At 32.0% G+C, this 72,089-nt stretch overlaps 2 pseudogenes; both read right to left on the bottom strand.

Moving 5' to 3' along the window:
- Positions 1-46,811: 46,811 nt before the first annotated feature.
- Positions 46,812-47,126, bottom strand: LOC141511910 (large ribosomal subunit protein eL36-like; annotated as a pseudogene).
- Positions 47,127-64,844: 17,718 nt separating this feature from the next.
- The window catches only part of LOC141511909 (U3 small nucleolar RNA-associated protein 6 homolog pseudogene), a 22,886-nt pseudogene continuing 15,641 nt past the window's right edge, over positions 64,845-72,089 (bottom strand).

Genomic DNA, 72,089 nt, shown 5'->3' with positions numbered 1-72,089 from the left:
GAAATTACGTGAATGTCCTTCAACTGGGAAATGGCTTAACAAATTGTATTATTTGAATGTCAAGGAACATTATTGTTCTTTTAGAAACCAGAAGGGATGGGAACACTGGTTTCTTTCTCTGGAGTGCTGGGGCCCTCAGCAATGGGGTCTGAGTTGACTTGAATAATGTGCTGAGCCCTGGGAAAGGGAGTTAATCTCTTTCAGTTGAGGGAACTCTGTTACCCACCCTTAGCCTGAGGGGGTGGAAGGTTGTTTATTGTTTGTTTTGGGCAAAGGGCTCAGTTGAAAGTATGGAGCTCAGGTCCCAGGCCCACCTGATTGTTCTTCAGGTGTGCTCCTGAAACTTTGTGCTAGAACTCACCTTCCTGTAGCTTATCACCCCCTGGCCAAAGATTTTGCAGCTAAAGTTAGATCTCCCACTGGCCACTCTAGGGCTGATGCTGGCCCTCTGGCTTCCCCCAGCTGTTGTTCCCACACTGATCCTCTCCTCTTGTCTCCTGGTTCACTCAGGGTCCCTTGACACAGACCTTCTTGGTAGGCACTCTTCTCCTAGCTTCTCTTTCTGGATTTTGTCAATTGAATTTATGTTATGCAGCTTCTTTCATTTTGTTTTTGAGGGGAAAGAAAAGCACTTAACACAGTGCCTGTCTTCTCTTGGCCAGAAGTCTTGTTCTTTATTCTTTTTTTTTTTTAGATTTTTTTTCAAGGCAATGGGTTAAGTAGCTTGCCCAAGGCCACAAGGCTAGATAATTATTAAGTGTTTGAGATCAGATTTGAACCCAGGTACTCCTGACTCCAAGGCAGGTGCTCTATCCACTGCCCCACCTAGCTTCCCTTTGTTCTTTATTCTTAAAGAAACTCATGGCATTTGGGAGGTGATGACTTGACATGCAAGTGTTTGAATTTAAATGATAGTGAGGTACTGTTCAGTCATCAGTCTCATTTTCTCCTCCAGACCTATTAGGGTCCAGTGGCCTGATATGAATCAGGATGATTGGAGAACTGGATGCAGAGGATGACCTTGGCCTTTTAAACCAAGGTTTTTTCCCAATGTTAGTTTGACTGAGGCAACCCTCATTTAGTGATTAAGGATAGGAAAGAGAGATGAAGCAAAAAAAAATCAAACTGGAAGGACAAGAACTTCAAGATTAAGGCATGTTCATATGTTGGGTGTGGTGTTAGTGAGTGCCACATCTACCAAGCATACTTACACCTGTTCACATGTAGAAAGTCCTTATTGATCTTAATAGAAAGTTGCTCATTACACTCCCCCTTCCCATCCCGCCCTGCCAACATAGACATATTGCAATGCTATCTTCAAAAGGAATCTATTGTGAAAGAAAGTATATTTTGTTATGCTAAGGGACTACAAATCTGTCAGTTTTTGGTTGTGTTTTCACAAGTGAAGGCTGATACAGTCAGTTTATTTTCATAACATATTCAATCTTCCCTCCATTAACAAGAAGTTAATGGCTTATGAAAATTAGAGGAAGCTGATAATGAAGCATTCCTGCTCCATCCAACTACTTAGAACAGCACTTAAAAGACAATTTCCAAATCTTAGCAGTCTTTCAAATAATCTTATAAGACAGTTACATTGTCTACTTGTACTGAATATACGATCTAATATTAAAGATGAATGAGAAGTCGTGGAAGTGGTTTTTGATTCTTGGATCTGACAGCATTTCTAAGATGAAGATGGTGTACATATGATACAGAATGCTTGGATAAGGTGTGAAACAAACTATTCTTCTATAATCTATATAAATCTTTAAATAAATTATCCTTATTAAATATATATATATATATATTTTAATAATATACACAGAAAAAGCTTGTTCTTGTATCTCAGTTCAGAAGATTGTTTGCTGTACTATATCCATACTCAAAAGATACTTATTCTAACAAGACTGGGACAGATTCCTTTGATTTCTCCTGCCATTCATGAAAGAGTCATCACTTCTTTCCCACATTTTGATTCAATAATAGTTTCCTTCTCAGTTACTAAAGGATCAACTAGCTTCTGAATAATCTGTTTTCCTTTTGAAATCTAAGAAGAGTTTGTAAATATTTTTTTCCTCTCATATTAGGAAAGTCTGTATAATGTAGAGTTAAACCCAATCGTTTAACTCCAATATAGTTTGCCAGATATAATTCTCAGGATGAATATGTAAAGTTAAGAATGACCTTTTAAACTGCTTATCAAATTATAAGTGCTCAAAAAACTATAAGTACTGAAAAAATTCTATTGTTTACTTTACTTTAATTGACTACTTATCCCAGGCTTAAATCATTTTCCTTGTTCTTCACATCATTGGCATATAGAAAATAGTAACTGGATTTTGTTATTTGCTATACTAGGATTTGGAATGATGCTGTATAGAGAATACTTTTTGTATATGTTAAATCTCTAAAAAGATGAAAAGAGTAGTCAAATCAAGTTGATGAATACAGGCTGGAACTGACATTGATTGGGTCAGATTTTTATTTTTTTTACTTTGAGATCTGAACAACTTCCTTTCTGCTATTTCTCCACTGGTTTATTTTTTCTGCTTTTTTCTCAATGACTAAGGCCCATAGAGGCAATCTGAGGTGATGTTGTGAATATGCCATGGCAATGGATTTGTTAAGAACATTGAAAGAATTTTGTGTCTGTAAAATGAGAAAAGAGCTAATTAATTTCAGTTCTGTTATCTGTTGTCACTCATCCAACCTTGGAGAGCTGTCCTCAAATACTTTAAATACTTGTTTCAATGTTGTTTATAATTGAAGAACTGAGCACATTATCTACACTTCAGCCTGTGAAGCAGGGATTTGAGGGCACATTTTTAAGGGATTCAAAAATGACGAAAACTAAAACAGCCCAAAGGCATGACTGTTGAATTAATATGAATTCATCAGAAAATGTGTTCCTCAGCCTGTGTGCATCAATTTCACTGAAAGCTGCTATCTGCTTCCCTGGGAGATTTTGAAGAAAACATTTAAACTCTCAGTTGTATATTAGAAGTGCAGTTCATGCAAAGGCTTTTATTATTTGTTGTGTCTCTTTGTCTCTAATTCTATATGCTACTGTGTATCCCCATCTCTTTATCCAGCTATGTCTTCCAGCTGTCTGTCTCTGTGTGTCTGTCTCCATCTCCTCTCTGTCTCTCTCTCTGTCTCTCTGTCTCTCTCTCTCTCTCTCTCTCTCACTCTCTCTCTCTCTCTCTCTCTCTCGCTTTCTCTCTCATATAGATATGAATTCAAAGCATTGACCAAAAATGATAATTCCCAAAACCATCTTTTAAAAAAAACTTCGTTTAAGATTATAATAATGGGATTCCAAATATCTGGCCATTTTAATTCAAATGAATAATCATTTATTATGTCTTTATTGGTATAATTACTCTGCTGTTTACTAATAAAACTGTATACCATGTGTCCATAAATGCAATCAAAGTTGTGACAACATAATCAGATATCTGAGTATTTTTACTGTGTCCCATATGTCATCACAATTTATTTAATGGAAATATCATTGTTTCCTCCATCTAGTCTCAAAATCAACCGATTTTTGATAATGTATTCTTTTTTTCACATCAAACTAATCTGTCCTTAAATAAAAACCAAAAAGTCATTCCCATTGTTTATTTAATACAGTCTATATTTTATTTTCTAGGATTCAGAGACCATCCCACTCTAGCTCCAAGTGATGTTAAGCTTCATCTTCTCTCCTCTTTATATATTCTGTGATCCAACCAAACTAAACTATTCTTCTTGATTCTCATTCTATTATTTCTAATCAACATGTCTTTGTTTCAGCTTTCTCCCACACTTGGTAGGGACTTGATATTTATTCCAACTTATATTATGTCTCTATTATTTTTAGAATGTATAATAGCTATTTCTTGTTTTCGAGGCATGAAGATCACATCTTCTTCTCTATGAAGCTACTCTACCCCATAAGAAGATTTGAGGGAAAATATACTAAGTTGTGAGAGATTATTTATTTATGTAGCTTAATGTTTCAAAACACATTAATTTGTAATGAGTCAGCTCATGAAATTTGTCTTCAAAGATCTGCTGGCTTTGGGGAACCGAAATTAAACAGTACCCATTAAGGAGTCATGTTCTAGTAGGTGATAGTATTTGCACATATAAAAAATATATGAGGGTTGTGATCCTATGGTCAGGAAGATCATCCTCCTGAATTTATATCTGCCCTCAGACACTTACTAAAAGCATGACCCTTGGCAAGTGAATTAATTCTGCTTTTTTCTTAATTTCCTTATCTGTAAAATGAGCTAGAGAAGAAAATGTCATCTTTTCTAGTATCTTTGCCAAGAATGAAGTCAAGAAGAATTGGATATAGTTGAATTTATAAATATATGCAAAAGTAAATCAATTGGGGAGGAAACCATTAATAGTTGGACAAATCTAAAAAATTCTTTACCTAAAAACTAGTATGGCTTGCTTTTTAAAGGAAATTAGGGATTCAAAAACAGAGAGTTAAACAAGGAGATTTTAGGAACCAGAGAAGACAGGACAGAGGTACAATCAGGAGAAAGGGTATCTTGTGAAAATTTTCAAAAAGTTTAGTATAACTGGACTACAGGGAGTGGGTAAAATAATAATGTTTAACAAAATGAGAACAGAGACTTTGTGTGATATGGTTATGGATAAAGACAGTCAAAAGAGCTTAAATCTGATCCTAAAAGCAAGAGGAAGTCATTACTTCTTTCAGGGATTGACATGTTGATTTAGAGCTTAGATGATACTTTGTTCCAAGTTCATCAGACTAGATAATTTCTAAAACTCTGACCCTAAACAGATAAACCCAAAAGAAAGAAGCACTAATTCACTCTTACCTATATGACAGCGAGAAACTTTATAATGTCTCTGATATAATGTATATAAATATACAATAAAAATCTTATACAATATTGTGATAATGTACTTTGCTTTTCAACTGTTTCAATATAGTCCAATACTGTTTCAGTATTGTCTAATACTGTCCAGACAGTAGTTTGTAACCCTAATTTGATAATGTATACTACAGTGTAATTCCCCAAACCAATCAGCTGTTACTTTTTAAAGTATCTTTAGATAAAGTATAAAGTTCCTGATTTTACTTTTAATTGACTTCACAGTTTAAACACCTGCACTATCTTCCTGGCTTTTAACACATAAAGCATAATAAATATGTTACACTGAATAATTCATATGACCTCTTAGTGCTAAGCAATACTTTAAGGGTATAAATGCAAAGGTGCTGATCTGCATCAGTAGAAAAGTAGTTTTCTTGTTTGGGAGTTCTCTAGACCACTGAACTTATAGGTCCAGTTCTAAATATTATTCCCATTCATTCTTCTATCGTTACAGTCTCCTTTACTAATCTTCTATATGACATGGTGTACTTGGTCAAATGGAACTGCTAACTTAAATCCAACTACTGTCTTTTGCTTTTGTAAATTCATAGAATTGGTCTCTCTGCCCTGGAATGCTGTGCTTCCTAATATCTCCTTTTCAAGTTGTCAATTTTTTTGCTGCATCAACTTTTGCTACCCCATAACCAAAATGAAGACTGTCAGAATCTTGTTTCTAATGCTAGTTCCTTGTCCTGGTGATTCCTTTCTCCTCAGATTAAAATTGTGTGTGTGTGTCTGTGTGTCTGTGTGTCTGTGTGTGTCTCTGTGTGTGTGTGTGTGTGTGTGTGTAAATATTGTTTCCCTTTCAACCACCATCTCAAGAAGGTCAGATAATTAAGAATTATTTTTATCTGATCCAGTTTCCTTGTACATAATAACCCCTTTAAATAGTTTAATAATCAACATTATTGACTGATCAATCATAGGATTGATTTTTGAGATTTCCCTCATCTAACCCCTTCATTCAAGATTAAGGAAAGTGAGGGCTAGAAAGATTAATAATACAATAAAGCTTGCTTAGTGTTTTAAACTTTATTTTGAGGAGTCTTCACAATAATTCTGAGAGAGAGGTATTGTTGTTATTAAAAACATTTTAATAATGAGGAAACAGAAACTGAGAAGTCAAGTGATTTGTTCAGGTTCATACAGCTTGTATCTGAGGAAGAGTTTGAATTCTGGTCTTAACTGGAAGTTCAGTAATCTCTTCTTATGCTACATAAATATTCATTCTATCATCATAAAATGAAAAAAAATGTGTTCCCTTTGACTCAGAGATTCCACTGAAAAATATATACTAAGCACATCATCATAGGCCACAAAATAGTTTTATCAACTCTTTGATAGTTCCAAAGATTGGAAACAAAATTGACCACAAATAATAAGAAAATGGTTAATTATATGTGAATATAATGAAATATGACTGTACTTTAAAATGAAGAATATGATTAATAAAAAGAATCATGGAAAGAATTTCATGAATTCATGAAGAGTAGAGTATTTTGAGCTAAAAAATTATACACAGCAAAAGCAACAATGTAAATGAAAAGAACAACTACAAAGCAAAAAACAGTAAATGTTCCAAACTTAAAAGACCAAGTAAGGTCTCTAAGAAGGTACATCAAAAAATAATACCAATTTGGTTGCATATGTAGAAGATTAATTGACTTAGATCTTGTGTAGAAATATATAATCAAGATTTTAGAATGTATTGATCAATTTTCTTCAGATATTTTTCTCTCCACTTTCATTTCTATTTTTTCCCTTATGGAGGGAACAACTTGGAACTCATTTTTAAATGAATGTTAAATAAAATAAAAAATTAAAATTAAAAACTCAAAACATTATTCTTTGAAGCATTCTTTATTATATGAAATAGTGTATTGGTAAAGGAAAGAAGAAGGACATCAAGGAAGACTTTTGATCATGTAATATTAAAGATGTGAAGAAAATTTTATTTAAAATTTTTTTAAATCCTTTTGTCTATGCTTCAAAGTTGTGGTGCCAAACTCAGATAGAAGCAGGGTCTATTAAGTCATAAAAAAGATCCCTTTAGACACATATTGACTTACTTTTAAAATGTAATTTTATATATGTTTTATTGTATTTTTATTGATTTTGTTAAATACTTTTTAATTTCATTTTGAATGTCATTCCTGTGGCCCTAAGGATAGTTTTATAGGATATGTGTTTGATACCTCTTATCTACATAAACTTCAATGTTATATGATATAACTTCCCTCCTGAAAGTTTCCTTCAGAGGGTTCAGGGATCTATGCTCAGTTTATAATGACTCAGATCATGTTTCTGTGTGATGATTAACACATAAGAAGGCTCACATCATTTCAAACCTTACGGAAAATAGAAAAAAAAAAACATGGCCTGAGAAAAGTTTTGATCAGAAATAATACAAGGCTGTAATAAATAAATTTTCTTTAACAGGAAAATTTTTATGTGTTTTTTAAATAGTTTATTATTTTTTATAATAGTTTTAAATAGTTACTGTTTAAATAACAGTAACAATTATACAGGCATCATGTATTCTATTCTATTTTGTTTGTATTGTTGTATTTTCTTTTGCATGGAAAAATTCTGGATCTGTAAACTCCCAGAACAGTAACTCCATTCTAGGAGACAGATCAGCTAGTCTTGGGCAACTTAAGAAGTAGATGATAGATAGATAGACAAATAGATAGATAGATAGACAGATGATAGATAGATAAATATATAAATGAACAAATATATAAATAAAGGAAATACCAAAGACATTGAAAAATTAAGTGACATGGTTTCATAGCTAGCATCTATAAAAGGGAGAATTTGAATCCAAGCCTTCTTGATTCTGACTTTCCATCTATGTCATACTGCCTTCAGCTAAAAAAGACCCTTTCAATTAAGTTTCTGTATTTATAAATGCTTAAGTTCAAATATTATTTTTGCACTTATTTTAATAAAACTTTCCCACTTATGAATGACTGTTTCACTGTGAATTCCTTTCTATGACCTAAGCATCTAAATTAGCTCTGCCTTGAATACTGAAAAGATTTCAAGCAGAATACTCATGAAGGCAAAGATTGATGAAAAGTGACTGATTAGCCATTAAAAACCTAAACACTCTCTAAACCAGACATGGGCACTAAAAGTATGGTATTTAGTGAAGGAACATGAGTATAGTATTACAGGGTAGAAAAACTAAATTCAAATGGGATTCTTTTCCTTCTAAAATGACTATATGATATAGATTTAAATCATAAAGTTGGAACAAAATGATTGATAACATAAAATGTGTGTTATCTCAGGTGTAGACTCATAAGTCTATAATAATCCTGAGGTTCAGTCTATCCCAAATCATATTCCGGCATAAGAGTTGAGAGATCAGGCAAAGAGGACAGAATTAGGCCAATTGGACCAGTCTCTAGACCATATCATGAAATAACAAGCAAACCTGAAGACAGTTACATATAATATGTGGATAATAATACTAGAGATTATCCATGCAAAACTGTTTTGCACCTAATTGCATATTTTTGTGATTAAGTATGTAGATTATACATGTTTGTATTTGTTTTTATTTGTTATTGTATTCATTTGACTGTGATTCATGTTACCGTTTATGCTAAAATATGTCAGTGGTTAATTATTTTATTTATGCTATTGATTGCTTTATCTAGCTGTGTTTTTTACTTAAGCATGCTTACTGCTTTTGATTGATTTTTGTGTACTTTGGATATGCTTGTACTTTCAAAGTGAGCATGTTTTCTATATTTTGTATATAGTTAGAAATGTTGTCACTATATCCTCCCTGGTGATCCTCTATATAGTGCTGTGTCCACTGCATGTGGTGATAACGTACATTTGCTTTATTGAAGGTCCATTATCTAGGGTGATAGGAAATTCATCTTTGTTACTTTAAAGCACTGAGACTTCTATTTACGCTTTCTATTTACACATTCTTACAAGTCTTGGATTTGCCCTAGTTGATTTTAACAAGTTATAGAGATTTGACCCAGAGGAGGAATACTACCAGAGTCCCAAAGTTGAAATTGTTATGGAATTTCTTCCACATTTATACAGATGGAGATGAAGGCCCTATTCTATAGGAAGGGAGGGTGAAGATGGTCACCCCAGTCTACTCAGAAAATTTCTGGTTTCTAACTTTAAGAATGAAGATAGATGAGTTCAATCTCAATTCAAGTTGCTGAAGAAAAATACTGTGAAAATATTAAAGGAGTTCAAATTCTGTGTTTTGTCCCTATTCTCACTTTGTTATATCAGAAACTTGGGGACCTGGTTAATAGGTCAATTTTCCCAGGTAGTCTGAGTTTGTTCCCAATGGGTGAGATACATCACTCTGTAATTGTATAGGGCATATTCTGTGATGCATGCCTTCACTCATTTCTGTTTTGTTACCAATTTGGATAAATGCCTTTTCTTCACTGCACACCATTTTTGGTCGTTATTGAACTGGTATTTATTGAGAAAGGAATCAAGCTTGGGATTTAGAATTTGGAATTCCCCTTACCCTTTGCAATCCATGGACCTTGCTACATGTGAGCCTCCCTACAATTGGCTTAGTTCATTTAAAGTAAACTATCAAAGATCAAGTAAAGAAGTTTTTGGACTTTATCTTTTCCTTTGAATCTTAATGACTGAGAACATATTGGCATTAATTGCTTTATTTTGAAACTATGAGTCCAATGGCATATCTTTTCTTTATATAAGCTGCCTCTACTCAGTATCAAAAGAAATAAATGAAAAGTGAAAATTAAGTCATTAAATCATTTCTGAAATGAGACCTAGAAAGTAATTGAGAAATCATCTTTATCTGTCAAATATTTAGTAGACAAGGAAACACAGATCCAGAGAGATTTTCTAACTCACATGTTTAGTAGAATGAGAAGAGATAGGTCTGGAACATGGATCTTCTTTATGTTCAGTACTTTTTTTCCAATGAAGTATGTTTCATCTGATTATCAAATAATTAATTAAAATATAGGTATCTGAGTGGCTGAAAATTTTCAGATTTATCAAGAAGTTCATGTTCTTATATTTAATTTTGTGAAAGATAGGTTCAAAGTCCATACCCAAAGCATCCTTTTTTAAGATACTATTTTTTTTATTCCTTTATTAAATTTTTATTCTTATCAATATTCTCAAGTCATCCTAATTAATTCTCTGTGATGTCAGAAGCACAATAGTACCTGAATTGAAGATCTAAAAAGTGGATGTTAAAAATGTCTATAAGTATTATATTATTGCTAATAATTATAATTATATACAAGTGATATGAACAATATATTACATAATTACTATACAATATTATAATCATAATTATGTAAGATATTTATATAAAATTATATTTAATATATATAAGGAACTATGTATAGCATATAGTTAATATTTAATGACATTATTATATATAATTATACCAATAGCTAAAACATAATAATAACAATAATAACAATAATAATAATGATGATGATGATATTGTCTTTCCTTTGTTCTTGAAGAGGACCATGACATCAGGGAGGAGATGCCATAATGTGCTAGTGAATTGAATTTAAATGAGAGAGGGCTGTGCAAATTCACAGCCTTACTTTCTGCTCCAGAATGATCAGTGTCCATTGACTAGATATAGATCAGGATGACTAGACATGAGCCTGGATGCAGTGGGAGACTAGCCTTTTGAAGCTAGGTCTTTTACAGGTTTCAGTTTAACGGAGGCAATGCCCATTCAGTGAATAAAGAATGTAAGAAAGAATAGTTGGAGCAGCCGCACTGCTAGGGATTTGAACCGCATAGCTGTCTCTCTCTCTCTCTCTCTCTCTCTCTCTCTCTCTCTCTCTCTCTCTCATTCTGTCTCTCTCTCTTTCTTACAAAATGTAAATGGCATCAAAAACTTTCAAGATATAGAGATTAATCAAAGAATGAAAACTTCATGCAAACAAAATAAGACTCATCAGTCTCATCATTCTGTCTTTTATTGGAATGGAAATTGTCCCAAATGTGCCTCTGTTTCCAAAATTCAATTACACCATTGGACTTATTCAAATGCAAATGTTATAATCTTACATATCTGTTCTATAGAATATTTAGTGCAAAATAACTTTTTTTCCTCTCTAAAAATGACTACTTGTTATATAAGGATGGCTCTCTGGTGGGGCAGGGTGAGGGATACTTGAAAAAAATGATGATGTAAGAAACCAAAAATATCAATAAAAGTTTATTTTGTAAAATAAAACAATAGTAGGATAGTGACTTGTCTACAACTATTTTTGTATGAATTGCACAAGAAATGAGGAAAAGGATTAGATGATGCACATAGAACATTAAATGGAAAAATAGGTTTTCATGGTTATCTCCTTTGTAACTCAGCAATATTTTTGAGATTAAAAAAAAGGAAAAGCATGGACTTCTGGGACATAGCTAAGATGGCAGTGTAAAAGTAGTATGCTCCCGGAAATTTTCCCTACAGAATATTAAATAAAGCTTCTACTCAGACATTGAAGCCACAAAGACCATTGCAAAAAAAAAAAAAAAAGTAACACCTCTAGACAACATAGAGGATCTTCAGTGAAGATTTGTATCTTTGAGGAAAAGAGGAAAATAGAACCCAGTTAGACAGGTGAGTGGGAAAGCCAAAGAGAGGTTTCAAGTCACAGGGCAACCCAGGTCCCAGCTGTTATACAACAGCCCAAGATCTGGAAGCTAGATAGCATCCCAGGTCATGGCTCTTATACATAGCAGGTCAGCAGGGAGCATCCTGAACCCAGACAAAGTCTGAGCTCTGTGAAACACTGGAGCAACAAACCGGACAGGATTGGGAATAAAAATAATTGCATATACAGAGCCTGGACATAAAGGAGGAAACAAATCTCTGCATAAACAACTCTTGGGCTGCTAAGGCAATCCTAAGGCAAATGATAAGTAAGGGATCAAACCCCAGTCCTAGGACAAAAAGCTTGGATCTAAAGGTTTATTTTATAGGAGCAGAGTTCAAATAATCAAAATGAGCAACTAAACTAAAAGAGTGCTAACCATAGAAAGATACTATTCAGGTTAGACATGATAAAAATGTCATCTCAAAAGAAGAAAGCAGTGACAAATTACATATATGGGAAATGTCAAAAGAATTTATGAATTGAACTGAGAAACAAAACTTCAAGGAAGAACTTAAAAAAGGATTGTAAAAATCAAAGTGGAGAGAAAAATGAAATATGGAAAAAGGAAATGAGAGTCATTAAGAAACATTATGAAAAATTGAACTAATGAATCATGTCCTTTAAAAGAAAAATAAACTGGGAATAAATGTAATTCATCAAAAAATAAAATCAACCAACTGGAAAGGGAATACATGTCATCAGAATGTAAAATGAACCTACTGAAAAAGGAAAACAATTCCTTTAAAAGTAAGATTAACCAACTAGAAAAGAAATCACAAAAGAAACCTCCACCTGAAGTAAATAGAACCCTAAAAATCACAATCTGGGAAATACAAACTATTGACTTATGACACATCAAGATTCCATCAAACAAAATCAAAGGTTGAAAAAATTGATGAAAATGTAAATTATCTTTTAGGAAAACCAAACAATTTGGAAAATAGATTCATGAAAGATAATTCATGAATTCTTGATCTACCAGAAAGCCTAGATCAATATGAAAGTCTTGAAAATATCTTTCAGGAAATTATCATGGAAAATTATCCAAATATAATAGATCAAGAATTCATAAAATGAAGGATTTTACTGGGAAAAGGATAGGCATTAGAAGATAAAAATCAGAATGTTTGGAGATGGCTAGGGGCATGAGGCAATAAGGGTTAAGTGACTTGCCCAAGGTCACACAGCTAGTAAGTAGCAAGTGTCTGAAGCCAAATGATAACTCCTGTCCTCCTGAATCCAAGGCCAGTGTTCTATCAATTTAACTACCTACCCAGAGAAGGAATAACATGCATTCCCAATCAGGTTTAAAAATCTATCCTACCTTAAAAAGAAGAAGGGGGGATAAAGGAAAAGAAAGGAAAGAAGGGCATTATACAAGGGAAGGTAAAGGCAAAAGCAAAAGTAAAGTTAAAGTAAAAATTTAAAAGAAAAGTTAGAGGAGAAAGGGAGCAAAAATTGGTGAAGAATAACAGGGAAGGAAAGAGGAAATTATAAATGGGAAAATACAGCATGGAAAGAAGTACAGAATTAGTTTTCCTAACAGGAAATATAAATGGAATGGACTTTTGCATGAAATGGAAGCACATAGCTGAATGGATCAAAAACTAGAATCCTATAATATGTTTCTCACAAGAAATGCATTTGAAGCAGAGAGATACACAAAGGGTAAAGGTAAAAGACTGGAGGAAATAATATATTAAGCTTCAATGTAAGTAAAAAAAATTGGGGGTAATTATCCTCATGTCACACATTGTAAAAGTAAAAAATAGATTGTTTTAAAAGGGAAAAAGAAGAAAACTATATTTTATTTAAAAAATCACAGTAGGCAGAAGCCATAGAGAGCATAAGTATAATACTAGGGAGACATTAACCTCCCTCTCTCAGAATAAATGAATATAATGTCAAAATAAAGTAGAAGGATGTTAAGAAGATGAATAAAATGTTATAAAACTTAAATATGATAGACCTCTGGAGAAAATCGAATGGAGACAGAAAAAATACAGTTTTTCTTCCTGGTACATGGCTCCTGTACCAAAATTGATCATGTACTAGGGCATAAAATCCTTATAATAAAATGTCAAAAGGCAGAAATAATAAAGTCATGCCTTTCAGATGATGATGCAAAAAATCTATATTTGAGAAAGGGTCATGGAAAAAATTAAAGGGAATCTAAATAACTTAATTTTTTAAATGACTGAATCCAGCATAAAATCATTGAAATAATCTCCTATTTCTTCCAAGAAAATGAAAGCAATGAGACACTATACAACAATTTGTAGGATTCAGGTGAAGCAAATTATATGTCTCTAAATGTTTATATGAATAAAAAAGAGAAATAGGAGATCAATGAACTGGTCATGCAGCTAATAAGGCTAGAAAAATAGCAAAGATTCGCTTAAATCCAAATTAGAAATTCTGAAAATCAAAGGAGAGATTGGTAAACTTGAAAGCAGGAAAACAGTGATCAAATAAATAAAAATAATATAAAAATAATATAAAATATATATAAATATATGAATATATATGAATATATAAACATATAAAAATATATAATGTATATAAAATATAAATATTTAAAATATATAAAATATATAAAAATAATATAAAATATATAAAATATATAAAAATAACATAAAATTTATAAATCTATAAATCTATAAAATAGATAAAAAATTTTCTTAACCCGATTAAAAAAGAAAGAAGAATATCAAATTACCAGTATCAAAAATGAAAACAGTGAACTCATCTCTAAAGAGGAAGAAATTAAAGAGATAATTCAGAGCTATTTCCCCAAATGTTGCCAATAATTTTGATAAACTGAGTTAAATGGATGAATATTTACAAAAATATAACTGAATAACTAAAGAGAAAATAAAATATTTAATCCCATTTCAGAAAACAAAAATGAAGCATCAATAAATTCCCTAAGAAAAAGTCTCCATGTCCAGATGGATTCACAAGTGATTTCTACCAAAATTTAAAGAAAAATTAATTCCAATTCTACATAAACTATTTTTAAAAAATAAAAGAACGAGTTCTGTCAAATTCCTTTTTTGACAACATCATGGCGCTGATAACCTAAATCCAGAAGAGCCAAAGAAAAGAAAATCTAGACTAATCTACCTAATGAACTTGGATGCAAAAATCATAAATAAAGTTTTAAGAAACAGATTAAAAGTTATTAATAGGATAATACTCCATGATAAGTTAGGATTTATATGAGGTAGGCAGGGAAAATTCAATATTAGGAAAATATTCAACATTATTAACATATAAATAACAATACCAAGAGAAATTTTGTGATAATTGAAATAAATGTTGGAAAAGCCTTTGACAAAAGACAACTTGTATTCCTATTAAAAAGACTGGAGAGTATAGACATAAATGCAGTTTTTCTTAAAATAATAAGCAATATCTAATATCATGAAGAAACACTATATGTAATAGAACTAAAGTTGTAGTACTAGTATTTGCAATAAAAACAGGGGTGAAATAAGGATGCCCATTATTCAATATCATATTAGAAATGTTAGCCTCAGTAATAAGAGAAGAAAAACAAATTGAAGGAATTCAGATTGGCAATGAAAACAAAATTTTCAATCTTTGCAGATGATATAATGGTTTACTTAGAGGATCCTAGAAAATCAACTAAAATAACTTGAAACAAAAACTTCAGCAGAGTAACAGGATTTAAAATAAACCCACAGAAATCATCAGTATTTCTATAAATGAATAACAAGCACAAGAGTAAGAGATAAAAAAAGAAATTCCATTTAAAGTAACTTCAGACAACATAAAATACTTGGGACTTTACCTCCCAAGAGGAACTCAGAAACTGTATGAACACAATTACAAAATACTTTTAACACAGAATAATCAGATCTAAACAATTGGAAAACTTTTAACTGCTCATATTTAGGTTGAGCTAACATAATACAAATGACAATTCTACAAAAACTAAATTACTTATTCAGTGTTATACCAATCAAAGCAACAAAAACCTATTTCACAGAGTTATAAAAAATAATTATAAAATTCCTCTGGAGTAAGAAGATTTCTAGAATATTAAGTGGATTGATGAAATAAATTAAAAGGATGGTGGCCTAGCTGTGCCATAACAAACTTCTGTAAAATCACCATCATCAAAACTGCCTGGTACTGGTTAGCCAATAGAATAATGGACCAGTGGATTACAATAGGTACAAAAAAATTGAAAAAAAATATTAGTTCCTTGGATAAGGATCACTATCTGACAAAACCTTCTGAGAAAACTGGAAAACAGTTTGGCAAAAACTAGGCATAGTTTTAGTTCTCACACCCTATACCAAAATAAGGTCAAAATGGGTAAAGGATTTAGATATAAATGTCTAAACCATAGTCAATTAACAGAACAAGAAATACTCTGTCTCATCTTTGGAAAAAGAAGAAATTTATAACCAAACAAGACTTAAAATATATTATAAAGTGCAAAATGAAAGATTTGGATTTCATTAAATTAAAAAGGGTTTGGCCTAATGTAACTAACAAAGCCAAGATTGGAAGGAAAAGAGAAACCTGGGAAACAGTTTTCACAACTATGGGTTCTAAAATATATTGATATATTGAGAATTGCATCAAATTTAATAAGCTACAAGTCATTCCTCAACTGAAAAATTGTGAAAGGATATGAACAGGTAATTTTCCAATGAAGAAATTAAATATCTATTTAGTCATATAAAAAAAATGCTCCAAATAATTTCTGATTAGAGAAAGGCAAATTGAAACAATTATGATGTACCATGTCACACTCATCAGATTGGCTAAGATGGAAAAAAAAGGGAAAATGATCAGTGTTGGAGAGATTGTGGAATGATTGGGACATTAATGCATTGTTAGTGGAGTTATGAAATGATCTAACTGTTCTGAAGAACAATATGGAACTAGACCCAAAAAGCCATAAAACTGATAATACCCTTTGACCCAGCAATACCAATACTATGCCTATATTCAGAAGAAATCATAAAAAATAGGTAAAGTTCCACACATTCAAAAATATTTGTAGCAGCTCTTTTCATTGTGGCAAAGAATTGGAAATTAAGAGAATGCCTATAAATTGGGGAATGACTGGATACATTGGGGTATATGAGAGTTATACCATACTTTTGCTCTTGTTTGTTCAGACTTTAGAGTAGCATGGAAAGAATTGCACAAACTGATACTGAGTGAAGGGAGCAGAACCAAGAGAACATTTTATACATTAATGGCAATATTGTGAGCTAAGCAACTTAGATGGATTCAGCTCCTTTCAGCAATTCAGAGATTTAGGACAAGATTGGAAGACCTATTATGAACAACAACATCATCATCTAGAGGAAAGCAGCAAAGAAACAAACAAATGAATAAAAAACAAGTCACAGAATCTGAATTGATACTATTTTCACTTAAAAAAACTTTTCTTATTTTATTCCTTAGTATTCAGTGGTTTTCTTTTTTTACACTTGGTCCTAATTCCTCCTACAGAAAAAGACTAATCTGTAAACATGTTAAACAAAAATGTACATGTACAACTTTTACTGGAGTTTTTGCCATTGCAGGGAAGGGAATGGGAAGGGAGGGTGGTAGAAAATGGTGCAATATGAATATGTAAATGTATGAATGTTGAAAAATTTTTCTAATGTAATTGGAGAAATAAAATTTTAATAATGGAAAAAATGTTATAACTATTTTATATATGAAGAAACTGTTCCCCTGAATGTTAAAAAGCTTTCCCAAGAACAAATAACTGGTAAATTTGGTTACCAGGAGAAACAAAATAGTGGAGAAGGAGGAAGCATCTGAAACTATATGACAAAAACCTAGAATATGCAGTAGGCTAAAGTGAAAATAGATGGAATATGCTGGTCATTTTAAGAAACACGGAAGGGAAATCTCCCAAATTCAGAGATTTCAAGTTAAAGGCAAAAACTGTCAGAAGAAAGCAGAAAAGCAGAATGAAAATTCTGAGGAAACACACTCAGGTCAAGATCAGGTGAAATTAATACAGATTTGTTATCAACCATGTTCCAATAATTTTACTAGACACTAAGAATACAGAGAAAGATTTTAAAAATCCATTATTATCATCATCACTATATGACCAGACCCTCACAGTATATTGGGGTAGAGAAAATGCAAGCAACTTCCAAGAAGATATAGACTGGATACATGAGTGGTAATCTCAGAGGAAAGGAACTAATATTAAAATAAATTGGCAAAGGCTTCTTGAAGTAGCAGGGCTTCTTGCTGAAGACTTGAAAAGAGACAAGTGAAGAGAAAGAGATGAAAACAGAGGCCATTCTAGATCTGAAGTGCCCCTATAATTGCTTGAATAGGGGAGTGACATGGTGAGACCTTCACTTCAGGTCACTTTTCCAACTGACTAGGCAAAGGGACTGGAGTGGAAGAATACATGAGACAAGGAAATCAGCCACAAGGCTATGGTAGCCCGGAAAAGATACATCTATACCAGGGTTGTAGAAACCACCACTGTAGTAAACAGTTAAGAGATTATGGAAAACCTTGGTGAGACCAATTTCAATTGAATGATGAAGTTAGCAAACAGATCAATTTTAAGAATCAAGTGAAAGGATAGAAAATGTCCTTTCTGACTATAGACAATTTTTTTAAAGGATTTTAGACTCTGTCACTTACTTGCTATGTAGCTTTAGGGTAATCACTAATTCTATCAGTACTTATGTACTGTTGAATGAATGATTACTTTAATGTCTTACAGCTATAAAGTTTATGATAATTTTACAACTGAATCTCTAAAATTGAGCACATCAAATGAATATTTTGCATATAGAGAAAAATTATAACTTGAATCTACTGAGAAGTCTTATTGGAAGGCAATCAACATAGAGACGGAGCAGAATCCACACTTTTCAATACCTGAAAAATCTAACTTTCTGAGATCTTCACTCAACTAATATTACCCTTTTCAAATTTATTGGTGATTTTATAACTGCTGAATTCAAGGTCTTTTAATCCTTCAGTTATCATCTTTCTTTATATCTCCACAATATTTGAAAATGTGAAATCATTCTTCCTACATATTCTCTCACTTTTACTTTCGGTTTTTGTGTGTCACCTCTTTACGTTTCCCCTGTCATATCAAATTCAGCATGCTAAAATTCAAGTTTGTTCATTATCTCTCTCCCCAACCCCAACCCCAATCCTTTCTTGAATTTCTCTTTTTGTCTAGGAACATCATACTTCTGATCATTCATTCACCTTTAGATCTTTAAACTCCTCTATGGCTCTTTTTTCAATCCAACCAAATACTTTGCCAACTTTTGTTGATTTTGTTTTACCTCCACAACTTTCCTATCTATTTACTTCTCTCTACACAGTGGGCTAAGTTTAAAGATTACTTTAAAGATTAAACTTAGGATTTTTAACTTAGCTTGTTGAAATAGCCTCCTAAATGGTCTCCTTGCTACAAACCTCTTTTTTTCCAGTCCATCCTCTATACAATAGGAAAATATATCAGGTGTAACCACGCCAATTCATTACTCAATAAACTCTAATAGCTATCACTTGCCTGTACAATCAAATACAAACTCTATTTTATAGTTTTAAAGCTTTCACATTTACCTCAATTCAACTTTCCCATCATTATTATATAATATTGCATATTTATTCATTAATTCTATACCTTTTTTATTACTGTCCATCTTGCTGGTTCTCACATAAAACAAATCATCTCCTATTTCTTTGTTTTTCAAAGAATTTATTTTTCCTCTTATAAGCACATCTTAGTATAGAGTCCCTATTATCCTCAGTTTAGCTTAAATACCATTTTGTCCATCAGAACTTTTGTAAATCTTGTAATTTCTGGTATCTTCCTTCAAAAGAATTATTTTGTATATCTTTATACTTATCTGATTTATATAAGCATATTTTTGTCTCCTCCCACAGAATGCCACCTCCTTGAGAGCAGAGTTGAATAATCTTTAGTCTCTTTATAATCAGTAGCTGACAAAGAGCATAGCTTGTAATAGCCCTTAATGATTTCTCTGTTAATGATCAGTTAGTACTTGGACATGAGGTAGAAAAAAGAATGAAAGGAAGGGAATAGAGGCATAAATAAAGGGAGCAATAGAACATGCTGTCTGATTTTTGAAATAGAACTAAGTATAAGGGGCTTTTAAGTTTTTGACTTTTATGCTAGCCAAGCTTGTACGTAACCACAAACATGCATGCATATATGTATAAATCCCTAATATTATCTTATACTGAAGTAAAATATATTTCTCTATATATAATTGATGATACAATTATTTATAATACATTGCAGAATTTATAATATCTGTAGGAACATTATGCAAAGTATTATGACTTTTTTTAGGTACACTTTTACTCATTTGACAAGGCTTATAGTTTAATTTGTGGTACCTAAAGGAGATAGGCAAGGAAGTTGGGGGAATGATATTTCTAGATATCAGTTATGAACAAGATAAGAATAAAGCTACCATCTTTAGGGATCACTTGTCAAGGGTGTTGGTGCAATTATTGTGATACAAAATGAATTCATTTTAAAAATGGAGAAGTCAAGACTCAACAAGATAAAATGACTTATCCTTGGACACAAAGTTATGCGACCTCAATTCCAGGATTTCTGACTTGAAGTTCTTTGTTCTTTCATTGTTGTTTCCCTGTTTGTCCTTTTTCCTCATTCCACTGAGAAAATATCATATGTGCACTTTGAGACCTGGGACCAATTAGTTATGGTGACTGTCCTTTCCTTCTTGAGGCTGTAATAGCAAATAATACTGGGGGAGGGGGAATCTAGCAGATTTTGGGATTTTTGTAGTGATCTAGTCTAATTCATTAAGAACCAAATAAATACAATGAAATATGTTTTAAATAGACAAACAAAAATTATGAGTAAGTCTTTTGACTACCATGCCAGCATTCTTTGTCATACATGTACTATTTCATAAAAATTCTATTATATACAAACACATACACACACATAGATATGTGTATATATACATATATATGTATATATACACATAAATTTTTGGAATTTCTGTTGTTTTCCATTCACTTTCATTTACTGCTGTAATGAAAAATTTGAAAACAGAATGTGCTCTCCACAGAAGATACTGCCATCATAGTGAGATTGTCAGTCAAATTAGACAGATTCCTGAAATAGATTCATGCTGTAGTATATATTTATTCTTATACAAAAATAATTTCATTTTCATTGTTTTCAAATTAAATAAAGGTTCGAAGGGGATTTTTCTGTTTTTTAAAATAAATTTCTAGTTTGAGGCTTTTAAAGAGTTAAATAAAGAATTTTTCAATGTTAACAGTGAATAAGAAACATTCTTAAACAATGATAGGCAATTTTAATTTGAAGTTTGTTGCTGCCATTGCCAGTATGAAACATATCATATGAAGAAGCAGGAAAAAAAGGCAAGATATCTCTTTCAAAAAAGTCATATTTTTAAAGGTCAACATTTAATGTGATTAATAATTTCTTCCTTACATAAGGTAAAATCTGAACATGATGTAGTTTCATTTTTGTGAAATCCTTCTAATCAACATTATTTTAATCAGAACATTTGTTGGCAAAGCTCTGAGTGGGAGTAGGAAAAGAAACAAGTACCAAAAACTGTGTGATAGCTGAGTATAGTTTAAACCAAATTATAATCTAATTTTCCAGCTTTATTTTTTCAATATTTATTTAATTTATAAATAATTATAAGCATTATATTCTGATGTTCTAATTGAACTTGATAAGAACAAATATGATAGTCAATCTTATACAAAAGCTTGTTCTAATGTAAAAAGAATAATGGTCTGGGGTTGATTTATTCTAACTTCTTGCATTTATCTAGTGCTTTAAAGTTTGCAGTGTATCTCCCTTGCATTAAACTTGGGAGAGAATTAGTAGTAGTAGCAACAGCAACAGTAGCAGCAGCTAGCATTTCTTTAATATTTTAAAGTTTAAAAATCATTTTATTTGCATTAACTTATTTGATCCTCACAAGACCAAAGAAACAAAGATACTAATATGATCACTATTTTTAAAATAAAGAAAGCTGAGGTAATCACAGAGAACTTAAACATCCCAACTATAAGTGACTAAGGAAGGATTTGAATTCTAACTTTTTTGACTACATTAGTCCACACTTACTGGCACGGACAATTATTTTCCCCATTTTTCTGAATATGAAACTGAGGCTCAAAGAAGTTAAGATTCCAGTTGTCAGTCTATATTAAAAACTTATCTCTTAATTCCAGGGTCAGTTGCCTTGCCTCCCTTTAATTATGCTATAACCATATGAAAGCTAATATCATATGCCCCCCAAAAAGGCAAGATTTTTTTTCAAAAAAGTCATACTTTTAAAGGTTAGCATTTCATGTGATTAATAATTTCTTCTTTGCAGAAGTTAAAATATGAACATGGTATGGTTTCCCTTTTTGAATTATAGATATATTGAATCTAAGCTATTGACTATATATATTACATTATATATGTTTTATAGATAGATATACATGTTTATATACAATCAATCATTCCTTTTGAATTCAATGGATAAACATCCATCTTTTGGAATTTCAATTCAGAGTTAAGTGCTAAAGTATGACTTAAACAATTAAACTTGATTGAATCCATAGAATGATAATGTCAAGCAGTAGTGTACAGGGCAAAGATGGTCATGTCAGGACCAAACAAAGTAACAGATAACCACACATTAATCCAAGCATTCTAAAATTTTAATGTCATCTCTAGTAACACAAAGAATCCCAACACTGAGAAATTTTATTTGAATTCCCAAATGACATAACAAGAACAGCATGATATCTCATCTGATTAGGTTTTCCTTTTTAGCCTAATGGTTAAATCTTAATTTTAAAAAGTCATACCTCTTGATAGTAAGGAGTGAAAAGTTCAGCCATGACAGTTGTCCCATTTCTGAGGAACTAATGACGCCTTTGGTAGATCACAAAAGCAAGAAATTCCAAAGAAGGATTAAAAAAAAAAACAAAGGTCTGGGTGATCTATAATTGTTGATTTATTAAGTCCCTGGGGGAAAAAAGAAAAAAATAAAATTCAAAAAGGAACTCAACTCCTGATGAAATGTGCAAAAAATAAAGGGACTGGAAAAAAAAAAAAGAAGTTGGGAAAAGCCATATTGTACTTCAAGAGAAAGACAAAAGAAGTACCAAGGAGAACATCAGAATTCTGTAATTAAAGTTTTGTGAGTGAATCAGGCATCAAGAGTACTAGGACAGATGCCAGTTTTCTCTAACTTCTAAAGACTCCATGACAGTAACCTTTTTTCCCTTTTCTGTTTCTTAGAAGACTAATTTTTTTTCCCTTACTGGGGAAGCATGTTTGTCTTTTGCTTTCCTTTCTGTTTTTAGGTAGAGAACTTTGAACAAGGCTAGGACCTTGTGAGGTGTCAAAGGTTAGAAGTTCCAGTTTACAGAAGTATAACTTAATTAAGATCTCTTTTTGTTTAAGACTATCAATTAGAGTAGAAATTCTGTCTTTTATTCAGCAACCCACATTCATAGATATTGTTTACCTATTTCAACTACAAGAATAACTTATTTCATTATTTCATTCTTTTTGCTTGAGAGTTTCATGGAACATCAAAACAGGATAGACCTCCTCAAAGAATCTATGAAAAGCAAAATCTCAGAGTATCAATAAAGGGTATTTTGTAGTACTTTAGAAAAATATTTATTCTGATTTTTACCCAGTGTAAATGCTTCTAAATTTTCTTGCACAATTCACCTCTTTCTCATAATTATCTTTTTTAAAAAAATGATATTCAAGCAAAGTGAATGGTTCACATACAGGTAAATATTATTTACAAGGGATCTTAGCATTTCAGAGAATGTTCAAGCCATAAAGTAGAGCAAGAAGAAATTTTAATATAGCTTATTATCTTATTTCCTATCTTCCTCCAAACCTCCTTCAATATAATGTAAGTTATTTGAGAGACAAAATGTTGATATCATATTGTTGTTGTTTTATTCCCATAATGTATTGGAAATTTTCAGTCAATCCAGCTGATCTAGCCTTGAGAAAAATCACAATATTTTGTTACTCTTCTCAGGGACGGCTTATCTCTTAGGTCAGATGACATGGAAAGAGCTTGCACTATAACTACAGAAAAATACTGACCTTTCATGAGTTTGAATTAAGGTCTAAATTCAGACCTAAAAGAAAAATTTATACATTCCATAAAAGTAATAAATGGCCATTTTCTTAAATTTAATTGTGCTGAATTGAATTTAATTCACCTGAATTGATTATGAAACTCATATAATGCCTACTGAAATGCAATGAGAAAGAATTTTGCACATGCTGAAATTTCTTTGTGAATGCAGCATCTCATATTTATATAACTAATTCTCCTTTTCTCCTACTCACATAACACATAACAGGCATACTCCACTTACATTTCCTAAAGTGCATATCAACTGATAATTCTTGTTATCCTTCTTCTCTTTTATGTCTCCTTTCATTATACTGTCAATACAAAGCTCTTGTGCAACCCATATGTCTTCTTAATGTGAATGATGGTGTTTTTTCATTGTTCTGTTAATAAACTCATTACTCTTGCTTATGGTTGCCTTAGGTCATCCTGTTACTATCTTGATATGATCTCAGTAAATTCTCCATTCCTTTCATCTTCTTGTGGCTTTCTACTTCATGTAAATGTCCCCAAGAAAAACAACTTAATTCTATTCTAAGCCCTATATTCTCATGAATACCTGAGATAAGGAATTTATAATAATACATCCTTAAAATGAAGTCTTTCTAGTTCTCACCAAGCCATTTAGAGTAGGGTCCAGTTCTCTTACTCCATTCTTTGCATGGGTACTAGAGTGGTTTGCCATTTCCTTTTCCAGTTCATTTTACAGTTAAGGTAACTGAGGCCAACATTGTTAAATGACCACAGATAGTAAATATATGAGACCAGATTTTAATTCAAGAAGATGAGTTATTTTGACTCTAGGCCTGACACTCTATCTGCTGTGCCAGCTAGCTACCCATGAAAATGTTATAAAAATGTTGTTAGCAAGATTATAAATGCCATTGAGGGGACCTTTCTTTTATATTCTGGGAACCCAAACTAGCCTCTGTTAAAGCTTTTTGACTCTTTGTCTAACTTAACCTTTTAATAACTGTAACTGTGGAAACATTCTAGAAATCTCTGTGAATAGATAAGTGTCATAATAATATAATAATAAATAGTAAAATAATTTAATTGAAAATAAAGAGAAATTATGTATACTTTTCCTTGGACATGCTACCCTCTGGAGGCAGGGAATATTCAATTATTTTTCTCTTTTCTCCTTCCTTTTTCTCTTCTTCTTGCTTTCTCCCAGAGGGAGAACCTGGGAAAGATATTAGGTTGAACTGGAAAGATTCAATAAAGTTAGAGGAGACTGAAATTTATAAATTTGGATGACTGACTCATTTGAAGTTTTCTAAGTTAGTTTTCACAAAGTATAGCATGTTCATCTAATACACTAGTCAACCCCAGTCTTTTTATGGAAATTTCAAAGTAGGCCAAGTTTTCTCTCTACCCCTCTTATTTCTCTTTTCCTCACTTCTATTTTCTAATTACTTAGAATCCTCCTGCTGTCCACTATTATTGAGTCATTCCATGTGGTTTGGGTTCACTCTTCTAAGGCACAGTTCACTGACCACTGCTATTTAGGGAATAGTTAAATCTGGTTTAAGTACAGATTGATCATTGATCTAAAGACTTAACTTTCATGAACAAGTCTTCAGAAATAGGACCAGTCCAAATAAATTCCATCAAAATTTATCCAGAGACAGTATTGTCTAATGGATAAAATACTCAATTATTTTAAGAAGTTCTAATTCTGCCACTTGATAATTATTGCTTATGTAACTTTCAGAAATGTCTTTAAATTTTCTGTTATAGTTTTCTTTTTTATCAAATGGGAATTATATATCAACACACACACCTTTGAAAATAAAAGTACTATATAAATGTCAATTATTATTATTATTATTGAATGTATATTGGTGATATTTCTTCAGATGTTCTTTACATAATCTTGGTGTCTGCAAATTGCTAGCCTACCCTAGTCTCTTGATGAAGAGTGAGAGGAGGGGTGAGGGGTCACTGGATATGTCAACATAAGATTCAGGTTTTATCTTCATGATCTAGATAAAAATTACTTAACCTTTCAATTCCTCATTTTCCTTATTGGGAAAATGAAAGCTTGGATTAACTAAATTTTAAGCAGGAATATAAAGTTACAAAGTGCTATACCTAGAATCATTTGCTCTTTACACTCCTGTAAGATAAGTACTAGAAATATTTTTATCTACATTTTATGGAAGAGGAAAATATCCACAGAGGGGTTACATGTCTGTGGTGTTACATCTGTAAGTGCCAGAGGCAGGTTTAGAATCTAGATTTCTTCTGACACCTGGGTCAATTTCTCTCTCTCTCTCTCTCTCTCTCTCTCTCTCTCACCCTCTCTCGCTCAACAACAACAACAAAAATAACTAATATTGCCTGAAACTCCAAATGTGACAATTATATTATTAAATCAGTATGGAAATGGATCAAAATATACATGATAATTGTTTGTAGATATTAGAACATTGCATATTATTTGTTTAAATCTCATTTTACTTATGATAACATCATTTTCATTGTCATCAAAGAATATCATGTCTTGTGGGTAATAGATTAGTTACAACTAGAACCCATCCTTATTCCTAAATTAATACTTTTTCTCATTGTCACACACACACACACATATGTATGCATATATGAATGTATATATGGAGACAACAAAGAGGTGGATTGGAAAGGGAACTTTATGTCATGTACTTTGATTTAGTCCTAACAGCCACTTAGTACATGTGTAATCTTGGAGAAGTTACTTCATTTCTTTGGACAATAGGATAGTTAAAGTTAAGTCTTAATCTAAGTTACATTATACCTCCACAGTGATGCTGCTATGATTCTATATAATTAAGGAAATAATTATTCTGTCTCAGTTTCCTCATCTATAAAATAAGGGAATTGATAAAATGAGGGAATAAATGATCTAACTCCAAACCTATGTTTCCATGATATAGGAATCAGTTTTGCAAAAGGCAAAGGTTTTCATAGGCTGAGTTATAAGGGAGCATTTATCTAATCACTGAGAAAGAAAAAAACAAAGGTACATTCACATAGATAAGGTTCAAAACCTTGATTGATTGCAGTTTAGGAGATGTTCACTCCTACTCTTGAAAAGAATATTGGAATATGGCCATAGTGAAGTGCAACTAAAAGTGCTAAGGAAAGCAGAAATTGGCAGCCTAGAAAGGAAATTCTGCATATATTTAAAGTAAAGTCAGGACAATCTGACATGCGATTTGTGATATGAGACATCTAGCATTATGAAAAAAATAATATATAAATATTGCATAGTTATTAGTGCACAATCCACAAATTAATCTACAAACAAATATTTTTAAAATGTGATTTTAGGTTTGTCTCACTTAATCTATTTGAGGACCTAATTGATCTTAGAGCATCAATAAGAGAAAGACTAGTTATGCTGCTAGCTGGTAATTTGTCACATGCATATTCAGCCATCAGCATAACAGGATTACTCTTCTAAAATTCAAACTCTGCCAACAACTTATACAAGTAAATTATAGATAAAAAAAACACCTTGTAGTTATATTCAAATTGGGTATGCAAATATAAAATATTCATATTCAAAAGCAATAATCTCAGGTGCAATTTTATGAAACAGGTTTTTTTTTTAAAGAAGTCTGGTTTTAAGTTCAAATTATGAAAGCATTGAGCCATAAGACAAGACACTGACAGAAAGAGAAATTAAGAGATACTGTAAAAAGGAATCTTGAATCAGGCACAAAATAGAAAGTTGATGAAGTGGACAATTTTTTTAGATCTATAGGAGGTTTCCAGGAAAAAAAGATCAAGTGTTGATATAGTCTGAGATTATTCTATAATCCATGTATCCTTATTTTTAATAATATGCCTCAAGAAGGCTATTATGAGGTATTTGCTTGGAATGCCTTAGCTTACATATACATATATGCAGTCATACACTATAAGGTTGTGTCTAATTATAAGGAAGTTGACTGAATTCTGTAGAAAAGTATTGAACATAGTAAATTCCATTTCCTTGCATTTCATCAAATGGTGTGACCTAATTTTCACTTTTCATTTAAACCCATTGATCTGATGTTCTGTTAGTAAAGCAAAGTGTTCTTTTTTACTCATCATATGGAATATGAGGACAAAAAATATCCCCTCTCTCTGCTAAATATTAATTTTTGTTAAAGTTAAATCCATAATAAAACCAAAACTAATTGATTTTTTGAATGTTAGAGATAAGCTCAAACCTCTGAGTCCATCGTGTGGGTCTGTTGAGGGTGGTAAGGGACATGGTTATTCTTTCTACTGACTCAGACCAACATTACTCTCCTTTTTGTAGTCAAATAAATTACAAAAGAGTATACTGAAATGTTTAACTGATTTTGCTATGATCACCCTCCTGAGTGTTTGACCTCCACCCAGTTTCTCTAATTACAAGGCCAACACTTTATCCACTGTACAATGTAGTCTCTGGCTAGAAGATTTTATTTCAGTCATTTCAGTCAGGTCCAATTCTTTGTGTCTCTGCATAGTTTTTCTAGGCAAAGAAGCTATAATGATTTGCCATTTCTTTATCTCTTTTTATAGGTGAGGAACTGAGGTAAACATGATCAAATGACTTGCCCAAAGTCTCACATCTAGTAAGTTTCTGAGGCCAGATTTCAATTCATGAAGATTAGTTTTTTCTGATTCTCAGGCCATTGCTCTAACCATTGTGAAATGTAGCTGCCCAACCAGAAGATTATGGCAGTTCAGATTTTAGGAACTATATTCTTATGTCCCTGAAATTTATGTGGATCATGTCAACAACTCAGAGCAAATTCATCCAAAATTTCCATGAGAATCATTCAAAAGAAATTAGGTATTTAATAATTTATATTCAATTAAAAAATATTTAATAAAAGCAACTACTTTCATCAGAATAGCCTCATATGGTATTACAAATGTTGTGTCTGTTTTTAAGTAATTTTCAATAGGTCGTACAACCCATAAGTTACTGATGAAGTCTTCCAATCCAAATATCATTCTATTTTATTATGCTGCCTCATTTCATTCATAAAAGACAATTTAAAAGGCATTCTCACCAAAGAATGCTGATTTAATATCAAGGAAATAAATAGATATATAGCCTCCTATAAAGTGAGTAGTCTATACAACTGAATTATATTCACAGTAAACTAAATGATTCTTGGATATGTATCCCTATTCTGTTGCTCTGAAGAAAAGTGTAATCCCCATATGTTATCTAATATATTATTTAAATAAATACATGAGAATACATACCTTTTGCAAATACTAAATCATGAAATTAAGTGAACTGAAAAATTAAGAAAACCAAGCCTTCAATAACAGCATTAAGTTAAACCAATTTTCTTTCTTGAGTCTACACTTCCTTGCTTACTACCTACTGGTTTAATGATTTTAGTTGATTAAGAGATGTGGTCAACTTTAGCAGGAGCAGCTCTCTGTAAAAGCAACTGATGGCTATGTAATTGCAATGATCATGCTTAAACACCCTTCAGTGCCCAACAATTAACCACAGGCACCTTTCACACTCAACACTTTACTCAAAGGCTAACAATGTGGGACCCTAGTCTGTGATATTTCTCTCAATGAAGATTTATCAGCCTTGAAAATATTTCTAATAAAAATGACTTAATTAAAAATAGTTTCAATTGAGACATTTGTGATGAATGCTTCATAGTCTACAGACTCTCTCAGAAAACTGCAAATAGCTGAACTTTTCATCTAAGACAAATTTAATTCATTATCCTAAGAAGAATAAAAGAAGTCAAATTAAGACTTTTCTAGTTTATTTTTTGTAAGAGAACCAAAAAAGTGTGAAGTTTGTGGCATATTAGTTGAATTTATTTGTTTTTTTCCCTTTCTATCTAGATATATGCTGGCAATATCCAATAAGCCTCCCTGTTCACTAATCTTCCCATTTAAGACTTTCTGTTCAGTAACATCAGTTACTGTAGCATTTATCTGAATTACTGTACCTTAAAGAAGATTTATCAGCTAAATCTTGATGGAACAAAAGAATGGGGAATATTAAGGAACATTTACAAATAAAATATGATTTTTCATTTAAATGAAAATAGCATTTCCTTAATCTCTAGTTCACAAATGATGTTATATCAAACTGAGTGTACAAAAAAGAATTTTCAATGCCTGTGTGCAACTTGGAGAATTTTAAAACATAAAAAATACATAGAAGTCCCATGACATTTATATTTGGGTTGTAATTACTATTCATAAACACTAGATTTATCTTATTTTATTTTCATGGAGAGGCAGCAGGCAAAGATGAGAGAGGATTAGAATTATTAAAAATTGTTGGGGTGGCTAGGTGGCACAGTGGATAAAGCACCGGCCTTGGAGTAAGGAGTACCTGGGTTCAAATCGGGTCTCAGACACGTAATAATTACCTAGCTGTGTGGCCTTGGGCAAGCCACTTTATCCCGTTTGCCTTGAAAAAAAATTGTTGATTTCAAAGTCCTACCTCTTATATCTACTAAATATGATAGATTGTAAACTGCTTGAAACCAGGACCTTTTTATCTTTAGTGTAGAGCAAAGTCTGGAACAAAAAAGAAGAGCTTAATAAATGCCTACTTACGGATAGTTAACCTATGTTGTAAGATCTCAGGTAGGGGAAAATCTTAACTTTCTTGTGCCAACCAACACTATAGAGTGTGTTTTCTCATCTGAAAATTCCCTATCCAATGTACAGAAATAGTTGGTGATGCAAGAAAAGGGCTTTAGAAACTAGAAAATCTGAGACTAAATACAGCCTCATACAGGTGATCCTGAGCAAGTGTTTTATCCCCTATTTCAGTTTACTTAACTATTAAAAATGAGGATAATCATAGTTCCTATATCAAAGAGTTGTGAGAATCTAATGTGATAACATTTGCAAAAAAAAAAAAAAAAAAAACGCCTAGCCAAGTCCATAGTAGGCAGCATGTAAATGCTTAACAACTCTTCCTCAATGTAATCAGAAATTAGATCTTTTATCCCTGTATTTTTACAGACCTTCACAAAACTTAGATTTTCATCAGAAGAAATGTACAGTCATCCAAATTCATTATAATAAAAATACATTCATGAGTACAAGTTTCATTACAATAATTTAATTAATATAATTAATGCAGTACTCTTTTTGAATATCACTTTCCCTGTTCTGAATATAGATTCCTTCTTACAAATCTATGTATGCATGTATGTATGTATGTATCTATCTATCTAACAAGCTATTATCAATTATATAACATCTATCCATCCTCCCATCCATTCTTCCATCCATCCATTCATCTATCCATCCATCCATCCATCCATTTATTTATGTATCTATTTATCTGTACCTGAAAGATATTCAATATTCCAGTCTCAGACATATACTAGCATTTTGGCCTGATTCAGAAGTGCTCTATGATAGAAAATGATAACAATTTTATTATGAATCTTGTAATCTATACATATGAACGTCATAATTGATAGGCATAACTTTTTACAGATTCTGAAAACCAGTAGTTTTCTAGGCTGAGGTAAGTAGAAAAAATGTACATTTGCAAAAAATAACAAAACAAAACTGTTCTATTGCTTTAACCTACATAAAAAATCCAAATCCTGAGTATCTTACTTTGACCTTTCAAACAAGTTCATTTTTTGTTTATTCATAATTTTGCTCTTTTCTGTTTATCACTTTAGGCTTAACTTGATGATTGAATTGCTAATGTGCCCTTTCCCCAAAGGTGTTGGTGTTGATTTTCTGAATGGCTACTGTGTTTTCAATCCCAGAGATTTGTAGGAATGGAGAATATGGCCTCAGTGGAGCTAGAACAGGATTAGCTCATGATCTAATAGGTAAGGATAGAAAGGAATCATTAAAAGTGAGGGAGCTGAACATTTGAAAAGCACTGAAATCCTTATCAGAGGAAAAACATGAAATTGAATAGGAAAAATAGTATATGCAATGAATTTGAAAAGGCAAAAAGAAAAACAAGAGTATTTTCGAAAATTATTGAAGCTAATGATAAGAGGAAAATTCAGATACTGGGTTAATAGCCAGCACCTAACAGTATCTGAGTGGGTAAGGTGAGCATAGTTATAAAGACAGAACAGGTCAATTTGGTAAGACAAGTAGGAGATTGTACCTGTCATTGAGAGCTTGGAATGATGAGTTAAGTAATCACATAAAGCAAAAAAACATGACGTTCAGTTCAAAAATGGTGAAGATTGTTCCCACAAGGTCTAATTCTTCTCATAAAGGTCCACTGACAAGGGTAACATTTTCAAAGGGAAGAGTGGAGTTTCCCTAGGAAGTTCCTCTTCTGTGTAGTTGAATCAAATCATAACACATTTGTACTAGAGTAGAAAAATCATTCAGTTTAAAGTGCACATTAGGAGGAACTATCAGAATCCCATGACTGTAAATTATGGTGTGATCTCTAGGAAGCATTTTATCCTCTCTGGTCTCAGTTTCCTTTTCTCTAAAATTAATGGATTCTGTTAAAGTCTTTTTAAAAACCCACCACCCAAATCTATTTCACTAAGAATGGCATGTAGTGAAAAAGATGTACTTAATTTTAGATAGTATAATAATATGTAATGAATAATATGGATTTTTAGTTAACCCATTAATCATATACATTTTATATCTACATCACTCCCTTATCATAATTTGGTAGTTCTGGATTGGAGAAAAAATCATGGATTGTAGAAATGAATCAAAAATAGAGAACAAGAAAAAAAAAGCTTTATTTTTTTTTCTTTCTCTCATTCAATTGATTTCATTCATAAAAAATTCATTCAATAATTTTATTCATATAAATATTTTTAATTTATATAATTGAAAGCATTTTATCCTTTATGGTCATTTTATCTTTACTTAAAACTATCACTCAGTTATAATTTTGTAATACAACTCTTTTCCTGTTCCTTTTGTATTTCTTAATTTTGTTTGGGGAGCAAAATATTGTTTTTGTCTAAATCTATTTTTTTCCAAATTTTTTATCGTATTTCTAGAAGTTTTTGGTTCAAAACCTAGAAAACCTTTACTACAAGCATCATTTTATTTAATTTCCAAAAGTTATAAAACACTAGACTACTTTGTTCAATTGCACCTTGTTCCTTAGTCTGTTTATTATTATGGATCACTTTTTCCACCAGTAGAATGAAGCAAAGAAAAATAAAATATTGAAGAGAATTCATAGCTTAATAGAACAGAATTGGAAGAAATAGCTTGGTAGGATAGAGATGATGAGACTTCTGACTGAAAGTGGCCTCTCATATTTAGATATCTTCACATTTATAATAGGATTACACTGTACAGTGTTCTAAAAATATTAATAGTACCAATTATAGTTCCAAATAATATCTAATTCTATATCTCTTTATAAATATCTTTCACTATAATTATCAACATATTCCATATCATCTATATATATATGTATATTTACATTGACATAATCTATATCTATCTCTTCTATGTATTGTCTCATATTTCATAATTAAGAAAAGACCTCCTTCCTTTTTCTTATAATATCTATTTGATCTGAGAAAGAAAAATAACCAATGTGTTAACCTGAAAATGAGTAAAAAAAGATCAAAGTGGTACAAAACACTATAGACTTACCTAGATGTCATTTGAAAGTTCAAACTTCAATGAAAAGATGAGATTTTTTTTAACAAGATGGCAAATTAACCTATCAAGGCAATACGATAATGTAACCACTGATAGATGTTTGAATGACAAATGGTATTCATTGCAATTATAAGGTTATAACAAAACTATTTGCTTTGCTGCTATTAAAAATACGCAGTCACAGAATATAAGGGCTCAATGATTAACAAGAATTTCAGTCTTCCTGAGCTTCATTTATCATAGTATCTACATAGAAATAGTATTCTTTATACTTCTAAAAAGAGGGCATTTCTTATGAGAATTCCTCATACAGGATATTTCGGATCCCACAATCATGTCACCCAACCTGTTCCCCTTTGCCAGGAATATATTTCCATCATCTCACTTTTTCTTAAAATAGCTGGCTTTTTTAAAAGTCAGGATCAACACCTTTTCTGGTTCCTGTAGTTGCTAATACTCCCTGAAATTTGACACAAACATAAAAAACTTTGCATATCCATGATGCATACATAACTTGCTATTACGTATAACTTATAATTTCATAAATAAATCATATATTTAAGTATGCACATATGTATATGTACACATGTACATTTGTATCATATTGCACCATAAAAATATCTAATATGTGTAACTATATATTGCATTCCATTCCCCCTCCTCCATTTCATCTCAACAATAATGTAAGCTCCTGAGAACCTAAAAGATACTCAATAGGTACTAAATAAATATTTGTACATTAATTAAGATAATTGAGAAATTTTCATGTAAACCCTAAAACATTTGATATATATGTTTTTCTCAAAAATCAATAATAAATAAACCATAAAAAATTTGCCAATATGTGGTATATAAATTGTGTCTTCCAGTTGGTCATTTGATTGTTAAGATAATTGAAACACATTTAAAATTACAATCTTAATTGTTGAATAACAATATAAATTATTCTACAGCATGACATTCATAAAATATATGTACTTTTTATTTCAGTTCAAGAGAAGCAATATTTCATTTAACATTCTCTATTGAATTAAATTTTATTTCATTGATGAACTACTGAAAAATGTACTTGTCAAATGTTACTAATTAATTTCATGAAGTCTTGTAAGCAATGGACAGGATTTAAGCATTATAGAAAAGGAAAATAAAATTCAACTGAAATTAAGAAAATCACATCACTGAAAACAAAAGTGATGCTATTTAGCCACTTCAGTAATGTCAATAACTAATTAATACAGAAAAATGAAAAGTCAAGATCACCTGTCATTTCTTGCAAATGAAAGGTCATTTCCATCCCTGGATCTTTGGAGAGCTTAGCAAACTGCTATGCCTTTGCAAGCACTGTACATGGTAGACATAACTTCAAACTGTGTCCTTCCATTCAAATGTGCTACCTTTTTGAGCCTGGTATTTTCAGTCTCCCTAACTATTAATTGCCCTCTTCTAATCTGCCTTCAAATATTCATATAGCTCTCTGGTTCTTAAAGCAAAATTAAAGCTAGGAAGGAGTCTGTGGATTATTATGAAAAACCAAAGAAAATCTTCCTTGACCTTTTGCTTGTTCTAGTTATTAGCTGCTTTTTTACTTATTTTAATTTCGTTTCTAAATCTCCCTATAAGTAGGTAAGATCTATAACTCTGATACATCCATTTCTTTGCTACCAGTTCCCTAAATAATAAATTGCAAACTGATTTCTTTTCTCCTTATTTCAAATAAAAATTCAACTATGATCAATTAGTCACTTCTTGCTATTTAAACACCATTGGTTTTATTTGATTTTTCTACTAAATTTCCTGCAAGTAAGCAGAAATCAGAAAATATATGAATTGCCTTTATAACTAGTTCACCCATAAAGTATCCATATAATTCTTTGATAGTAGCCCCTTTTTATTTTTTCCTTAAAGTCAGAAACAAATTGTCTTGTCTTAAGTTGGAGTTTTGGGGGATGGTAATTTGAAATACTATTAATAATTAAGCATGTGGAGCTTGGCCAAGTCACAAGTCTATATAATTTATTTTATCTTTAAAAGTCATATTAGGGATAGAATTGATTCCATCAATTACATCAAAATTACAAATAGTGATTCTTGTCAATTATTTAGTAGAACTATAGAATTGTATCACACATAACAACCACTCCAAATAAGAAGCTGAGTTACAAATAACATTCACAACCTACCATAAACTCAGTCATCCAAAATCATGCTGCTTTTCCTAGTCAAACTCCTTAAAAAGAGATCTTCATTCATTGCATTACTTTTTCTACTCTCATTCATTTCTTAATTCTTTTATAGACAATTTCCTGAATGTACAACTGAAACTGCTCTTACAAAAACAATGATGATTTTTAAATTGACAAATGAATGACCTCTTCTCAGTTCCCAATTTGCCTATTCTACCTGCAGCATTTGACACTGTTGACCACTGGATATGCCCTTCTCTCTGAGTACTCAATTTTCTTTGATACAGGTTATTTTTTTTATCCTTTTCTTCTGCACATGTTCTAACTCCTGGTTTTTACTCTCTCCTAGGGCTCTATTTCAGGCATACTTTTCAATATATCTAGTCAAACTTTCTTTCACTAGCTCGTCTCTAATTTTCAACAACTTATTCCATTTTTGTCTATGTAGGCATTACAAACACAGCATGCCAGAGAGAGCTCATTGTCTTTGCTGGTGTTAGCTCAATGTCTTCTTCCAACTTCCTTAGTTAAAACAGTGCAAGGAATCAATATACTTCTAAGTCACCCTAGATTTGTGACCTCAGCATCATCCTTGAATTTTCCCTCTTAAGAATCTCATCACCATATCCATTATTTCCAGGTATTGTTGAGCCTACCTCTGCTTGTTTTTTTTTTTGTTTTTTAGGAACAAAAAATTATTTAAGTATTACTGTGGTTAGCAGAAACTTAGAGAAAGTGAGAGAGAGAGAGAGAGAGAGAGAGAGAGAGAGAGAGAGAGCTCATGAGAGAATAAGTGGTAAATAAAGGTATAGGAGCAAGAGAGCTTACCATAAGGAATCACATTCCCCAAGAGTGGGGTGCCCTCCAAAGGAAAATGAGAAAACATCAGATAAGTAGCAAAGAAGGACATAGGAATGTGAGAAGTTATTTGGGGGAATCACACTCCCCCCAGATCTGTCTGTCTTCCTAAAGAAAAAAGAGCAAGCTGGGGATATGTAGTAAAGAAGGGAATAGGAGTGTGAGAAGTTATTTGGAAGATCATGATCCCCCAGAGCAGGCTGTCCTCTCAAAGGAAAAGAAGCTGAGTTTACCTCTTTTTCTCTCATCTGTCCTCTTCTCTCCATTCATATGTTTACTGCCCTAATTCAGCATCTAAACTTATAATGCAATAGTTGCCCTAATCTCTTTGCCTCAAACCTCTCTTAGGTCTTAATTCATGCTTCATATATATATATATATATATATATACATATATATATATGTATATATATATATATATATGTCAAATTAATATTCTTAAAGCACTATTTGAATGATGAATTTCCCCATTTAAGAAGCTTTAATAGCTTCCATTTGCTCCTAGGATAACATACAAGATCCTCTGTAATATTTTAAAAATCTTTCAAAATCTGGACCCAATCTACCATTTCAGGATTGCTCATACCATATCATGAAAACTACATTTCCTCCAAAATTATTTCCATCATATGGCATCTCATAGTCCTTATGGTTTGCACGTATTGTCCCTCATAGATGGGACACTCCAACTCATTACCGCTGCTTTATATATTTTCCATTTACTATAAAGGCTCAAATCATGTCATATAAAGGTCCATTCTGATCCTATAGTTTCTAATGCCCTACCTAAAACCCATATACTTCAAATTGATCCATCTGTGTTCTTGTTGTCTTCCTTTAATAGAAGGTAAGTCCCATGAAAAAAAGGATCTCTTTCAACTTTGATTTTGTATACCCAGCATCTGGTATAGTGCTTAGTACATAGTGCTATACTGGAAATGCCCATTGAAGAAATGCATAAATTTATTTCATTTTGCTGGAAGAACTTATCTTTTGTCTCTCCTTTTGTCTCTACAAAAATAGATATAATTGACTACAGAGATCTCTTGAAAGCAAGTGGAATAATTTATAGTAAAGCAGGGAAGACTTTATTAAACTAACCAAACCTATAAATAGTAAAAACAACTTTTTTATTTCTCTCAGGGATATATACTCAACTCTAAAACCTTATGGGGTAAATGCTAAGACAGAGTCTTCTTGAAAGGAAAAGTTCTTGCAGAATTAGATAGTCTGCAAAACTCACATTATTAACACAGGATAAGGTCCAATATTGTTTCCTGATGTGATGACACAGTAAAGGAGTTCTGAGGTTGCCTGGCTCATTCTTGGGCTTCAGAATTCTTCTATTTATTTCAAAGTCATAATTGTAAAGGAACTCCATAAAGCTTAGGCTTGTAATGCTTCATATACAGTACTCATCTTTAATTCCACCTCAGCTATCATTTCACAGGTGCAAGTTATTTATCATATGAGCAGCTCCATTTCTGACACTAAATGTCTTTACATTACTCCAATGTCTCTGTTAGCAGACATTTCTACTCATATATGTGCTTGTATATGTGCATAGACATGTATGCTTTCCATATTTTAGGTATGCTCATGTGTATAGCTTTGCTTACTTTCTAAATGTGAATAGAATATCTGATTTATATGGAACCACATATTATGTTTTATAAAATCATTCATTTGACTTTTAAAACTCTTGACAATATGACCTATTCCTACTTTAACAGTTATCTTATGCTTTACTTCCCTCCAGGGCATTCTAGGATTCAGTCACACCCATTTATTATTTATTATTTTATCTTTCTATCTATCTATCCATTTATCGATTGATTTGCTTGTTTATTTGATTTTTTCATCATGCATTCATTTTTATATTATTATTTATTTGTGTTCGTATATATTTAATTATTTGTTGATTCATTTTGCAACCACATTCCATTTCCCATCTCTTTATCTTTGTAGGGACTGTTATTCATATCTGTAAAGCTCTCCTGTTTCACTTTTCCTTCTTAAAATCTCATGTTTCTTTCTATACTCTTCTCAAACTCTAATTCCAGCAGAAAGTCTTTCTCTGTAAACTAACTTCTCAGTTATTCTTTCTAAAGTTACCTTCATCCTTCAATAAATACTCTGCAAGTATGTTATATTTAACCAATTATTAATATGTTAATAAAGCACCTGGAGGCAATTGTTTGGCCTATGTTTAATGCTTAATGAAGTAACTGGTATTTTAAGAAATGTTTATAGTTACATTAATCATGCTTAGCATCACAAAATTTCAGACCTCAAATGTTCCCATTTAGTTCAACCTGTATTTAAATAAAATTGTTCACTACAGATGATGTGAAAAGTGGTATTGAGTCTTTTTTAAAAGATCTCTAGTGGGTGGAAAAACATTACTCTCTAAGGGAGTCTATTCCATTTCCATACCTTTAATCAAACCTAAATCTGACTGTGCACCATTTCTCTTTTATGCTGGAAAAAAGTTTATCTTCAGATGACCATTTTAGAAGTACATGATGACAATTATCAAGCTCCATTATCTAAGTCTTCTTTTCTCTATATTAATTTATTCCAGTTTTTTCAACCAGTATTCGTGGTATGATTGCAGGGTTACTTTTTCTCCTCTGCACCCTCTAGATCAACTGAGATCCTAATCTACAATCCAGTCTAACACTTTTCACTTATTCAGAATACAAGCTTCTTGAGAACAGGCACTGTCAAACTTGTGTATTTTTATTTTTTGCATTTGTCTTGGTACTAGGTGTATAAGTGTTTAATAGATGAATCTTTGATTCTGGAACTTTTCAATGATTTTTTTAAAAAGGTCCTTAGCTGAAATCAATTTATAGATTTGTTTTATGGTTCAGAGCATGCTAGCAGGTTCACAGCAGTTCAATTATTTTTTCATGATAGCATGATAACCAATTGTAGAGCACAAGTGTCCTTACTCCCAGCCAAAGAGTGCTTCCACTACACTACATACTTATATAATCTTTTTGCTCTCAATCTCAGGCCAGAATTTTTTGTAAATTTAGGATCTTCTTATTCTAGAATTATAAATTTAACACAATGCCTTTCATAATTTTAGAATGATCAACAATAGAATTCTTTCTTCTATTCTGTGGCTGTTACCCACAGATGTTCATAATAGCATGGCAAATAATTGGAGAACACAAATGTCCTAATGCCCAGCCAAAGGCTTTTTCCACCATGCTACATTCTCAATCTTTTATACTTTAGTCTTTTCAGAATTTTCAGTAAGATCAGGAATGAAATCTAGGGTCCTCATATTCTAGTAATATAAAATGATCACAATGATTTTCATAATTGTAGAATGAGCAACAATATAATTATTTTTTTCTTCCATTCTGTGGATGTTAGCCAGGATTCAGCAGTTATTGTGTACTGAGTGTTCTAAGTTAATAAATCCTCCTTTTCCTGTTTTTTATAAAGCCGACACTCTTTGCCACCATCTGGTGTTCCCTGACACTGCCCTCCCAACAACAGATTTTCTGAATAATGATGGGAGGTGAACGGATGACAGTTTGCTCCATGCTCTCTGAGTATAAGCAAATAAACTGCATCATGCCAGCCCTGGCATGTTCAGAAATTTTCATCATTCATGAGGTGACAGTTAAAAAATAAACAAATCAGATAGATATTTAATGAAGATGTTACAAAGACAAATCATCACATGAACTTTGTAAGTCATTTTTTGTCATTGTTGTTGTTCATTAACATCTGAACTATTGTGTTGATGCCCATACAATGCAATAGGCATTTAAGCACGTATTTAGTATAGGTTTCACCTCCTGGAGAGACCTTTTTATAATTCTTTCAGTATTCAATGTCTGTAACTACTTAAATTTGTGGCATTTGCTCATTTGTTTAGATATGTTCATTCCAAGTTGAATGTAAGCTACCTGGAAGCAAGGACTAGTTTTCATTTTGCTTTGATTGTCTTCACCAAGCTCAGCAACATATATTTTGGCAATAAGTCGATAAATATTTATTTAAAATAAATCAGATCAATATGCATTATTAAGCATTTATTGTGTGTGAGGCCCTGTTTTAAACACTGGAAATACAAATATAACCAGAAAGATTTTTTTTTTTTACTAGAGGAGCTTATATTTTAATGGGGGATGACAATATGTAAAAGAAAACTTGAAAGAGAATGGATGATAACTATTCTTGGTCTAGAGGCATCATAGAAAAATTCAGGATGGTGGTGACTCAAGAATGTAGCCTGGAAATGACTGGAAGCTTTGTTAACCTCAGTATTTTTGTTTGTTTTTTTTTATTTTTGTTTTTTTTTTTTATAATAGTGTTTCCAATAGCATAAGAATAGGACTGGTGCGGGATTCCAGGTTGAAATGGGTTCTGGATCATTACTGAAAAATTCTTGGAAGAGAATAAGGAGTAAAAACCTGAAGAAAAATTTTAATTGAGAAAATTTTTTTCATAAAAGATAGCCAGTGTTGAATATCCAGGTTGATTGATAACAAAAAGCATAGTATAATCAAACAACAAGCTCACATATCCTTAGGTATTGACATTCAGGATGTTTCCTAAATATACCTTTCAGAAAGGAGTATTGAGTGGTTAATTGGATGCATTGATTTGGTGTTAAATAATGTGGAATTTGTTCCCAGTGCTCAGAGAGTCAACTAGATTCACAATTTCATATATGTGAATGCTCCAATTAATGAAGTAAATCATAACTTATTTAAATATGTCCTCTGACTTTTACCTCCTTTGAAAGAGGACTACATTCAATTTGCTTGAGGATAACTGCTTTCTCTTTACATGAGTATAACACTGAATCATACAGACTGCACAATGACTTTCTCTTTCTCTGCCCATATTGCTCAACTATTATTTTTTAACAATATATTTCATTCATAAAATCCTTTATTCTATTTTTTCTTTATCACTTTTTTGGTTATTTGAATTTCTGCCAATTGTCATGAATTTCTCCAATGTCCTCTGAGTACTGCTTTTTTTTCCTCCCACAATCATGTCATGTGAGGATTATTTCATATTTTGTTCCATGAAGAATGGGAGGAAGTTCTCTTCATTTCCAAACCTGACTACAATATGTTCAGTGCCAATAAAGCATAAAAATATCTCTTTACATCAACCTGATCTTGAGTTTTGAAATTTTGTAACCTGATAATAAGTAAATGACCATCAATTCTGAGAAGGACTTATACAGGTTGACTGCCATCTTCTCAGGAAGAAAGGTTCCATTATTCTGCGTCTTTTAGTGAAACCAACTTATTGTAGGAAGACAAGTCTTTGACTTTGAATTTAGCACTTTCTGAAAGAAAAGAACTTCTGTCAGGAGGAAAAACCTAATCCCTGATCTGGTTTTCTAGAAGATATTTAGTAAGAGGATACAATGAAAAGCAGAGGTGAAATAAAGAATAAATTAGTACTGGTTGAAGAATTATTTTTCCTGGACAGAATATGAGTACTTATAAATTGAAATACTGAATCCTATATTATTAAAGTTTGTTTTTCAGTATACACTTATGACTGTCTCCTGTTTTACATTTATTTTGTGTTTTAGAAATAAACCAAAACTTCTGTTTCAGCATTTCTTTCAGTACTAGGATATGGTGCATAAGCAACAGTATGTGAAAAAATGAAATTCATGTTCCTTCTAAGTGGTCAGGTAATCTCACTCCATAACAGAAAGCAGTCCAGACCACATGCATATATCTTAAATAGAAGCACCTTAGAGGAAAGGAAATGAGAAGAGTGTTCCCAGCCCATCATGAATTGTTGCTGTTGTCATTATTGCTGCTCCTGCTGTTGTTGTTTTGTTCATTTGTGTAAAATTCTCTATGACTCCATTGAGATTTTTAGGGCAAAAGAACCCAAGTGGTTTGTCACTTTTTTACTATATTACAGATGAAGAAATGAGGCATAAATAGTGAAGTCATTTACTAAGTAATCACAGTTAGTCTGAAGTAATATCTGAACTCTGGTTTTCCCAACTCTAGGACCACCAAGTCATCAATTGCACTACCTTGCTGCCGGGTCCTCAAACCCATTGCTATTTTTATTCTTATTTTGTAGCATAAAAATGAGATATTCTTCATTCACTTATTTTTATATTTCTTTTCTTTTCACTTTTTTTCTTTATGGTAACATTATTACATGGAATTTCTGTGATTCTGAGATATTGTTTGTATAAGCCACAGATTTCTTCCCTAACCACTTTTCCTCAATTTCTTTCCTCAATTTAACCATATAAACTCAATTTTTCTGAGACTGGTGCATATCATTGCTTCCATTATACCTATTGTAAGAGAAATAATTTGATGAGATCATTATAAATGGGAATTTAAGAAAAGATGGTAAATTTTTCAGTGTTAGACTAAATAAGCTTAATTGTCATTCCTGGGTTAGGCAGTAGAAGGTTTGGATCATATTATTAAAGGATTTAGAAAGGGTGGTAATAATCATTTTGTTGTTATTTTGTTTTATTCTTCCTCATTTTGAGATTTAATTTCTGTAGGGAATTTCAAATAACAAAACTCACACATCTGATAGTTGGGCAATTGCTCTGTAATTCATGCTTTTAGAGCGCTGCCTGGATCACTGAGAGATTAAATTGCTTACCTGTTATCTTAAAACCATAATGATGTAGAATTTAAAAGCAGAAGTTTGCCTGAATCTAAGTCAGTTCTTTATTTTATTTCAAAATTTTAAAGCCTGTTTTACTGTGCCAGTTGCTTTGAGATAGTTAACTAGCATAAGGGAATCCTGGATGGATATAGGATTCCTTTATTGACCACAACATTTTACAGTTGGGTTCACAGCACCATGCTCCCCCTAATGTATGTGCAATTGTAAATAGCTTAAGCCTGTGTATGGGTTGCCAGTCTATCTCTAAGGAAAGACTTGTGAACTAGTCTGAGACATTAGAAAAACAAACCTTTCATGAGTTACATTGCTGAGAATGACATGTAAAACAACAGGAGTCAGTTTAATGAGAGTTGCAATTGCACAAAAAAAAAAAAGAAAAGAGAGTGAAGTGGAAGGAGTTAAAAGGGAACGGAATATCCCCCTCCAGCATCCACATTAACATGGCATATAACCTATTTAAAGGCAGCACTATGGGGACTCAGAGACAAGGGTCCATTCAATAGGAAAGCTGTGCTCCTTCTGGAGAAGATGACCTTCAAAACATTCTTCTGAGATTGGAGTTTTGTAACATGATTTTGGATTGTCTCTCTGAAGATGACTGAATAACAGATCAGGGACTAGGGCAAATAATTACATTGAAAATTTGACATGAAGAAGAAAAACAAGTTAATGGTACATAAAATAATTTTGGGAACATACAGTCATATCACCTTTCAAAAATATTATTGTGCTGATGTCTGTTTTTCATTCTTGAAGAAAACTATGACATCAGAGAGGTGATGCCATGACAAACACATGAATTGGATGTGAATGGGAGGGGTGTACTAAATCACCAGCCTCCGGAGACATATGGGTCCAGTAACCAGATACGAATCAGGAGGACTGGGGATGGCTCTGGATTTGAGGCATTCAGGTTGCAGTGACTTGTCCAAGGTCAGATAACTAGCAAATGACAGGTGTCTGAGACAAGCATCCAGTCCTCCTATACTTCTGTCCACTGTGCCACCTAGATGCCCCTTATAATTGTATTTTAGCATGAAAATATTCTTTAAACTTACAATCTCCCTAAAGGTACACTAGTATCATGACCTCATAATTATCAAGCCTAATCTTATAACAATGACTTGCATGCATAGATTCTATAAACTACAAAGTTCCTTAAAAGAAAACTATTATGTGGTCTCAAGATCAATACTACAACAATTTGTTGTTTGAAGATGCTCCTTTAGGACAAAAAGTTCAACTACTTTATGTAATCTGCACATCCGGGTCTTTTTTATATATAATATCATGGAACATTCAAATCAAACCATACTATATCAATAGAATTCCTTGGATTTATTTTTATAAAAACATTTTTAAAAGAAATGGACCATTAGTCAACTTGATATTATAACAGATTATCTTCTCTTGACAAGAACAATATCTTCCATCTAGAGAGAATTTTAAAATTTGCAAATTCCTTTACATATTTATTAACCTGTTTACCCTTTAAAAGTTTTTTTTTTAAAAAGGTTAGAAGCTAATACTATAGAGCGTATCTCAATACATACAAATGAGGAAACTTGGGCTAAGAGGACTTAAATTACATAGCTAGTAAGTGTTTAGATTGAAATTTATTACAAATCTAGAATTCTACATTAGATTAATGGGGTTTTTTGATGCAAAGTTGTAGCAGATAAATGTAGACTAATAGTTGTTTTTCTTTTTAAAGTTGTTCTATAAAGGTAGATCCAAAGTATTATCTGGCTATAGTATAGCTGGATTTGAGCCTTCAATGATATTCTAGTGAAAATAAAAAAGATTCAGATGTGTAGATTACTAATGTAATTGAGTCTTTCCTTGTAAAGGAGAGTGGTCTTTTTTTCTCTGTACTTTGAAATAAATGTTTATTAAATAACCAATTTTGGCAGGAGATCCAGGGTTTTTCCCCTTCCTATCTTCTCATTTTCTACTAGATCAAATCATCATTTGAAAGACATTACTGTTAATTGGATAGGATTAATTTTCCCCTCAATTTGTTCAGATACTATCAAAGTGGAAAGTGTGTTCTACTAAAACTTGGGTGTAACAAGGTAGATTATTTTTTCTAGATTGCCCAAGGTTGGAAGCTTTCTGGGAGTAAGCATGAAATGATCAGCCATGTCCTACAGTTTTTAAATAGGATAGGTTCATCTCTAAATAAAATATTCATTCTCTCCTTAATTTTATCCAATTAGAATTGATTGTCTCTATCAGAAATGCTCACTCATTCAAGGGTACATTATCCTTGAGTGGATTCCATGAGGGATCTTTGTCATTCAAGAGTGCCACTGGTCCCTTTTATTCCCTTTTAGTAATTATCTGCTAGTATATAAATGATTCATCACTATGTCTCTCTAACTTTTATATGTCACAAATTTGATTGATTTTTTAATTCAATAAAGTTAGAAATGGCATACTCATCAATACTGTAGAAAATAAAAACTTAAGATAAATAGCATTGCATTCTGTGACCAAATCAAGATCTCGAAAGATCTCTGAAGGCTTTTTTAAAGAAAGATTATATAAAAAAATTAATAAGGATAAATTAAAAAATTGACAGCTTTTTAAAATTAGTTGCAAACACAGACAAATGAATAACAATTAATGAGAAAAGGGTCAGAGAGATTTAGTAGTCTATTAAACATTTCAAAATGGTAGCACCAAACATATAATTTGATCTTAAACTGAATTTATAGGTTTTCCTCTCTCATACTTTTACATGGTGATTCCATTTTCAATTTTATGATCAATTCTGTGCCAGACATTATAAGAAGAGCAATAACAAATTGAAGTTCATCCAGAAGAATGTGACTCAAATGCTGAGGGAAAATTAGAGACCCTGCTTTATAAGTAAGGATAAAAAAATTAGCAATATTTTGCTTAGATAAGACTTGGGGGACAGCAAAGCTAATGAAAAGTCTATAAGTATTTGAAGTACTTTGATTAAGAAGAGGGGTATTTATTTTGCTTATTCTTATAACTAAAGGAAATAGGCAAAAATGATGCTAAGAAGATTTAGAACAAATAAAAAGGGTGGAGTACCTAATAAATGGAATTCTCAAAAAATGAAAGAATAGTGGTTTCTCCACAAATGTATGTTAAAAGTGGATGAGAATTTGTCAGAAATGTTTTATTACTCATTGAGATTGGATGAGGAGGCCTCTGAGTTTCCTTGGAATTCTGGGATTCAAATGTCCTCTGAATTCTTTGCTTTTGTGACTCTATGAATATTCAATTGCTTTATTTTCACAGTCATCAATTCCTTTTATAAATAATGGCTTCCTAGTGTTTGGCATGCTTATCATTCAGTTTCAGCTTATCAGGTAGCAAGCAGAAGAGCATGTACAAATAAAAAAAAAAGATGAGAACACACAAACACAGACACATAAAGAAAAACTGATAAAATATGTTTTCCGCTTAAAAATCACTTCAATTTTATTTTTACTTATTTATTTCATTCTGTTACACATATCCAACTATATCATTTATTATTGATTCTAGTTGGGGGAGGTAGATAGCACATTACTGGTGAAATAAGAGCCCTGTGATTCCCACCAAGTGTTTGGGAACTTTCCTTTTCATTTATGATATTAAAAACTAAGTTGAATAAATTTATTGTATCTAGCTGATTTCTTTTCTTATTTCTTTTCCTATCTGTCAAATCTTTATTGGGTAAATGGAGAAGGCAGACAGGGAAGAGTTTTAGCTCTTCTTGGCAGCAGCCTTCCTCATGGCGGCTAGGACATTGCTGATCTCCTCTATCTTCCTCTTGGCAAGGATGTGTGTTCCCACCCTTTCTATTTGATGAACTTAAGGGCTCCCTTATCCTTGGAGACCTTTAACAATTCCATGGCCTGCCTCTCATAAGTGGCAAACCCACACACCTCCAGGATTATATCTCTCACAAATTTAGTGTTTGGTGAAAAGCCCAGGGCAGAAGCATCACAGCTTCGCAAAGTTTTTGATAACTTTGTTTCCCTTGTTGTAGCCCACAGCTGTGGGGTACCAGATGGCCATAGCTGCGGTGCTCTTGTAGCCCCAACAGCAGCTACATAAGAAGGAAGGAGAGAGCCCTCCAATGGATTTCTTAAAAAGTTTATTTTAAATGGAAAATGGAGCTTCTGTTATTTTATCTGCCATATATTTTAACACTATTATTTTATTGACATTATATATATCAATATAATATTAAAATATACATTTTCATCAAACATATTACTCGATTAATTAATTAACACCTTAAGGACAGGGATCTTCATTTGGCTTTGTATCCCTGGAATTTAACATAATATGTGACTTAATAGTAATATTTTAAAGGTATTTTTTTAAAAAGGTATTTTAAAAATATTAAATGAGATGAATGTGATAAGATCAAAGTTCTTTGTAAAAGGGGTTAGTTTTCTTTAAAAGACAACAAAGCTGATTTTCCCTCTGTCTCCCCAATGCAAAAATCCATATTACCTGAGGGTACAAAAAGTTCTATCTAATATAGATTTAGTATCCTTCCAAAGCCTTTGTGACAGTATTTCTGAAAACCAGAGCACATTAACTTTATGGGGTTTTTTTTCCATATAGGAATGAAGTTAGCAAAACTACATGCCACTATAGCCTTGTTGCATACTTGTACTATTTTAGTGAAAAATCAACCTCCTTTTATTAATTGTTCAAGGATTTGTAAGTACCTCAGTATAACCCAACTTTAAATCTGAATAACTAATGCTTCTGATTAACTCATAAATCTGAAATAAAAAAATTATTGGTATTAGACCTTTCTCTCACAATGACCAATAGATATGAAGAAAACCTAGGCATCAGTAAAGATATCAATGAATTATCAAAGGTAGCAGTAGAAAAGCATTTGATACTATGTGCTAGAAAAAGCACTGTGCAAGAGATTCCAATACAAATAAAGCAGTTTCAACCATTAAGAAATTTCTATTTTAATGGGGTAAGACACAAATAAAGGCAAACTAAAAACACAGAAATTGAGTAATACATACATACATATGCATATAAATCTATACATATAGATTTATATGCATAATTTAGAATTGGCTATTAAAGAGATGTAAAGATTTGCTTCTGGGCAAGTTAAGTAAAAATTTCATCTATCAATCCAGTTTTCTGAAGCAAAGACCAAGATTTTGGTGGAATAGTAATGAGAAAGATGGCCAGAATATAGCTGTCATGTTTTGCAAATGGGCAAGATGATCCCTAGGTTCCAAGGAAAATTGTTTCAATTTCACCCATTAGAAAGAAAGAATAAATTCTGTTTCCTGGAGGGAGGAGGTTAAGAAGGATATGTATGGGGCAGCTAGGTGGCGCAGTGGATAGAGCACTGACCTTGGAGTCAGGAGTACCTGGCTTCAAATCTTGTCTCAAACACTTAATAATTACCTAGCTGTGTGGCCATGGGCAAGCCATTTAACTCCATTTGCCTTGCAAAAAAAAAAAAAAAAAAGGATATGTATACCTGGAAAACATGTATGGGTGGTCATGATGTATAGCAAAAAATGGGAAGATAATTAAATATCTTACCCCCACATTAAAGTCCTAATGCAAGTTCTCCAGTATAGTAGGTAGAACCTTTAAGGAAGATTTAAGGGATAAAATTTTATCATGAGAACTGCTGTCAAAAGCATTGTGAGAAAAGAATCCAAAATTAATAAGATCATGACCTTGTCAACATAAAAAAGATGAAGATAATTTATTTTAAATTGTTTCTTGAGCATTTTATTTTTCCATAATTACATAGGAAATAATTTTATCACTTGTTTTTAAAACTCTGATGTCTGAATTGGGAAAATTGAACTGGGAAAACAAGATGAAAGATTATACTAAAGATTAGTTCATCTAGAGACTAATTTGGATTGTCCATACTGTTGCACACCATGTAGCTAAGGCATCATGATGTCTCCTGTGTCGCCATTTTGTCACCAGATATCACATATTTTTTACTTTGTCTGACATTGCTAGAGTGCAGTGGTGCCTCTATGATAGGGAGGAAAAAAACATTACTCAAAGGCCAAGAACTCCATAATTTCCAGATCATCATCAAAAGTCCTGGTTCCTACCCAATCATGCCATGGAGTGGAGTAGTTTTGGCAAAGGCAAGGCAGAAGAATGTCTTTGCACAACACTTCCCTCATTTTGTAAACATAATTGGGCATGTCATGCCCTCATATGTTCATATGATGACATTTTCCTCTTGGACTATGAAGGATAAACATCATCATAACATTCATTTAAGAAAATATAGATACCACCCCCAAAAAGAAACTTTAAGAAAAATAAATTCTGAAGAATATATTTCAATTTGATTTCAGATACCATCAACTCTTTCTCTGGGTATATGTACAATTCTTCATCAGAAGTTCATCAGAGTTTCCTCGGATCATAGTATTGCTGAGAAAAACTATCATACACAGCTGATCATCCTATAATACTGTTGTCACTTTGTATACAGAATATTTAATTTTGCATCAAGTTCTGTAAATCTTTTCAGATTTTTCTGAGAATATCTTCATAATCACATACCACATTTTTTCAACTATTCCCAAACTGATGGGCATATCCTCAATTTCCAATTCTTTTCCACTAAAAAGGAGCTGAAATAAATATTCTTGTAGATTTAGTTCCTTTTTCCTTTTTATTTTTCATTAAGATAATTTACAAAACGAAAAATGGCAGCCATTCTCAGAGTAAGGGGAAGGGGAGAAAATAAAAATAAAGTTATATGATAAATGTTATATGAATATATATCTATAGATATAGATATATAGATAGATAGATAGCATGTATGTATGTATTTTACAGAAGCAAATTGTACATAATTTATTTGCAGTTTGAAGTGAAATAATCTTTTTTTTATTTAGGGCAATGGGGTTAAGTGACTTGCCCAAGGTCACACAACTAAGCAATTTTTAAGTGTCTGAGACTGGATTTGAACACAGGTCCTCTTGACTCCAGGGCCACTGCTCTATCCACTGCGCCACCTACCTGCCCTGAAATATATTTTTTGCTCTTCTGCTATATTATAGAAATTCTATTTCTAAAGTTTAAAATACTTTTTTAATTTGAAAAACTCTAAAATTGAAAAATACACTTAGGTTGTGTTACTATCTTCGTATCTATTATCTATCTATCTGCACACATATTTTATAACACATTGCAGGTGTTAAGAATAAAAAAGACTAATATGAAATAATTCTTATCTTTAAGAAGCTTAGCCTTATTTTCGGGGAAACATGTCCACATATTTGTACATTCCAAACTGATACATAGATGATATTTATAAATATAGACATAGAGCTTATGATAGAGATATAGAGAGATATAGCATTTGTGCAGTATATATTGCATCTTTATGCATGGTTGGATATGCGCACATACAAATGTAAAGAAAAATATCAATTTTGAGGTGAAGACTGTATCAACAGCTAGAAGGCACAGTAAAAATTCAGGTCCAATGGAAAGATAGTAATCAAGTTGCATTTTGAAAAATTCCAGTGTTTCTCTGGGTAATTATGACGCGGGAATGCATTACAAAGTAGAGGGAGAGACATCCTTTGAAATTACAGTGGCAAATATAAGAGTGAATATTGAAATTTTTCAAAACCATAGATTATGTGAAAAAGAGTGCAGATATATAAGTTGGCAAAGATAGATTATAATCAGATTGAAAAGAAATTTAATGTTAAGTACAGAATTTCATATTTTTTTCTTAGAGACACCAAGGAGCCACTGAATCTTTTGGAACAATATTTGTAGCAGGATCACCTGTACTTTAGAAATTTCAATTTGGCTATTGTGTGCAAGAGGATGGATTCAAGAGGAGAGATACTTGTGGTAGCAGGACACATTATGTCGTTATTGCTATTGTTGAAACAAGAGACTAGTCTGAACTATTAAATGGAAGTGAGTTATTGTTGAGGTAATTTGAAAAACTTTGGCAACTAATTAGGTATGGGAGGTAAAGCACACTAGAGAGAAGAAAATAACTCAAATTCCATCTATTCATCCAGTTTTCCCCTAGTATTTATTTTGACCATGCCCACATGTTGCTTCAATTTAAAATGGAGAAGATACAGCACTCCATCTACATTGATGGCTAAATATAAGTAAACTGAAGCAAGCATTCTATGAAGATTCCAGGATATCTCAATCAATGCAGGTGACCAGGAAAGGTACCATGAGGAGGATAAATGAACTTGCATTATTTTCAGTTGCTGCACAGAGACTGTAGAAAATTGTAGCCAGGTCCAAAATAATGGGTAAAAAGAATATAAGTTCCTAAGCTTCTAAGAGTTTGATGTCTTTAGGCTCATATTTAACTAAAAGATGTGAAAAGGGAAATGTCCTCAATCTTTGATTGAAAGAGAGTGGTGGGAGAATATTTATTTGAAGAATAGATGTTAACATGTTTCTATTGGTTTATTTAATTTATCTATTCTAACTAAACTTCTGTCAATGTCATATTAATCCAGGAAATAAATAGATCTGGTTGATTTTATAGGTATTCATTTTTTTTATTCATTATATGTTTAACAGAGTCTATCCTCTATAATATAAAATCAATCTTGGGTGGGATGTTTGCTTGTCATACAGGTAAACTATATATCATCTATTTATTTTGAATTTATTTATATCATATAGACAGTGTTTAATACTCTGAACTAGGATTCAGAACTTACCTCTCCCACTTACTGTTTGTGACCTTTAATAACAATCATTCTATCTCTCTGAGCTTCTCCATATATAAAATTAGGGTGTTGAACTGGATTGAATCTAAGGTGAAGTTTCTTTCTGTTCTAGATTTAGGATTATAAATATTTGAGAAAAAGACATTTCAACTTGTATGATGTAAATAACCACTCTATATTTAATTCACTTCTCTAATACTTCAAAAGAAACATAATTTCTGTTGATAAATTCTACATCAATGCAAAATGCAAACCATCTAAATCACAGCAGAAGACATTTTATGAACTTGTGTGACCAAAAAGAAAATATTTATCATGTTAAGAGTCAATCTTTTGGTGACAAGTCTCATTAAAATTTAAAAGGGTAATCTTTAAATGGTCAAAGAGTACTGGACCTGTAGTAGCAGCTTAATAGGACTTGACAGTACTCTCCATGGACATATCCTCTGGGAAGATAGGGTCACCTCAATGACACAATTAAGCATCAGAATCAGACTTTAGTGAAATAATTTATATTTATTTCATCTAAAAATCAATACCACTAGAACTACATAAATAAAAGAACCTAAAATAAATAATGTATGTAAAATAAAGAAATCAAAAGCTAATAGAAATTTATGTTTGCTTTTCTGAGTGATGAAGTAGAACAAGTACTGTTCCTGTTGGATTATATTAGGAAATAGAAATGCAGAATTATATGGTAAACCAAACACCTTTTACACAAACTAGGTATACTTATCTCATTCAACAAATTATTGAAGGCTTAGTAAATACCATCGAGTAGTATCTCTAATTGTATCACAAATTACATTTATGGTCTCAAAAGCTTCACAGAAATCTAATTTTAAGTGTCCAAAGTTTTAAATTGCATTATATAGATCAATAGTGGAGTTTTGTGGGAGTTCAAATCATATAATTTTAAACGTTTCATTTCTCAGTTTAGTTTTAAGGACTTTTTCCCTCCCACTAATTAAATGTTTTATAAATCAGATATTTTTAATGTCAAATAACTGGCAGTACTTTTTATTTGATAAGTAAAAATTACTTTTCTAAGTTTCCATTTTTATTGCTAAATACTTATTATACACTGAAGCCAGTCAATATTAACTTTATCTACATTTTATAAACTATAAAATTACTTAAAATTAATTGTTATTGCAAACATGTCCAGATAATCGTATAACTATAAACAATCTGAAAGACATTAGTGATAGCAAAAATAGAATAAAATAGCAATCATAATACATATAGATAAAATATATATGATGTTTTAAGCTTTGTTTCATATATGTTGTCATTTTATTCTCACAATGATCCTGAGAGAAGTGTTCTTATTATTCCAAATCAATATGAAGAAGAACACATGGAGCTTAAGGAGTAAGTTGAAAAAGGTCACCCTTTTTTTGATGTTTGGTTGTCTACGTAAGTCTGAGAAAGGATTCAAATTCAGATGTCCCTAATTCCAAATTTATACATATATATGTATAAATTTGGAATATATACATATATATATATATATATATATATATATATATATATATAATATACTGTGGTAAATGTTAAACATGAGGTTAAGAAAGAAACAGTGACTAGAAAATTCACAAGATGTTTTAACTGGAAAAAGGAGAGGGTATCAATGTTGATATTATCAGAGATCTATATATTTGTTTGTCTTTCTACTGATTAGGAGAGTTTACCATAAAAGCAGAGAAATTTTACATAGTTAACAAAGAAAAATAAATATGCTCTCAGGCATCACCAAAGACCTGGTGCACTGTAAATAGTCTGAACTTTCAACATTTTTCCTTTAGAACCACTCCACTTTTATTCCATACCTGTAATATTTATGAAGTGATACTGTTGGCATAGGCAAGGTGCTATGATACTAATTTTTCACTATGGGCTTTGTGTGTGTGTGTGTATGTATAAGTGTGTGTCTTTAATAACCTGATCACTTCTTCAATTCTCTCCCTCAGAGTTTATTCAAATATTACATGACACAAGTGATTCCATTCACTGACAATTTACTTTTGTAAACATCATAATAGGGATTACTAAAGAAATGAACAATGACAGACTCACTGTCGAGTATAATAGTAACATCTGCTAAAGTTGAATACTTTCACAAACCCTACCTTAATGTCCTACTGGGAGTGGTGAAGAAGTGACATCAAAAGACACAAACTTTTCTCAGTATAGATATTTGGATAGATTCCCATCATAAAGTCATCTTCAAAATATGGATTTTTCCATTCCTTTTTGAGTATCACTGTTTAATACACAAGATATGGAAGATTTAATATTTGGTCTATGTTGTAGCTAATGCTTTTATACTTTGATTACTATTCTATCAGATGACACAAATATCAAGACAATTAAGGGAATCTCTTTTCCTACTTTCCAAAAATATTCTCCAGGAAAAAAAACAAATCTTAAATATGTCATTCTGCATGTTAGTGCTGATTGGTTGATATTTGGGGATTTACTTGTTCATTATTGGCCTCAGATTACAGAAACCTGGATGTCATATCATATTGTTTCCTTTTGGTAGAAGCTGTTCACTTGCCATGATCTAGTCAGTGATTTTCTTTTGGTTTACAATAAACATGATTTGAATAATGCAAAGCTTCTCATTTATAGGGAATCATTCTTTATTATTATGCCTTTCATTGTTAGAAAATTTTGCTAGGAAACTGTTTTTATCATGACCTTTATGTCAAAAGAGTGGCTAGGAAACCCAATAATGACTTTCACTACTTAAAGGATCCATAATATTATGACTTTCACCAATAGGGACCCCCACAGTTTCTTCCTTCAGATCCAAATGTGGAATCTGAACAGCTTTTCCAGATCTGGTCCATTTGACTAGATATTGAGGCATTTCCATCTATCATGTATTAGGTGGTAGTGTAGTTATTCAGCTATTCCCCAACTGATGAACATCTCTTCAATTTCCAATTCTTTAACACAACAAAAAGAACCTCCATAAATATTTTTGTACATGTGGATTCTTTTCCTTTTATTAGGATCTCTTTGTATTACAGATCTTGTAATGATATTGCAGGATCAAGGGATATGTACAATATAATTGCCTTTGGGCATAGTTACAAATTGCTCTCTTGAATTGCTAATCAGTTGACAATTCCACCAACAATGCATTGAATGTCCCTCAAACATTTATCATTTTCATTTTCTGACATCAAGTGTGAGGTGGTATGTCTGAGTGGTATTAATTTGCATTTCTCTAATCAAGAGACAATTTAGGACACTTCCAGTCAAGATGGCAGAGAGAAGACAGGCCCTATGCTAAGGTCTCCTGGTTTACCCTCAGAAATAATATGGAACAAACCTCTTAACAGAAATTCAATCAGCAAAACCTAGAAAAAGAAGCTAGGAGAAGAATATCTACCTCAAGGTCTGCCTTCAGGGATTGTGGGTGAGCCAGGCATAGAGAGCAGGGAGAATGCCAGGATGGGGTGAGATGGGACTAAGCTAAGATCAGCCACAGAGGCATTGACTGTGGGAGCCATGGTCTAAGAGTCAACTGTGATGTGGACACTTTGACTGTGGGACTGATGCTCTGGGGTAATCCATCAGGACTAGAGGGTGAGTTGCAGTACAGAGTGTTGCAGACATCAATCCACTGGGTTCCTCTGGTCTGGAGGACCTCAGATTCCATACTTTCACTTCAGTGGACTCCTCTTCAAAGAAAAAACACAGTAACACCCCCCCCCCCTTCCCTAGGTTTAGGTGTGGGCAGCAGAACTCCCTCAGCTGAATAGGAAGAACAATTACCTTGCCCCAGGCATAGTTTCATTGTTCAAAGATGAAAGTATCCAGCAGAGCAGTGCCACCCACCCAATCAGGACAAGGGAAAGGGACTTAAATCAGTCACAGAAACTCCAGAGAAAGCAATGAGCACCACCTAGTGGTGGGTCCAAGCAGAGTTGTTAAACTCAGTGAGTAAAGCCTCTAGCACCCACTACTGGCAGGCCCACTTGGAGTTATTAAACTCAATGAGTAAAGCCACTAGGGATACCAACAAGAAATCTCTGTGAACCAGTCCCTCCCCCAGAACAAGAACTCAGGAAAATGAAGAAAGGCCAGCAAAAAGGGGGCCCATTGTAAATTTCCTGGAAGGTAAATGCCCTAACACTTTAGAACTTCTGAGGAAAATATGATTTGGTCTCCAGCACTAAAATACTTCCTTGAAGAAATCTGGAAGAAATTTAAAAATGAATTGAAAATTTTAGAGAGAAAATGAGCACTTTTAACAAGAAAACAAATCCTTGGAAAACACAATTAGACAAATGCAAAAAAAATAATTCTCTCTCAACTTCAATTGGGCAAATGGAAAACATTTTCAAAAAAGAATTGACCAAATGGACAAGGAGTTGCAAAAGGTAAATGAAAAAATTATTATCTAAAAAAAGAAACCAATGACTTCTTGAGGCAACAAGAACCTGTTAAACAAGACCAAAAAAAAATAGAAGAAAATGTAAAATACCTCATCAGCCAAACCACTGAACTCAAGAATAGAACTAGGAGAAACAACTTAAGAATCACTAGACTCCCTGAAAATATTGAAGTGAAAAAAAAAAGTCTGGACATAAGATTATAGAATTTACTGAAGAAAAATTGCCCTGACGTCATGGAATCAGAGGGTAAAATAGTTATTGAAAGAGTATATTAATCCCCTCCAGAAAGGAATCCTAAAATGAAAACAGCTAAGAATATTGTTGTCAAATTCTAGAGCTATCAGATAAAAGAGAAGATCCTGGAAGTAGCCAGAAAGAAAAAAATTTAGATATGAAGGAGCCACAATAAGGTTTATACAGGACCTGGCTGCATCAACATTGAGGGATTGAAAGAGCTGGAATGCGATATTCTGAAAAAGCAAGAGAGCTTGGGATGCACCCAAGGATTCACTATTGAGCAAAACTGAGCCTTCTCTTCCAGAGGAAAGATGGACATTTAATGAAATGGGGTGATTCCAACTTTTCCTGAAGAAAAGAGCATAGCTTAATAGAAAATTTGGCCTTCAAACAGGAGAACAAAGAGACAAAAGAAAAGGTTACAAAAAAGATATAGCGAAAAAAACTGCCATCCAATAAGATGAAACTAACTGTATCCCTACCAGGGAGAAAGACTAATAACTCTTGAGAATTGCAACTCTATTAGAGAGAATATACTTAAACATAAATGATCAGTAATGACTTTTCTTTGACTCTGATAGAATTATTTAAAAACAATTTCACCTTAAAAAGGGAGTCAGTAAAGAGACAGGGGGGTGGAGGAAATTGAATGGGGGTAAATATTACATTAAGGACCTATTGTAGTATAGGGGAAGAAGGGAGAAGGTGAGAACTACCTGAATCTTATCCTCATCAGATTTGCCTTAAAGGTAACATGCATACAAACACTTATATTAAGAATGTTTTTTTTACCTTTCAAGTATTAAATTAGGAAAATGGGAGGGGGGGAGGAAAAGGGGAACTAACAGAAGGAAGGGAAGGAAAAGGGAAAGGGGAAAGATAGGTGAAGGGGATTTGATTAGGAGGGAAAACACAGGGAAGGTGGTAGTATTCAGAAACAAAATGCTGGTGAATTTGGATAAAGTGAAAAAAGGGGAAATACAAACAGAAGGAAGATAGCATAGAGGGCAATAAATAGTTAGTAATTATTACTTTGAATGTGAATGGAATGAACTCTCACTTAAAATATAAGCAAATAGCATAATGGATTAAAAACCAGAATCCTACAAAATAATGCTAATGAAATACTCATTTGAAGCAGATTATGGATAGATAGATAGATAGATAGATAGATAGATAGATAGATAGATCTGTGTGTGTGTGTGTGTGTGTGTATAAGAAGACAGACAGTAAAATTCTACTGTTGGGAGACCTCAACCTCCCTCTCGCAAATTTAGATGAATCTAAAAAAAATAAACAAGAAGGAAGTTAAGTAGGTAAATAGATTGTTAGAAAACCTAGACTTGATGAAACTTTGGAGAAAATTGAATGGGGATAGAAAGGAATGTCCCTTTTTTTCCTGCAGTACATGGTACTTACACAAAAATTGACCATATACTAGGGCATAAAATCCTAATAATTAATTGCAGATAGGCAGAAATATTGAATACAGCTTTCTCAGATCATGATGCAATAAAAATCACATGCAATACTGGGCCAGGGAGATATAGACCCAAAACTAACTGGAAACTAAATAACCAAATTTTTTTTTTAGATGTGGCCCAAGGCCACACAGCTAGGTAATTATTAAGTGTCTGAGGTCGGATTTGAACCCAGGTACTCCTGATTCCAAAGCTGGTGCTCTATTCACTGTGCCACCTAGCCGCTGCTAAATAACCTAATTTTAAAGAATGAGTGGACCAAACAACAAATCGTAGAAAAAATTAATTATTTCATCTTAGAAATTGACAATAAAAATCAACATACCAAAATTCATGTGATACAGGCAAGGCAGTTTTCAGGGGATATATTACATTTTTAAATGCCTATATAAATAAATTAGAGAAAGAGGGAAACAATGAACTAAACATGCAACTAAAAAGATAGAGAAAGAACAAATTAAACACCCTCAAATACCAAATTAAGAATTCTAAAATTTAAAGGAGACATTAATAAAATCAAAAACAAGATAACTATTGATCTTATAAGTAAAACCAAGTGTTGGCCTTATGAAAAAAACAACAAAATTGATAAAATTCTGGGTAAATTTGTTGAAAATAAAAATGAAGAAAATGAAATTGCTATCAACTTAAGTGAAAAAGGTGAACTCTTCACCAATGAGGAGGAAATTAAAGTAATAATCTAAAATTCTTGTTACCCAACTCTTTGCCAGTAAATTTGATTATCAAAATGAAATGGATGAATATTTACAAAAATATAAGTTGCCCAGGTTAAATGAATAGGAAATTAGATACCTAAATAACCTGTCTCAGAAAAAAGAAATTCAATAGCAATTATTGAACTCTCTAAGAAAAAAAAAATTTCCAGGGTCAGATTGATTCTCAAGTGGATTCTATCAAACATTTAATGAAAAATTCGCTCCAATTTTATTTATAAACTCTTTGGAAAAATAGGTGAAGATGTAACCCTTTCTGACTCTTTCTATGGCACCAATATGGTGCTGATACCTAAACCAGGAAGAGTAAAAATAGAGAAAGAAAATTGTAGACCTATCTCCCTGATAAGTATAGATGGAAAATCTTAAATAAAATCTTAGCAAAATGATTACAACAAGTCATCACTAGAATAGTACATTATGACCAAGTAGGATTTATCCCAGGAATTCAGGGTTGGTTCTATATCATGAAAATTGTTAGTATAATTTTTATATAAATAACAAAACTATCAGCCATCATATGATTATATGAATAGATGCTGAAGATGCTTCTGACAAAATACAGCACCCATTCATACTAAAAACATTAGAAAATGTAAGAATAAATAGATTGTTCCTTAGAATAATAAGCAGTATGTATCTGAAACCATCAACAAGCAGTATTGCAATGGGGATAGGCTAGAAGCATTCTTAATAGATCAGGGGTGAAACAAGTTTGCACATTACCACCACTTCTTTTCAATATTGTATTAGAAAGGTTAACTTCAGCAATAAGAGAAGAAAAGGAAATGGAAAGAATTAGAATAGAGAAGGAAGAAACAAAACTCTTACTCTTTGTAGATGACATGATGGCATACATAGAGAAGCCCAAAATTTGAAGTTAGTTCGGAAGAAACTTGTATTACACCAACACCTCACACCCTATACTAAAATAAGATCAAAATGGATACAGGATTTACACATAAAATACAGTATTGTTAAAAAAAAAAACTAGGATATCAGGGAATAGTTTACCTTTCAGATTTATGGAATGGAAGCAGTTTATGACCAAGGAAGAGATCAAGAACATCATTAAAACAAACCAGATAATTTCAATTATGTTAAATTATAAAAATTTTGCACAGGCAAAACCAGTGTAACCAAAATCAATAGAAATGTAGCAAATTGGGAAACAATTTTTACAGTGAGTACTTCTGATAAATCATCATTTCTAATATATACAGAGAACTAAGTCAAACTTTAAAAAATAAACAAGCCATTCCCCAACTGACAAATGGTCAAAGGATATGCAAAGACAATTTACAGATGAGGAAATCAAAGCAATCCATAGTCATATGAAAAATTGCTCTAAATGACTACTTATAATTGGAATGCAAATCAAAGTATCTCTGAGGTACCACCTCACATCTCTCTGACTGACCAACATGACCAGAAAGTACAATAATCAATGTTGGAAGGGATGTGGGAAATCTGGGACACTAATACATTGTTGGTGGAGTTGTGAACTCATTGAACCTTTCTGGAGAGCAATTGAAAATTACACCCAAAGGGCAACAAACATGTGCATATTCTGTAATGCAGCAATACCACTACTGGGTCTATACTTTGAAGAGATTATGAAAAAGGTTAAAAACATCACTTGAGCAAGAGTTCAAAAACAATTTAAAAAAAGAAAAAAGTGATTTAGAGCAATTTTTTCTTATGACTAAAGCTAGTTTTATTTTTTCAGCTGAATTCTGCCTTTGACCTCTTATTAATTGAGGAATAAATTGTATTCATAATATATTTGACTTGTTTCTCTATTTTAGAAATAAAGTTTTTCTCAGAAAAACTGATTATAAAAATTGTTTCTCAGCTTTCTTCATTCCTTCTAATCCTGGTTGAATTAGTTTTGTTTGTGCTAATCCTTTTTAATTTACTGTAATTAAAAATTATCCATTCTGCATTTTTTCATATTCTCTATCTCTTGTTTGGTCATAGACCTTTCTCCTTTTCAGAGATCTGGCGGGTATACTATTTTGTGCTTTCCTAATATGTTTATGGTATTGTTTTTTATGTATAAATCATAAACCTGTTTTAACCTTATCCTCATGTAGAGTGTGATATGTTCATCTATGCCTAGTTTCTGTCATACTATTTCCAATTTTTTTGTCAAATAGTTAATTCTTATGTCAGAAGCTGGAGACTTTATGTTTATCAAATGATTGAATAAATATGTATATATATATATATATGTATGCATATATATATAGCTTTCTCTGATCCACCACTATGCTTTTTAACCAATATCAAAAAAAAATTAATGATTCCATTTTGTAATGTAGTTTTATATCTTGTACAGTGAGATCACTTTATTTTGCATTTTTAATTTGTATATATCATATAAGGGAGTAATTGCCATCCATTTCGATATACCTTGTTTAGGAAGTTATCTGTTATATCTTAGATACATTCCCCAGAAAGGAAATAGATTTCCCTATTTTTATAAACAATTTGACAAATAAGTACCTCAGGACTACTGTATGAAGAATCACTAGTTATTATTATGTTCTTCATATTCCCCTTACTATATAAATTCTCACCTAATATCTTCTCTTACTCAACTATCTCATTCTTAAAGGGTTAAAAGTGTCCTTTGGTTTTTGCTCATCAAGTTCTCTTTTCCAGTACTCATTCAAAATTACTGTTATATGTATTTTGAAGTTTATCTTCAAATAGATTCATTCCCTCAGCTATCTAGTATATATAATTTTCCTTCCTGTTTTTCGATAACTAACATTTTCCATAACTCTAGTCAGGTTCAGATCATCTTTCTTTTATCTAATATCTCAGTTTTTGTGAATAGAAGATCTTCTTTTGACTTTGTTTCATTTTGCTTCAGTTGTTCTTCCCTACTATATATTTATTTTTTTTAATTAAGATAAATTGATGGTGTACCATAAATATCATTCTGGTGCCAATATCATTGAATAGTTTCAAGAATTCAACATCTTAGCATCAAAATAAAAAATCTTTACAATTTCTTTCATCTATTAGTATATTAAATTAAAAAATCATTCTTGACTATTATCATTTTCTGCCTTATCATGATGTTTACCAACAGTCCAAAAGCCTTTAATTCTTTTTTCTTCCATGCTCATTATTCCCAAGTGATGGAAATAGGAAGGAAACACATATAAATTCTATCCTGAGAAAATATATTCTACCTCCATTTCAAATCTTTCACCACAATCAGGAGCTTGAAACAATATCATGGCTAAAGAAATGCTAAAACAGACAAATACATTTTAATTCCAGTGAGACTCATTATATAGTAGAGTATTTGGTATCCCCGGGTAACTCATGATTTTTCCAGAGACCACTAACTCAAATGTTTTAGATAACTTTATTATTTTTTTCAGTATCCACTGAAGGACATATTTGTAATGATTCTTTATTTTTGTTACATACTTTATCAGGGGGAAAAAGATTGCTTTCTTCATCTTACCTAGAACAACTTTGAGGGCACCTTAAACTTTATAAATAAGTGTGAATCATCTTCATTGTTCTCTCAAAAGATAGAGCATATGCTGTTAGTCATTTTTTGTTAACTCTTTTCAGTCAATAGCTAATCAAGTTACAAGTAAGCAAACTCCTAAGCTAAGAGATAAATAGTGGTTTGTTTAGTTTGCCTATATCATTAACTTGGCAGGGTCTCACATCTAGGCTAAACGTGTATTTATGTTTGTTTGCTTTCAAACAGCCATTTAATAGCTGAATGCATGCATCTTTTTTGCCTTTTTCAAATGATTTTAGGATTATCCTATAGTTTTAGCTTTTGTCTCATAATTTAATTCACTGGCAGCTATACAAAAAGATTCCTTTAATTGCTCAAAATGATTACATGTCTTTGTTTTTTTTTCCTCTCCAATATGACTATTTTTGAGAAATCCAAAGAATAAAGAAATCTAGATTCATTATATGATTGATTTTTGACAAAATGAAAAAAATGTTTTCTTTATCAAAAATATCAAGATAAAAAAGTTTTTTTAAATTCCCATATTATTTTAATTTTATTGCATATATGTGTGTTTTATATGCTTATACACCATATGATATGGCTATAAGACATATACACACAAACTCATAAATATATATATATATATATACACACACAATTTTCTTGGACTCGATAAAATCGAAAATCCTGAGAAAATATATTCTCAGCTGCTTGCTACTGTAGCTCTTCAATTCAAATTGCAAATGCTATATGCTTAAACTACATGCTATTCATTTTTAAGACACTTCTGTTTTCCTTAACTCACTTAAAGTCAGTACAAATATACATAGAATCAAAGCTAAAAGGCAGATGAACTTTTCTAAAGGTTACCCTTTAAAGTAATAGTCAATTAATTATGTTTCAGTTTTCCATGGAAGTTAGAATGTGTATGGAGGATAAAGAAATCCATAGGGAGTTTATACATTTTTATACACATATATTTCTAGGTCTAAAGTCAGGAAGACCGAAGTTCAAAGAACACCATAGATAATTACCTTGAGTATATTATATAACCCTTTTTGCCTCAGTTTTCTCATCTGTATAATGAGCTGGAAATTAAAATGGCAAGCCATTCCAATATGTTTGCCAAGGAAACCCTAAATTGATGCAACTGAAGTAGGAATTGAAAAGAACTCTCCCAATTTCTCTTCCAAACAACTTTAAAATAAAACTTCAAATCAAATTTTTTATAAACAGAACCAAGAAAAGATTAAAGTGAAACCATTTTCTGACTCAAAACAATTCAGGTCAGCTGGAAAGCTATGTTACAATTAGGTTGTGGTCAGGACCAATGTGAGGTGAAGTTCATGCCACAGCAAAAACTGCAACAGGGCTTGGATATAACTGTAATAGAGGTAGCAATAGGTACTGGATCTTCAATTTACAGATGGTAAGGGAATTGAACAACCAGTCAAGAGAAATTACAAAGGACTCTTTATTTGAGCTAGGTTCAGGATCTGTTGCCTTGCCCAAATCTAGTACTAGGTCACAATTTGAGGATAATGAAAATTAGCATTTGTGGCCTCAGGGAAGTAAAGGCCTTAAGCACAATTCTAGAGTAAAAAATAGTATTCATGGTTTCTAATTAGGGAGCAGGAATTCTTGTCTCAATTCCAAAATAGAAATGAACAATAATACCTATCTCTGTGGAGAGTAGGATCTGGTCAAAGTTCCAGGGTTAATAGGAGTTCTGTCACTTGTGACTGTAGGAGAACAAGATTCCTTCCTGGGTAAAGACCAGAATGAAGGAAAGGAAAACTGTGATCATACCTATTTTTAGAATCATAACACCTTAGAAGAAGGAAAAATTCACAGATGCTGAGAACTATCTATGAATATAGCAGTATAAAAGCTTGAAGCTTATAATAGTGCTCCCAATATTCTAGAAACAAAGCCTAAATGCAACATAAAGTTATAAGTCAATAGACTGAGAAAATGATCAATCAAAAATGAAAAACTAATCATAAAAAGTTAATATGGTAACAGGAAAGAATAAAACACAAACTGAGAAAAAGACAACAATGTCAAAGCATCTACAAACAAAGCCTCAAAGGAAATTGTAAATTGAACACAAATCTAAAAAATATTTTTGCAAGAATTCAAACAGGATTATAAAAATCATATAAGAGAAGTATAGACTAAATTGGGAAAAGACATGAGAATAAAGTTAAAGGTACAAAAAGATAGCAAATAAAATAACACTTTTAAAGAAATTTTGTCTAAATGGTAAAAGGTACACAATTCCAAGGAGAAGAAAAATGTGGCCATAGGAGAATCTCAATGAAGAAAATAATTCCCTAAAAATTAAAACTGAACAAGGGAAAGATAATGATTCCAAGGAAAGAAAAAGAACATAAAATAAAAACAATAAATAAAAAAATAGAAGTTTGTATAACACTTTCAAAGGGCCTCTGTAGGGAGAGAGCTCATAGGGGCGGCTAGGTGGCGTAGTGGATAAAGCACCGACCTTGGAGTCAGGAGTACCTGGGTTCAAATCCGAGCTCAAACACTTAATAATTACCTAGCTGTGTGGCCTTGGGCAAGCCACTTAACCCCGTTTGCCTTGCAAAAAAAAAAACTAAAGAGAGAGAGAGAGAGAGAGAGAGAGAGAGAGAGAGAGAGAGAGCTCATAGGCTCCTTGTGGACAACACCAAATCTCTCCTCCCTCCTGGCCATCTCCACAATTTTCCCTGGGTCTCCAGCTCCAGCTCTCGCTGTGCTATAAAGTCCCATATGAGGAGGGTTCCCCAGCATGTAGAAACTACAGGTGGTCTCCTTTTGAAGATCTTTGCAAAATTGAATAATTTTGAAATGGTGAAAAAGGAGAGATGAAATTCAGCACCTTTGATTTTATTCACAGTTTCCTCATAAATAATCCCCACCAAGTCACTAATCAGGATCTCCTTTGGAGGGATAATCAAGGACATACAAATCCATTTTTGCTTTTTTCAAATTCTTGCTTTTATTTCCTCTTCTTATTAGCATTCATTAGCTCCATACTAAAATATTCTTGATAAAGTTTGGGACACTCTGGGTGAAAAATCAGTGCCTGCAGAAAGAGATGCCTGGCACTTTCCAAACAAAGGCAATTCTCCATCTCCCATTTGGCTGCCATGATCCACAATGCTGGTTTGTTTGTATGAATGGCCAACAAGGAAGAGAATATTTTACTAAATGGGTGTTGTTATTCCATTTCTTACAAAAGGCTATGTGAGAAATCTAGAGTTGAATATCTTTCTTCCATTGTGAGGTGGCTTGACCTAAGAGGTTCTGTATTCTATTCACAATTGAAAACTCAATCTCCTCCTTCTTAAATACATATCTGGTGCATGCTCATCTTTTCTTAATCAATTTCAGAAGATTGATTTCACATTGGCTATAATTGATAAAGCCTTCCTTAAAAAGAGCTCTTTGTTGTACTTTGTATTCTAGAACTGAGGCCTTCTTAATGACAGCCTTAATCTCTTTGCCTGAGAAGAGCAGGATCCACTTCAGCTTGTAGCAGCTCTGGAGCTGATCCTCTATGTGCTTGCTCCATGACTTTCACCATGGTGTAGGCTCTGCATTAGTGGAGGAAAGCAGCATCAGCGATAAAGAGAATTTTTCAAACACTGGGGGGGGAAGGCAGAGAGGGAACTGAAGAAGTAAATTATACTTTGAGAACGTCAGGGCAAAAAGAGAGAAAAAGAAGGATAAATCGGGGAAATAGGATGAAGTGAAATATAATCAAAACTGTGAGTAAAAATGGTATGATTAGGAAATAGAAGTAAATAGTAGAATGGATAAAAATTCAAAATGCAATAATGTATTCATTAGAGTTAAAGTTGAGAGAAAAACACAAGACTAAGAATAACTAATTCAATTACTTACTGAACTTTTTAGAAATAAAGACAAAGAATAAGTCCTTCTAAATTCCCTCTAGTACTTAAAGATGGTGCTGAAAACTGAAACCAGGAAGATCAAAATCAGAAAAAAAGAACACTATAAATAAATTTCAACAATAATTAATGTCATGAAAATGTTAAGGAAATACTAGCAAGAAGATTACAGCAATATGTCACATTGGTCATACAGCACACAATATTACCATGTAGGGTTATAATAAGAATTCAAAGTTGATTCTATATTAAGAAAACTGTCAGTTTAAATGGCCATATGAAAAACAGAAAAAAACAACGGCTACAAAAATTATGCTTATTTGAATGGATGCAGAACAAATGAAACACTTATTTCTATTATAAACACTGAAAAATATAAAAATAAATGTTGCTTTCCTTCAAATCATATGTAGTATGTATGTAAAACTATCATCAAGTATTTTCTTTTATAAGGATAAACTAGATGCCTTTCCAATAAAGGAAGGATTCCTTTTATTGCTGGTATTTTTGAAAATGTTCTAGAACTTCTGATGCTTATTTAGTTTTTTCATTCATTTATCTTCTATCTATCTATCTATCTATCTATCTATCTATCTATATTTATTTATGTTTGTCCTTCATTCACAAAGAAACCACTAGGGAGATGATGCCATGACAAACACATGAATTGCATTTGAGTGAGGGATGATGTCCTAAGTCACCAGACTCCATTTCTCCTCCAGGATCATCTGAATCCAGATATGAATCAGGAGGACTGGAGATGACTCATGTAAAAGTACTTACAAAAATCAAGAGGCACTCAGGTGGTACAGTAGATAGAGCACTGGCCAGGAGTTGGAATCCAGACTCAGACACTTGACTCTTACTAGCTGTGTGACCCTGAGCATGTCATTTAACCATGTTACATGGAATGTGGTTCTCAGGAACTCCAATAATTCTGATGATAATAAATTAATATTAAAAAGGAAACAACTGGGAAATACATATAGTAACCTTCTCTGATAAATAAATCATTTCCAAGATTCATTTGATTATTTAAATTTATAAGAAAAAACTATATTCCTAATTCTTAAATAGCCTAATGAGGTGAAGAGATATTTCTCAAGGAAAGAATTCACATAATTTATAGATATATGAAACATATTGCAAATAACTACTAATTTGAGAAATACAAATCACTTAATAATCCAATTCAAGTAAAGCAAAATGGTACATGTTAGGACTGTGAAAAAAAGACAACACAAACATCTATCACATTAATACTCTATGCATAGAACTTTGCATAGCAATCTATAACTATTCTTTTGATTTTTATCATATAACTATTCTTGAAAGAAATTTTGTCCAATAACAGAGGAGTTGAAAAAATTGTGCCACATGAATGTGGTATTGTGTTATAAGAAATGTGGAAATGGAGGATTTCATTTGGTAAGATTCATATGAACTGATACAAGAAGCAAATCAAGAAACAAAATTTATTCTATTGATAATATAAAATGAACAAATTTGCTATTTCTTTTCAAACTGATAAGGATTAAATGAGTACAAAAGGAAAAAAATTTATACAATAATATCAACATTGTAAAGACACAATGGCAAAAGTAGCAAAAATCATGAGAAATAAAATGGATAGTCATGATTCTAGAGGACTCATAATGAAGCATTTTATCTGTTGTTATAATTAAATTTTAACAAAAAAGATAATCTAAGACAGATCTCTGAGGAAAATAAAATTTATTAACAGGAACATGTTACCTGTCAAAAGATAATTTTGTAGTATAAGGAATTCAGACTCAAACCTCCTTGCTTTCTCACACATTCCCAAAGAATACCAAAACTTCTTTGAAGAGTAGAACATAAATTATTAAACTCTGAATCAAGGTTAGAGACAAAGAACCATGAACTTTAGAAGTTATGGGACAAAAACTGTTATGGGACAAAATCAATTTATTGTAAAAAGAATTGATGAGAAAAGGTTATAAGATCATCAACTTCAATCTTGTCTACATTACAGAAATATGACAGATTTAGTATATAGACAGAAACATATTCTTTGTAAATATCTATGGAAGTTATTTATTTTACAAGAAATGTGGTTTTCTCTCTCTTTGTAAAAATTGCATTGAGGTGGGAGGGAAAGGAAATAGAATTTCTTTTAATCTTTAATTATAGTTATGTTTGCCCAGGAAAATACAGGTAAAAATGGCTAACACAGTATTCCAACTCACAATTTTCTGATCCTGAGAATCACATTCTATTCCCTATACATAGTTACAAATTCTGTCACTGATACTATTATTATATAAAAGTATTTATATGATTACACTTAAATCACATTTATTATCTTATAGCTATATGTGAAAGTAAGTGAGATTTATAGGCAAAGTTGGCCTTATCCATCTAAGTTCTAAAAGAAAAAATAATGAAGAAAAGATAGTTTATTAAAATATCTTGACTAACATACATACACACACAAACACACACACTCACATATATATATGTATATATATACATATATATATATATATACATATATATATATATATATATATATATATATATATATATATATGTATGGGAATTTCTTTCATAATGAAGCACTTCTCCTTAGGCCCTGCCTTTATTTATTACATCTGATCATAGATTTTCTAATTTCTTAAAAAAATAATGTGAAGCAAGGGGGAAAATATGATTTGTAGTCATATTCTGCTAGTCACTAAAATTATTTAATTGGTAGTATTTTAAATTTGACTAGAATTTCTTCAACTATATTTATTAACCAGGTATGTTTTGCTCATTTTCATTCAGTAATTTCATAGCAATAAGAAACTTATTTTAGAAATGCTCTCCCACCATGAAGATTGACAACTGATCTCTTACTCAGAGATTTAGTGAGTGTTCCAAAAAGAGATCAGTTGTCAATCTTCATGGTGGGGGAGCATTTCTAAAATAAGAGTTCTTATTACTAAATGTGTTCTAGTCCTCTAATCACCTAGCCAGTAGAACTACTGGCAGGAGTTGGACTCTAGGAAAGCTTTTTTATCTGTTACATGGTTGCTTCTCAAAGATGATATTCTCTGAAATAAAATGATGGCTTGGCAAGAAACTAAAATTTTATATTTAATATGGTAACTGATTTTTATTGAATTGACTTTATTTTGTACTTCTGGGTCTCATTATAGGCAATTTTCAGTCATACATGGGTGGATTATCTGTGGCAAAGTTAATATCCTGGTTTTGCTTTCTCCTTCAGTACAAAATGTACCCTAGGACTGCCAAAGCTAATTGCCCAGTCACTTTAGACTCAGAGAAAGCAAACCAATATTAGCCTAGCCAAAATAGAATTACAAAAGTAAATCTGTTGCAAGAACAAACATATGATGTTCACTCTTCTCCTTCACTGGCATAGATTATATTGAACTGAGTGTATATGAACTTTAAAAAATAAAAGGAAACTTGATTTTTTTTCTCAAAATAAAGCTTTTCATCATTTTTTCCTCTTTCCTTAGACTGTCACCGTGAGGAATGTATATAGGATCCAAAATTAAATCTGTAACAATAAGGAAAATAGAGATTAGTGTATTGAAATTTCAGGCATTTCAATTAATAATACCATTTGTGGAGCAAATTAGAAATATATAATTGATTCCATGTAATATTTGAAGCTGTAATAGTACTGCTCAACAACAAAACTTCTCAGAAGTACTTATGAGACTCCTCTTGCCTTAAAGAAATGAAATATTCTGTATACAGGGCAAGGGGCCTGGCAAGAAGATAAAAAACAAAGTATCTACTCAAACACAAGAAATCTTTTTAATTCATTGTTAGAGGGGCAAAATTATTCCATGGATCAATTTTTAATTTGCCTTGCATTGAAGACTCTTGAAAACATCTTAACTTCATGTTAATTAGAATTCTGGGCCATCCTAGCAGATATGCTTCTTGTTTATGAAGTTGGAACAATTGTCAGAACAGTCTATAAAAAACCCAGGGGATGCTAAAAATTGAAAGTCAGTAGATTTTTATTTTGTTAAATTTGTCAAATGCTACAAAACGAGACTTAAAAAATAATGCCATGATAGTTAAATTTTCTCCACTTAAGACTTTTTTAAAAGACACTTCATAGCCTAGAAAGACCTGAATTCTAAACAACTTGACCAGTGGATTGTAAATTCTGGTTGATCCTTGAAAAGGTTTCTGTAGTGAACTTGCTGAGGAATTGCCCATCTCCTTATCAATGATAACACTGACAAAATTCATAGTATGTATCAATTGAAAGCTTAGCCCATGGATGGTGTGTATATATGTATGTTTGTGTGAATGTGTGTTTATGTGTGCTTTGTCTATGCACATGTAGATAAAGTTGGCAGGATATAATTCATAATAACTCTCTACCACTGTACAGAAGGTATGAAGACTTTGAAAGTTGAGAAATAAAAATATAGTGCCTTGGTTCACAATTGGCATGGGATATGCATTAACAGGATTCTATCAAAAGCTACTGATTAATGCTTAAGAAAGAAATTTCAATAAATTCTTGTTTAAGCCCATTGTTTTGCAAATGTCCTTGTTCAAGGACAAGTACCGTCTAATAAAACTGGGATTTGAACACAGATACTCTAACTCTAGATCCAACATCATATCCATCATTCCTACTTTCTTGTCCAAATGTTTATAGTTTGATGTAAAGAAGATTTAACCTGTGAATATTTATAATATTTTAGTCCTTATATTTTGATTGAAAATTTTAGTATTAATGCTAATATGCATAAGTTGATATTGCATTGTTTAGGTTCTGCAAACCATTTTTTATAAACTTTCCCATTAGAATATCATTATTGATATGAGATTTTAAAGAAAACAAGAAACTCACCCAGGATTATCCAGCTCTCAAGTGGCCAAGGTGGAATTTGAACCCAAGTCTTGTTGATTTTTACCTCCAAGTAAAATATTCATTCATAGAACCTCTATTGGATTTGGAATCAGAAAGACTTTGCTCTATTCCTGTTCCAGCTCATAGAAATAACCCATTTCTGTGGCAAAGGGAACTTTCACCCTCCTTGCACAAATATCTTTTCTAACCTGAAAAACTGAGTTCTCTCCTTAGTATTTTCTCCTTTGAATGCAATAACAGATCATTCACAAAACAATATATCATATTATTACACATTTTTAAAATACTTGTTAACAGAATTAGTTCCTGAGTAAGGCTGAAACAAAATGCATGTGAATTTCTTCCAGCCCTTGAAAACGTTTCCTTTAATTCAGTTGCTAAATCTATCCCTAGCAGTACATTACTAGGTTTTCCATACCCAGGTATAATAGGGAAAGACATTCCTTGTTAATTCAAATTTGGTAGGAAGAAAGGCATATGCTCAAAATCTGGGTTAGCTTTTAGATGATAATGCAAATGTCCAATTGCAGAATTTTTCTGTATAGTTATGACAATCAATGATAAATGTGAGAGCTGAAGACCATAAGATACTCATGACATTTAAAACTGGCAAGATCCTTAGGAGAAAAAGAGATGATGATGGATGATTTATACCAAATGATGTTTTTTTTATTTTGAAGGACACAAAGGTATATTTAATTTTTATATTTTGTACATATATATATTTACATATACACACACATATATGTATATATGCATATACACAAATATCTATGTGTACACTTCAATGATGTTCTTATTTTATGGAAATAGTTAAATGATATCATCTTTTAATAAAAATAGGGGCAATTTTTCTCTGATAGCAAGATGCCACCTCCCTCTCAGTAATGACTGAGTATAGTTCTTAAAGGATGATTTGTTCTTTCTTATACTGCTTATACAGTTACCATATAAAGATCCTTCCCACATTAAATCCTTTAGTAACCTGCCATATTCATTCTCTTCAGGGAAGCAGACCAATGAAGATAAATGGTTGATTATAGTCCGAATGAGTTTGGAGTAAAATAGTGAAAGTACATGCTGTTTCATCCCCTCCTT

This window comes from Macrotis lagotis, chromosome 2 (genome assembly GCF_037893015.1).
Source record: "Macrotis lagotis isolate mMagLag1 chromosome 2, bilby.v1.9.chrom.fasta, whole genome shotgun sequence".
Classification (NCBI taxonomy): Eukaryota; Metazoa; Chordata; class Mammalia; order Peramelemorphia; family Peramelidae; genus Macrotis; species Macrotis lagotis.
The sequence above is the reverse complement of the archived record's forward strand: the minus strand, read 5'-3'. Positions and strand labels throughout refer to the sequence as shown.